Source organism: Nycticebus coucang, chromosome 18 (genome assembly GCF_027406575.1).
Source record: "Nycticebus coucang isolate mNycCou1 chromosome 18, mNycCou1.pri, whole genome shotgun sequence".
In the NCBI taxonomy this organism is placed as follows: Eukaryota; Metazoa; Chordata; class Mammalia; order Primates; family Lorisidae; genus Nycticebus; species Nycticebus coucang.
Genome location: NC_069797.1, coordinates 12,857,603 through 12,925,644, shown reverse-complemented (window position 1 = coordinate 12,925,644; position 68,042 = coordinate 12,857,603). Strand labels below are relative to the sequence as shown.

Here is a 68,042-nt window from a genome sequence, read left to right as displayed (position 1 = left end):
ACCATCACATTGAGGGTAGGAGACAAGATGGCTGACTGAAGCCAGCTTTCCACAGAGGCTTCCATCCAGTAGGAGAGTTAAATGACAAAAATTCAGCAAGTAACCTGGTGGATTTGAGCTGCACTAAGAGAGAAGGTTTAAGAAAGCATGTCAACCCTGCTGAGGCGAGCTGCGACCACAAGGATACAAACAAAAGGTACAAAATCCATCACCAAGCAGACTAGAGTCCCCTCCCCCATGAGAACAGCTCAGAGTGCCCTACAAACAACTGGGCAGAGTTCAAAGGTCTTCCCACTACACTCCATGGGAGAGACCCTAAAAAACTGGACCTACCTCCCCTACTAGGGTGCCACGGCATCCTCCTGCCAGGCATAAAACTGTATAAATTGTATATAGTCTCTACCTGGAATTCTGAGCTCTCAGTGCTCCCCTTCACTCACACTGAGGTCTGCGGGCCAGTCCTAGTCGGCGGAGAGGGGATTGCACCGGAGTGGCAGTTCCCTGAGGCACAGTGCGACAGCCGTCTTTTGGTGACAATATGGCCAGGCATAAAACTGTGTAAAGCTGTGTGTGTTCTCTACCCACAACCCCAGGCTCCCAGTGCTCCCCATGCTCCCCTCTGCTCTCGCTCCAAGGTCTGGAGGCCTGTCCCCCAGGGGTCCAGACTCTTGCGCGATTGCTCGAGGGGTGTAGACAATGCTGGGCTGCAGCCAGTCAGTGCAGACTCTGGGGTATGGGAGCGGGGAGAGGACGATTGGCCGGAAGGGAGCTACACCGGAGCAGCGGTTGCCTGAGCCATAAAACAGCAGCCCTCTTTTGCTAGCAATACGGTTCACTACCAAATATTCTGAAGCCACACCCCTTGCCTCCCTGGGCAACCAGAGACTCTGAGTATAGGATTTGCCTGAGGCAACTCCAACTTGCAAACTGGGGGAAACTCCCAGGGCGGGGCTGACCCAGAGGTCTGCTTTAATAAACCTAAGATGCACCTGGCCCTCAGGGGATCGTTAGCCTATAGACAATACAAGAGCAAAGACAAGCTGATTTGGAACTCAATTCACCTTCTCTTCTGCAGGGGAACCGCAGAGTTGTTCTGTTCTGTTCTGTCAGTAACATTAATGAGGAGTGAGACTGGACTTGAGTGAAAACCCCCCAACCTTCATCAAGCGCCCCTGGACCCTTAGGGGACAGGCCTCACCTCCTCCTGTAGAGAGAGGCAGAGCGCAGCGGCCTGGCAGACTTCCTTGTGATTCAGGCAGGTGCAAACTCCTGGAGTACCGATTCACTACAGGCAACTGGGTCAGCCAACTGCAGGGCTATCAGTGACTGGGTGTGACAGTGGTGCAAGGTGGGGAAGGAGGCAGCAACCTTCCCAGACTGGTATATTGGCTGGGTGGCTCCTCCTGACTCCACGCAGCACTGGAGCAAGCCACACCAGAGTAGTCACCAGACCCCTGTGATCCAGTTCCCAGAGACCTCTTAAACTCTCTCACCCGAGACAGGTGCAGACTGAGACAATTGATTTGGACTTTTTGAACTGAACCAATTGCCTAAGGACAAATCAGGTGGTGCCCTGGGTGCACAGTGGTAGGAAGGTTTGATTTTTCTTTTCCAATTGTTTGCCAGTGGGGGGTGGGGTGACTTAATTGCTGATATTTCTCCACAGCTAAGACTTCCATCCAGAGTATCTGTTTCATTAGGGTGGAACAGAAACCAGCTGAAAACAAGACAGAACCACTTAGCCCCACCACAGCACACAGGGCCCCAGTTTCTCAGGCCACAACACTGTACAGGCCCTTGACAAAGCCCCAGGGGAAAAAATCGAAGAGAGTAAAACAACCATGGGGCAGAATCAGCGGAAAAACTCTGGTAACATGAATAACCAGAATATATCACCACCACCCCCAAGGAAAGATATGGCAGATGTAATTAAAGATCCTATTCATAAACAACTGGCTGAGATGTCAGAAATCAAATTCAGAATTTGGACTGCAGACAAGACTAACGAAGTGGAATTAGGAATTCGAGGAGAAATTCAAAAGTTGTCTCAAGAATTTAACGAATTTAAAGACAAAACCACCAAAGACTTAGACACACTCAAGCAAGAATTTGCAGCCCTCAAAGATATGAAAAATACAGTAAATCCCTCAGCAACAGAATGGAGCAAGCAGAAGAAGGGATTTCTGACATTGAAGATAAAGGCTTTGAACGCTCGCAAACTCTTAAAGAGGAAGAGAAACGGAGAGCAAAAACGGATCATTCTCTCTGAGAACTCTGGGATAGTTCTAATAAGGCAAATATCCGAATCATTGGAGTTCCAGAAACAGATGAAGTGGCCTTGCTGGGCACAGAGGCCCTTCTGCATGAAATTATGAAAGAGAATTTTCCAGACATGCCTAGAGATTCTGAAATTTAGATAGTGGACAGCTTCAGAACCCCAGCATGACTCAACCCCAATAAGACATCCCCCAGGCATATCATAATTAACTTCACTAAAGTTAATATGAAGGAGAAAATCCTCAAAGCTTCCAGGAGAAAGAAAACCATTACCTTCAAAGGGAAGAATATTAGAATGACTGCAGATCTCTCTACTGAAACTTTTCAAGCCACAAGAGGGTAGTCACCAACTTTTAATCTCCTAAAGCAAAATAACTTTCAACCCCAGATCTCATATCCAGCTAAACTGAGTTTCATTTATGATGGAGAAATTAAATACTTTAATGACATTCATATGTTGAAGAAATTTGCCATAACCAAACCAGCTTCTTCAGGATACTCTCAGACCTATCCTCCATAATGACCAACCCAATCCTATACCACAAAAGTAAACTCACTCAGAAACTTCGGATCAAACTCCAATTTCCACAGTGGCAAAAGGATGAAAAATGCCCACTGGACTTTTGAAAAACTTGATACCCAAAACTTCACGATATGTATCAATATTCTCCATTGATGTGAACAGCTTAAACTGTCCTCTAAAGAAGCATAGGTTAGATGACTGGATACAAAAACTCAGGCCAGATATTTGTTGCATACAAGAGGCACATCTTAACTTAAAAGACAAATACAGACTCAGGGTGAAAGAATGGTCGTCCATATTTCAGGCAAATGGTAATCAGAAAAAAGCAGGTGTTGCAATTTTAGTTGCAGATACAATGGGCTTTAAACCAACAAAAGTAAGGAAGGACAAGAATGGTCACTTCATATTTGTTAAGGGTAATACTCACTATGATGAGATCTCAACTATTAATATCTATGCACCCAACCAGAATGCACCTCAATTTATAAGAGAAACTCTAACAGACATGAGCAACTTGATTTCCTCCACCTCCATAATAGTCGGAGATTTCAACACTCCTTTGGCAGTGTTGGATCGATCCTCCAAAAAGAAGCTGAGCAAAGAATTCTTAGATTTAAACCTAACCATCCAACATTTGGATTTAGCAGACATCTACAGAACATTTCATCCCAACAAAACTGAATACACATACTTCTCATCAGCCCATGGAACTTACTCTAAAATTGATCACATCTTAGGTCACAAGTCTAACCTCAGTAAATTTAAAGGAATAGAAATTATTCCATGCATCTTCTCGGACCACCATGGAACAAAACTTGAGCTGAGTAACAACAGGAATCTGCATACTCATACAAAAACATGGAAGTTAAATAACTTTATGCTGAATGATAGCTGGGTCAGAGATGAGATTAAGAAAGAAATCGGTTTTGCCTATTATTAAGATGGTGGCCTAGTAACAGCTTCCCTGCAACTGGGAACAGCGAATCTGGGGAGACAAGAATCCAGGAATCTCTGGCCGGTGGGATCTGCCTATAATCATCCCTTTGAGGATACAGGGAGCCAGCAAGGGACTTCTGGACCCCAAGAGGAGGACAAAAACAGTGGAAAACTGGCAAGTGGTTGCATGTGTTCGATCAACCTAATCACGCCAGCAAACGTAAGTACAAGTAGCAGTGAAACTGCAAACCTGAAAGGCCTTACCTGTGAACTGTTTCGGTGTTTTTGGACTTGGCATTCAGATGAACTGCCTTGGGGAGAGCTTGAGCAAGAGTGTGGAGAACTTTGGGCATTATCTGGGGCCCCAGACTGAGCCAGTGAGCTGGCCACAGGAAGCCATTGTGAACCGGCAAGCTCCGCCCTCAGGGTCTCCGAGCAAGGATTGGGCAGGTCAAAGTAACCTACTGACTGAGCAGCCTAAAGGCAGGGGCTGCGCTGCCTTACAGCCTTAATCCTTAGGGGCAGAGTGAGATGGTTTTGGCACACTGGAGCCTTGGGCTGTTGCCCTGGGTAGAGTGCCATGACATCACAGCTCATAGCAACCTCAAGCTCCTGAGCTTGGCGCCGCCCAGACCTCCATAAGAGCTGTGCAGCGACCCCCGACAGGTGACCCACACCCACCGGGCCTCCACATTCCCTGACCAGGAACTGTGGGAGCCACACAACCCTGCATCCTCCCTGCTGTGTCCTCCCAGCTTCCACACTAGCCCATTCATCTGGACAGGGACTCTGGTTGCTGCATGACCTTTGGAGCCCTCCCTACCTCTGCACAGAGCTCTTCTCCTCGCCAGAGACTGCTGAAGCCTTGGGCTCTCTGTGCCAAAGTCACTGGGCGCCTGGCACTCCCAGAACCGTGTGCACCACCCCCAGCCCTGTTGCTGGATCCGGGTGTGTAACAAACCGGAGCTGCTTCCACAACCAGAACTCCCTAGCTAGAGCAGCCCCAGAGGAACTACACAGGGTCACTCCCTACAATGATCTAGCAACAATAGAGTGATCCTGCTGGGGTCTAATCTTGAAGAGACACCTCCCCAACTCTGAGGACAGCCAGAGGCAATGGTAAAAAACAATCATGAGGTGAAATCAACAGAAAAACTCTGGCAATATGAATAATCAGAGTAGATCAACTCCCCCAAGGATCAATGGGGCAGAAACAGCACAAGACCCCATGCACAAACAAATAGCTGAGATGTCAGAAATTGAATTCAGGATCTGGATAGCAAATAAGATTGAATTAGAATTCCAAAATTATCTCAAGAATTCAATGGATTCAAAGACCAAATGACCAAAGAATTCGACACATTGAGAAGAAGTTGCATCCCTCAAAGATCTGAGAAAAACAGTAGAATCCCTCAGTAACAGAATGGAGCAAGCAGAAGAAAGGATTTCTGACATTCAAAACACAGCTTTCAAACGCTCCCAAACCCTCAAAGTAGAAGAGAAATGGAGAGCAAAAACAGATCTCAGAGAGCTCTTGGATAATTTGAATAAAAACAATATTCGTCTTATAGGGATCCCCAAAAGTGATGAAGTGGCTTCACAAGGCACAGAGTCTCTTCTCCATGAGATTATGAAGGAGAACATTCCAGACATGCCAAGAGATTCTGAAATTCCGATAGCAGACAGTTTCAGAACTCCAGCATGACTCAACCCAACTAAGACATCCCCCAGACACATCATAATCAATTTCACTAAAGTTAATATGAAGGAGAAAATTCTGAAACCTGCCAGATGAAAGAAAACCATTACCTACAAGGGGAAGAATATCAGAATAACTGCAGATGTCTCTGCTGAAACCTTTCAAGCTAGAAGAGGATGGTCATCGACTTTTAATCTCCTAAAACAAAATAACTTTCAACCCAGGATCCTGTACCCAGCTAAACTGAGCTTCATTTATGACAGAGAAATTAAATACTTCGATGACATTCACATGTTAAAGAAATTTGCCACAACTAAACCAGCTCTCCAGGACATTCTTAGACCTATCCTCCATAAAGACCAGCATAATTCTCCACCACAAAAGTAAACCCACCCAAAAAACTTTTGATCAAATTCCAACTTCCACAGTCGCAAAAGGATTAAAAATGTCCACCAGTCTCTCGAAAGGCTTATCAATACTCTCAATTAATGTGAATGGTTTAAATTGTCCTCTAAAGAGGCATTGGTTGGTGGACTGGATGCAAAAACTCAAGCCACATATCTGCTGCATACAAGAATCGCATCTTACATTAAAAGACAGATATAGACTCAAGGTAAAGGGATGGTCATCTATATTCTAGGCAAATGGAAAGCGGAAAAAAGCAGGCGTTACAATCCTGTTCGCAGATGCAATAGGCTTTAAACCAACCAAAATAATTAAGGATAAGGATGGACACTTCATATTTGTTAAAGGTAATACTCAATATGATGAGATCTCAATTATTAATATTTATGCACCCAACCACAACACACCTCAATTTATAAGAGAAACTCTAACAGACATGAGCAACTCGATTTCCTCCACTTCCATAGTAGTTGGAGATTTTAACACCCCTTTAGCAGTCCTGGATAGATCCTCTAAAAAGAAGCTAAGCAAAGAAATTTTAGATTTAAACTCAACCATTCAACATCTGGACTTAACAGACATCTACAGAACATTTCATCCCAACAAAACTGAATACATATTCTTCTCATCAGCCCATGGAACATACTCCAAAATCGACCACATACTAGGCCACAAATCTATCAGAAAATTTTAAAAAATAAAAATTATTCCTTGCATCTTCTCAGACCATCATGGAATAAAAGTTGAACTCAATAACAACAGGAAGCTGCATACCCATACAAAAACATGGAAGCTAAACAACCTTATTCTGAAGGATACATGGGTTATAGAAGAGATTAAGAAGGAAATCACCATATTTTTGGAACAAAACAACAATCAAGACATGAATTACCAGAACCTCTGGGATACTGCAAAGGCAGTCCAAAGAGGGAAATTTATAGCATTGCAAGCCTTCCTCAAAAAAACGGAAAGAGAGGAAGTCAATAACTTAATGGAACATCTCAAGCAACTGGAGAAAGAAGAACACCTCAACCCCAAACCCAGCAGAAGAAAAGAAATAACCAAAATCAGAGCAGAATTAAATGAAATTGAAAACAAAGAATTATACAACAGATCAATAAATCCAAAAGTTGGTTTTTTGAAAAGATCAATAAAATAGATAAACCTTTGGCCAACCTAACCAGGAAAAAAAGAGTAAAATCTCTAATTTCATCAATCAGAAATGGTAAGGATGAAATAACAACAGACCCCTCAGAAATTCAAAAAATCCTTAACGAATACTGCAAGAAACTCTACTCTCACAAATATGAAAATCTGAAAGAAATCAACCAATATCTGGAAGCACGCCACCTACCAAGACTTAGCCAGAACTAAGTGAAAATGTTGAACAGGCCTATATCAAGTTCAGAAATAGCATCAACTATACAAAATCTCCCTAAAAGGAAAAGCCCAGGACCAGATGGCTTTACGTCAGAATTCTACCAAACATTTAAAGAAGAACTAATACCTATACTACTAAACCTCTTCCAAAATACAGAAAAAGAAGGAATATTGCCCAGCACATTCTATGAAGCAAACATCACCTTGATCCCCAAACCAGGGAAAGACCCAACGAGAAAAGAAAATTATAGATCAATATCACTAATGAATATTGATGCTAAAATACTCAATAAGATCCTAACAAACAGAATCCAACAACACATCAAACAAATTATACACCATGACCAAGTGGGATTTATCCCAGTGTTTTAAGGCTGGTTCAATATATGTAAATCTATAAATGTAATTCAGCACATAAACAAACTCAAAAATAAAGACCACATGATTCTTTCAATTGATGCAGAAAAAGCTTTTGATAATATCCAGGATCCCTTCTGATCAGAACACTTAAGAAAATTGGTATAGAAGGGACATTTCTTAAACTGATAGAGGCCATCTATAGCAACCGCACAGCCAATATCGTATTGAATGGAGTTAAATTGAAATCATTTCCACTTAGATCAGGAACCAGGCAAGGTTGCCCATTGTCTCCATTGCTCTTTAACATTGTAAAACAAAGTAAAAACAGAAAGTTATTTAACTGCTTCCAAATGCTAGCCAGAAATCTTACTGCAGCAAAGTACCCATGCAAATGTTGGGCTGCACCCCCCTCCCACCTCCCAGCACTTTGAGGCATTTCTCCTACTTCAGACAAGACTAGCTTCAAACCTTGACTCTGGTACTTAGGAACTGTGTGACATTGAGCAAGACACCTGGCCTCTCTGAGCCTCAATGTCTTCACCATACTTCTGAGACTAGAACAGAAGAAGATAGATAATAAAAATTATAACTACTTTCTAGGATTAGATAAAATGTAGGTGATCTGTTTGCTGCTACTGTTATTATTACCTTAGATAAAACCAAAAAGGTTTCTAATACTATATCCTTTCTAGTGCTCATGTGTGAAGATCAGGCATAATTAGAGGAAGGTACTGGAGATCACCATGGTGGTGTTGGGGGTGGGGTTGTGATTGGCAGTGGCAGTTGTGTGGATAATTAACATATAATTCTTGAAGAAGGCCAGACAAAGGAGGGTGGCAAGGAGAAGGAATAGCCCTTTTGACATGTAAGTGGGGGCATATTACCCACAGAAGTGCTACAAGCTGAAGTAGTTTTTTAGATTTTTCTTTTATTTATCATAGACACATAATAAAAGTAGCTTGTTTTTAAAGGTTCAAATAAATTCAGATATTAATGTGATGCCGACATACATAAAGGAAACAGTTGGATGCAGCCAGCTCAGTCTTTATTCCATGCGTGAGGGTGGACTGTGGTCCAGTTGAGGGGCACAAATGTGGGGGTCTGAGAGATACACTAGCTCAAATGTCATCACCACTTCTCAGTAGCTGTGTGGCCTTGGACAAGCAATTCAATCCTCTCTGACCCCCCATTTCCTGACCTGTAGAAGACACAGGATAGTTCCTACCTGCAGGGTGTGGTGGTGTGAGGATTACCTTCGTTAATACGGGTGAGCGTGGCAGTTTCTTCTGCTCTGTTTCCATCTCACTCACCATTCTTGCGTACATGTGTGCACAAAAGCATGCATGCACACGTGCACACACACACACAGCATTTCCTCAGCACCCAATAGACTGGTTTCCAGACATCAGTCACAGTTCATTTCCCATCACCTCCACTTCAACACATGGACCTGCACACAGTTCTCCTCAAACACCAGGGGACCATAGTACTTGCCGCATAGTTATTGCCGCACTAGGCACCTCCTTTTAGAAACAGCTTTCTGGAGATTATAAGGGGCAGCCTCCTGAGACAGAGGGACAAGGGGTGCTCCAGACCAAGTGATCCTGAGAGGGTGGCTCCCTGCTGCTCCTCCTGCCTCCTGCTCACCACACCTTGTGAAGGGTGGCCATGCATCTGGCTCAGGTGGGAAGTTGTAGCTGAGAACATGGCCTGGGTGGAGGTCAGGACAAGATGGCCAGATAGAGTAGGCCTAGACTGGGGAAGTGGCGCCAGTGACACCCCAGAGGCAGGAGGCACATAGATCTCAACAGAGTGAGGCCTGAGGGCCCAGCAAAGGAAAACTCTTGGAGTGAGAGGCCCACCTGGAGACTTCTCACATGTTGGGGATACCAGCAGCCTACAGGCTCCATGCCAGCCCTCCACCTTCCCTTTCTGCCTTGCTTTATTCTCTGTTATTCACAATCCTAGTTAAACCCCCTCACAGCACCACCCAAAATCTTCACTTGCATTTTCTACCCTCCCTGTGGCAAGAATAAACCAGAAGGTGTGGCCCCTGCTGGGCCAGTCCACTCCCTCTGCCCATCCCACAGTCACCTGCCTTGCTCAGTCAGCAGGGACTCAGGAAAGAGTATAGGTTTCAGGGGAGGACGGAGGAGAAAGCCGGGCCCTGCAAGGAGTTTTATATCCCTGGGTAGTTTGAAAGCTGCTCTCAACCTCCAGAGAACAGAGAGGACTGTCCCACCTCGTTCATGGGTGGCTGCCAGCATCAAATGAACTGATTTTTTTATACCCTGTGAAGAGTTATGTGAGTATTGTTATTATCATTAGGGAGCGTGAAGAAACTGTGATATTGTCCATCACCTTCCCCTCCTGTGGCATTAAATGTGTTGGCAAAGTTAAATTCAAAAAATAAAAGCTTTTGTTCATGAGAAATCAATGTTTCCAACTCCACAATTTACCCTTTGGCTTGAGAAGGAGCAGGTGGGGAAACAAGGGCATTGGCTAGAAATGTTTTGTTATCCAGAAGGGGGAGCACTAGCACAAAAAAGTTCTCAGCTGAGCTGAATCCCCAAGGAGGTAGGGAACACTGGAGTGGCCAAAAACATCTCTCTGTTGTACTGAAACATACAGGCACTTGCTTACAGACTGTTGAAGCGCAGAGCAGACTAAGGAGAACAGACAGCTGTACACCAGGGCTTTCAGAGCTTCTCAGAGGCCGTGTTCAAACAGAATGCTGAGCTGCAACCCCAGAGTTCCTGATTCAGTAATTCTGGATTGGGACCCCAAAAATGTGCATTTCTGACAAGTTCCCAGGTGACAATGATGCTGGGAATGGTTGGGAAATGGTTGGGAAACCATTTTTGAGAACCACAGAAGTAAGCTATGCTCATGTCTCAAAATCTGTGAAAGTAGCTTTATTTTTTTTTATTATTATTATTTTTTTTTTTTTTGCAGTTGTTTTTTTTGGCTGGGGCTGGGTTTGAACCCACCACCTCCGGCATATGGGGCCGGCGCCCTACTCCTTTGAGCCACAGGCACTGCTTTATTAAAGAAATAAGCACAAATTACTTAATTCTTTCACAATTTACTATGAAGTGACCTTGAGCAAGTTATGTAACCGCTTGAGTGGCTACTTTTGTCATCTTCATTCCATAAGATAGGGAAATAGTATCTACCTCTTGGGGCTGCAAAGATTAAATTAAAAAACGAGAAATGAAGCACTCTGGGAGGCAGCAGCAGGTGGATTGCTGGAGTTCAGGAGTTGAAGGATTGATGAGAACAATGAAATAAACAGTTGCCAAATGCCAACAATGGTCCTTCAGGAGGATGCAAAATTTCAAATGAGCAGACCACATGCATTTGGGGGTGACTGTCCAGCTCCGTATTTATTTAAGCAACTAATAAGACAAATAAGCCCACTGCATGGAACCAGGCATCCCAGTCTTCCTCCAAAGAAAGCTGGACACAGAAGACCAGGAGCCTGCCTCTGAGCAGATATCCTCACCCAGGACCCCTGTGCCCATCTCCCACCACCCCTGCTGCCCCTAAGTCCCCAGGGCCCTGGCTGCACTTCCCGCACGCAGTGAAGGCTGGAGTGTCAGGGCAGAGACCATCAGTCTGATACACAAAGCAAATCAGATCACCTTAACATCACACCATAAAGCCTGGAGTGCTGTGTAGGAAAATACAAGTTTCACTTCAAAACTGATCTTTTGACCAGCTGAAGGGAAGATGGAAGAGGAGAGCAGGAAGAAAGGAGAAGCAGTCTGAAGAAAGGATAAAAGGTTTACACGTGAACTTCTGGAGCAACATTGCAATGTGAACCAGATGCAAATGTGGAGCTCCTATAGCTCACCTCCCCGAGATGCCTAAGGCAGTAGCTGCAGTTTGGCTGTGACAGCTCAGTAAGATTTCTGAAAATTATCTTTATATGAGACATAGAATCATGGGTGGGCGCAGGCACACACACATTTTTTCAGGTAACCATTAGGGTCACTCCTTAAGCTAATAATTTAGAGGAAAGGATTCTTACCTGGAATGAACAACCACTACTATATTGACCCTCAGTCCTTGTGAAATGACTTGTTCTCCCTCTTTCCCTCTTCTTTTCCAGTACCTAGCCTCCCTTTTTCTGGGAGATGGTAGGGTTTTCTCAACAAAATTACAGAGCAAGCCAGAAAAAGAGATAAAAGCTGGGAATGGCCCGGCCAAGCCTCACACAGTCAGTGTCCCTAATTGGATGCTAGGGGCATGTGGCACAGTGGACCTCTCTGCAGTCCTCCTACCCAGCCACTGAGCTGTCTAATCACAGGAGCAGAGGGAGGGGAGCTGGGGGAGCCCGGAAAAAAGAGAAATGCTCACATTGCCTTTCCTTCCATCTTCCTCCTAAGGCTAAAGGGGCCGGACTGGTGGCACTTGGAATGGGGGCAGCTTGTCAGTAATGACACAATACAGAGCTCAGCCACTGAAGACGGCCTGAGGAAGTGAAGCAGCACACAGGACATGGAAAGGAGGAATCTGTTTCATATGTTCCTGGGTCTGCTCCTGTCTCCAACAATAGATTCTTATTTAGCTCTTCATATGGGAACACTTTTTACTTCAATTTAAATCTTCTTGTGATCAAAAGACACAGCTATTTATCTTTTGGGTTACTCTGAGTACCCAGCACCACAGCCTTCATGTTATAAATGTCGTCCTATGCTGAATTGACTTGATTTGAGACAGTCATTCCAAAAACAGACTGAGCTGTGTCAACAAGATAAGTGCTCTAAGATCAGACCAATATTGCTATCTCATCATTTCATCCTGAATCTTGGGAGAATGTGGGAATTTACTCAGAATCATTAAGATTCCTGGAAGAAAATACCTTATGTGATTAGATTTCAAAAAGTTGAAACAAGAATAAATTACGAAGTTGTTAAAATCACATTGTGACTCTTCAAGGACAAAGAGTCTAGGAATGACACAAAGCTATCTAGCAAAGTGAAGGTTGGATTTAGTTTTATTTTGTTTATTTAATAAGTCCGCTTAATGGAAGAAAAGATAAGGGTATGTAAATACAAAAGAGTGGCCCATACTTACACAGCTAGGGAAAATGCCAGAGAAAATGAAATAGGCCTTATTTCTCTCTTTTTTTTTCCTTAGTTTTTTATTTGTTTTAGAAAATTTTGGGTTTTCAGACCAGGGAAGAAAATAAAAAATATGCCCATTGCTTGAAGAAATGACAGAAGGAAGCAATTATGCCCAACTCTTACTTTTGTTTTGACTTTTTGTATCAAGAAGAAAGGTCTTGAACTTGAAAAATAATAGACAAAACAAAATAAAACAAAAAAAAAACAAAAAACAGAAAAATAAAGATTGAGACAGGTAAGGAGACACCTAAATTGTTTCTTTTATATGAGATCCAGTATTCTGGCCTAAACAAATTCCATCTCGGGACACTGATACAATTTACAGACATGACTGTAAACCAGGTGGGAATCTTTGGGAAACCAGGGAGAACAGTAGAGGATGGGAACAGGCAAAATCATCTAGAGTTTTTTTTTTTGTTTTTTTTTTTCCTCTTTTTTTTTTTTATTGTTGGGGATTCATTGCATCTAGAGTTTTTTAAATGAAAAACAAGTCAGGTTCTGGAAACAAAGAACTGCAAATTTGACATTAGCCCACAGCAGAATTCTAAAATAGCTTCTCAAATACTTTGTGAGCACTTAGAAAAGAAGCCACAAGCACAAACAACCCACAGGAGTTCTACAAAAACAAGGGTGGCCTTCCAGGCACAGTGGCACACACCTGAAATCCCAACACTCTGGGAGGCTGAGTTAGGAGGATCACTTGAGGCCAGTTCAATACCAGCCTGGGCAGCATAGCAAGACCCCATTGAGCATGCGGGCACTTGCCCATAGTCCTAGCTGCTCAAGAGGATCGCTTGAGGATACGCGCACAAGGCTGCAGCGAGCTGTGATCAGGCCACTACTCTCTAGCCTGGATGACAAAGTCAGACTCTATCTCTAAAAAATTAAAAATTGGGAAAAAAACAGGCAGGCCAAGCTGATGTGATTTTCTCTTTTGAGAGCATTATTAGATAGGTAAGATCAAGGAAACTCAGATATAGTGTACCTTGATTTCTGCCATTGAAAAGTCTTCCATCATGGCTAGGCACCCATAGCACAGAGGTTACGGCGCTGGCCACATACACCAAGGGTGGCAGGTTAGAACCCAGCCCAGGCCACCTAAACAACAATGACAACTGCAACAAAAATAGCCAGATGTTGTGGCCGGTGCCTGTAGTCCCAGCTACTTGGGAGACTGAGGCAAGAGAATTGCTCAAGCCCAAGACTTTGAGGTTGCTGTGAGCTGTGACGCCATGACACTCTACTGAGGGCAACAAAGTGAGACTCTGTCTCAAAAAAAAAAAGAAAGAACAAGTCTTTTATCATGTCCAGCACATAAAAGCAAAAAGTGAGGGCTACATTATGATAGCGTTCTGCCCAGGAATAGTATGTGTACAGCTAAACCCGGAAGCTATCAACTGAGTGCAGCAAAGTCCTGGATCTGTCTGGCCCTACCTTCTTGAATATATTCATCAACAACATTAAGACTTAGAAAAAAGAGTCACTGAATCTGCAGGTGGAGCTAAGATTGGAAAGAGTCCTAACACACTGGATACAGAATTATGAACTACCTCAGCACACAGCCATGATATGATGAAAATAAAGTAAAAAACTTTTTAAATCTCACACTGTCCACATCTTTAGATACAAACATTGGACAGAGTTTCTGCGAACAAGTCAAACAATCCTAAAGTCACATACTCTTGAGATGAGCCCATCAGGCTACTAAAAAAGGAAGAGATTTGCCTTAACACAGGTCGTAGGAGATTCAGAAGTCATATTTCTGGTAAATTCCCCGAGGCCTTGAGTTTATGTCCTCAGGGCCCATTTAAAGACAGTTTGTCTTTTGCCTAAAGGCTTTATGAACGTTCACATAATCTTAGTTTTATTTGTGGAAAAGAGAATGAAGTAACCAGTGGAGGAAAAGACTGGGAACCAGAAAGTAGGAAATTGAGCATGAAAATAGGAATAGGACAGACAATCCAAGATGGCAGCTGAGTAACAGCCTCCCCGCAACAGGGCATGGTGAGTCTGGGGAGATAAGACTCCAGGCATCTCTGGCTGGTGGTATCTGCCTATAATCATCCCTTTGAGGATACAGGGAGTCAGCAAGGGACTTCTGGACCCCAAGAGGAGGACAAAAACAGTGGAAAAATGGCAAGTGGTTACATGTGTCCAATTGACCTAATCCCGCTGGCAGCCATAAGTACAAGCAGCAGTGAGACTGCAAACCAGAAAGGCCTTACCTGTGAATTGTTTTGGTGCTTTTGGACTTGGAACTCAGTTGAACTGCCTTTGGGGAGCACTTAAGCAGGAGTGCGGAGAACTTTGGGCATTGTCTAGGGCCCCAGACTGAGCCACTGAGTGAACGGAGCTAATAGTGTTTGGCTGCGGGCCGCAGGGAGCCATTGTGAGAGAACTGCCCTGGCAAGCTCTGTCCTCAGGGTGGCAGAGCAAGTATCAGACAGGAGCTAGTAACCTAGTGACTGAGCTGCCTAAAGGCAGGTAATGAGCTGCCTTACAGCCTTAAACCTCAGGGGCAGAGTGAGACCGGTTTTGGCACACTGGAGCCTCGGGCTGTTGCCCTGGGAGAGTGCCGTGGTGTCACAGCTCATAGCAACCTCAAACTCCTGGGCTTGGCACCACCTGGACCTCAATAAGAGCTGCGCCGCGACCTCTGACTCGCCACCTGCACCCACCAGGGCTCGGCATGCTGTGATCAGGAACTGCAGGAGCCACACAGCCCTGCGTCATCCCTCCTGTACCCTCCCTGCCTCCACACCAGCCCACTTATCTGGCCAGGGACTCTGGTAGCCGCAATCCCTCAGGAGACCTCCCTGCCTCTGCACAGAGCCCTTCTCCTGGCCAGAGACTGCTGGAGCCCTGGGCTCTCTGTGCCAAAGTCACAGGATGCCAGACACTCCCAGAAATGTGCTCACCACCTCCTCCCCTGTTGCTGGATCCAGGTGTGTCACACTCCGGAGCTGCTTCCACAACCAGAATTCCCTGGCTGGGGCAGCCCTGGAGAAACTACACAGTGCCACTCCCTACAAAGATCCAGCAACCATAGAGTGATCCCACTGGGGTCTAATCTTGGAGACACACCTCCCCAACTCTGAGGATGGCCAGAGGCAATGGTGAAAAACAATCATGAGGTGAAATCTACAGAAAAACTCTGGCAATATGAATAGTCATGGTAGATCAACTCCCCCAAGGATCAATGGGACAGACACAGCACAAGATCCCATGCACAAACAAATAGCTGAGATGTCAGAAATCGAATTCAGAATCTGGATAGCAAATAAGATTGAATTAGAATTCCAAGCAGTAACCCAAAAGGTATCTCAAGAATTCAAAGAACTCAAAGACCAAATGTCCAAATATTTTCACACATTGAGACAAGAAGTTGCAGCCCTCAAAGATCTGAGAAACACAGTAGAATCCCTCAGTAACAGAATGGAGCAAGCAGAAGAAAGGATTTCTGACATTGAAGACAAAGCTTTTGAATGCTCCCAAACTCTCAAAGAGGAAGAGAAATGGAGGGCAAAAACAGATCACTCTCTCAGAGAAATCTGAAATAATTCTAAGAAAAGCAATATTCGTCTTATAGGGATCCCCGAAAGTGATGAAGGGGCTTCACAAGGCACAGTCTCTTCTCCATGAGATTATTAAGGAGAACTTTCCAGATATGCCAAGAGATTCTGAAATTCAGATCGCAGACAGTTTCAGAACTCCAGCACAACTCAACCCAAATAAGACATCCCCCAGACACATCATAATCAACTTCACTAAAGTTAATATGAAGGAGAAAATTCTGAAAGCACCCAGACAAAAGAAAACCATCACCTACAAGGGCAAAAATATTAGAATAACTGCAGATCTCTCAGCTGAAACCTTTCAAGCTAGAAGAAGATGGTCATCGACTTTTAATCTCCTAAAACAAAATAACTTTCAACCCATGATCCTCTACCCAGCTAAACTGAGTTTCATTTATGACAAAGAAATTAAATACTTCAATGACATTCACATGTTGAAGAAATTTGCCATACTAAACCAGCTCTCCAGGATATTCTCAGACCTGTCCTCCATAAAGACCAGTGTAATCCTCCACCACAAAAGTAAACCCACCCAGAAACTTTTGATCAAATTCCAACTTCCACAGTCACAAAAGGATTAAAAATGTCCACCAGACTCTCAAAAGCTTATTGGTATTCTCAATTAATGTGAATGGTTTAAATTGTCCTCTAAAGAGGCACAGGTTGGCTGACTAGATACAAAAACTCAAGCCAGATATCTGCTGCATACAAGAATCGCATCTTACATTAAAAGACAAATTAAACTCAAGGTGAAGGGATGGTCATCTATACTCCAGGCAAACGGAAAGCAGAAAAGAGCAGGCGTTGCAATCCTATTCGCAGACGCAATAGGCTTTAAAGCAACCGAAATAAGGAAGGATAACGATGGACACTTCATATTTGTTAAAGGTACTACTCAATATAAGGAGATTTCAATTATTAATATCTATGGATCCAACCACAACGCACCTCAATTTATAAGAGAAACTCTAACAGACATGAGCAACTTGATTTCCTCCAGCTCCACAGCAGTTGGAGATTTTAACACCCCTTTAGCTGTGCTGGATAGATCCTCCAAAAAGAAGCTAAGCAAAGAAATCTTAGATTTAAACTTAACCATTCAACATCTGGACTTAACAGACATCTACAGAACATTTCATCCCAACAAAACTGAATACACATTCTTCTCATCAGCCCACGGAACATACTCCAAAGTCGACCACATCCTAGGCCACAAATCTAACCTCAGAAAATTTAAAAAAAATAGAAACTATTCCTTACACCTTCTCAGACCATCATGGAATAAAAGTTGAACTCAATAACAACAGGAACTTGCATACCCATACAAAAACATGGAAGCTAAACAACCTTATGCTGAAGGATACATGGGTTATAGACGAGATTAAGAAGGAAATCACCGAATTTTTGGAACAAAACAACAACCAAGACATCAATTACCAGAACCTCTGGGATACTGCAAAGGCAGTCCTAAGAGGGAAATTTATACCACTGCAAGCCTTCCTCAAAAAAATGGAAAGAGAGGAAGTTAATAAGTTAATGGGACATCTCAAGCAACTGGAGAAGGAAGAACACTCCAACCCCAAACCCAGCAGAAGAAAAGAAATAACCAAAATCAGAGCAGAATTAAATGAAATTGAAAACAAAAGAATTATACAACAGATCAATAAATCCAAAAGTTAGTTTTTTGAAAAGATCAATAAAATAGATAAACCTTTGGCCAACCTAACCAGGAACAAAAGAGTAAAATCTGTAATTTCATCAATCATAAATGGTAACGATGAAATAACAGCAGACCCCTCAGAAATTCAAAAAATCCTTAATGAATACAAGAAACTCTACTCTCAGAAATATGAAAATCTGAAAGAAATCGACCAATACCTGGAAGTATGCCACCTACAAAGACTTAGCCAGAATGAAGTGGAAATGTTGAACAGGCCTATATCAAGTTCTGAAATAGCATCAACTATATAAAATTTCCCTAAAATAAAAGCCCAGGACCAGATGGCTTTACATCAGAATTCTACCAAATTTTTAAAGAAGAACTGGTACCTATATTACTAAACCTCTTCCAAAATATAGAAAAAGAAGAAATATTACCCAAAACATTCTACGAAGCAAACATCACCTTTATCCCCAAACCAGGGAAAGACCCAACAAGAAAAGAAAACTAGACCAATATCACTAATGAATATTGATGCAAAAATACTCAATAAGATCCTAACAAACAGAATCCAACAACACATCAAAAAAATGATACACCACGACCAAGTGGGATTTATCCCACGGTCTCAAAGCTGGTTCAATATATATAAATCTATAAATGTAATTCAGCACATAAACAATCTAAAAAATAAGGACCATATGATTCTTTCAATTGATACAGAAAAAGCTTTTGATAATATCCAGCATCCCTTCATGATCAGAACAATTAAGAAAATTTGGTATAGAAGGGACATTTCTTAAACTAATAGAGGCCATCTACAACAAACCCACAGCCAATATCATATTGAATGGATATAAATTGAAATCATTTCCACTTAGATCAGGAATCAGACAAGGTTGCCCATTGTCTCCATTGCTCTTTAACATTGTAATGGAAGTTTTAGCCATTGCAATTGGGGAAGAAAAGGTGATCAAGGGTATCCACATAGGGTCAGAAGAGATCAAACTTTCACTCTTTGCAGATGATATGATCACATATCTGGAAAACACTAGGGATTCTACTACAAAACTTTTAGAAGTGATCAAGGAATACAGCAATGACTCAGGCTACAAAATCAACACCCATAAATCTGTAGCCTTTATGTATACCAACAATAATCAAGTTGAACAAACAGTCAAGGACTCTATTCCTTTCACAGTCATGCCAAAGAAGATGAAATATTTGGGAGTATACCTAACAAAGGACGTGAAAGATCTCTATGAAACTTTAAGAAAAGAAATAGCTGAAGATGTTAACAGATGGAAAAACATACCATGCTCATGGCTGGGATGAATCAACATTGTTAAAATGTCTATACTACCCAAAGCAATATATAATTTTAATGCAATTCCTATTAAAGCTCCATTGTCATATTTTAAAGATCTTGAAAAAATACTTCGTTTATATCGAATCAGAAAAAAACCTCGAATAGCCAAAACATTACTCAGAAATGAAAACACAGCAGGAGGAATCACACTACCAGACCTGAGACTGTACTATAAATCAATAGTGATCAAAACAGCATGGTATTGGCACAAAAACAGAGAAGTAGATGTCTGGAACAGAATTGAGAACCAAGAGATGAATCCAGCTACTTACCATTATTTGATCTTTGACAAGCCAATTAAAAACATTCAGTGGGGAAAAAGATTCCCTATTTAACAAATGGTGCTGGGTGAACTGGCTGGCAACCTGTAGAAGATTGAAACTGGACCCACACCTTTCACCATTAACTAAGATAGACTCTCACTGGATAAAAGATTTAAACTTAAGTCATGAAACTATAAAAATACTTGAAGAAAGTACAGGGAAAACTCTTGAAGGAATTGGCCTGGGTGAATATTTTATAAGAAGGATTCCCCAGGCAATTGAAGCAGTATCAAAAATACACTACTGGGACCTGATCAAACAAAAAAGCTTCTGCACAGCCAAGAACATAGTAAGTAAAGCAAGCAGACAGCCCTCAGAATGGGAGAAAATATTTGCAGGTTATACCTCCAATAAAGGTCTAATAACCAGAATCCACAGAGAACTCAAACTCAAAGAAAAGAACAGGGTGGGCAAGGGACTTGAAGAGAAACTTCTCTAAAGAAGACCGATGCACAATCTACAAACACATGAAAAAAAGCTCATCATCCTTAATCATCAGAAAAATGCAAATCAAAACTACTTTGAGATATCACCTAACCCTAGTAAGAAAACCCTACATAACAATATCCCAAAACCAGAGATGTTGGCATGGATGTGGAGAAAAGGGCACAGTTCTACACTGCTGGTGGGCATGCACACTAATACGTTCCTTCTGGAAGAATGTTTGGAGAATACTTAGAGACTTAAAAATAGACCTGCCATTTGATCCTATAATTCCTTTACTAGGTTTATACCCAGAAGACCAAAAATCACAATATAACAGACATCTGTACCAGAATGTTTATTGCTGCCCAATTCATAATCGCTAAGTCATGGAAGAAGCCCAAGTGCTCATCGACCCACGAATGGACTAGCAAATTGTGGTACATGTATACCATGGAATATTATGCAGCCTTAAAGAAAGATGGAGACTTTATCTCTTTCATGTTTACATGGATGGAGCTGGAACATATTCTTCTTAGCAAAGTATCTCAGGAATGGAAGAAAAAGTATCCAATTTACTCAGCCCTACCATGAAGCTAAATTATAGCTTTCACATGAAGGCTATAACCCAACTATAACACAAGACTATGGGGAAAGGGCCAAGTAAGGGGAAGGGAGGTCGGAGGTTAGGGTGGAGGGAGGGTAATGGGTAGGGCCACACCTACAGTGCATCTTAGAATGGGTAGAGGTGAAACTTACTAAATGCAGAATACAAATGCCTACATACAGTAACTAAGAAAATGCCATGAAGGCTACATTGAACAGTTTGATGAGAATATTTCAGATTGTATATGAAATCAGCACATTGTACCCCTTGATTGCACTAATGAACACAGCTATGATTTAACAATAAAAAAATTATTTCAAGAAAAATAAATTAAAATAAAAATAAAAAAAAGAAAACAGGAATAGCTCCCTGCGGCTATGTGCGAGCCGTCCTGAGACACTCGAAGAACTGTTCTTTGAATGAGAAATCAGACAAGTCCACACAATCCAGGTGACTTCAGAGAGACCCTTCTCCAGAGATCACAGGAACTAAGTTTCAAATTGTGTTGACATTTCTAATCCTCGCTGTCCCAAACAGAATGAATAGCCACATGAGGCAGTGAGCTCTCAGCCAGCACTGAGCCAGACACAGTGCGTGCAGAGATTTGCAAACTCTAAGAGGTGGATTAACATGTTCTTTCTCCACTGCCTAGTTCATCTTGTAGTTTATTCCCTAATGCAAAAAGTTCATCACCTCCTGAGAAAGGCAAGATGGCACTAAACGTAAAAGTTTAGTGTACTAGTTTAAAAGTTTACTAGTCTGCCCTAATTTGAATCCCAGCTCTGTTGCTCCCTCACCATGTGACAGAAGTGACCTTGAGTAAGTTTGCTAACAACCCTGGATTGCCCTGAACCACCCTGCACCACGGTTTCTCCATCTGCAAAGGGGGGGATGATGGAAACATCTATTCTGGGGGTCTGTTGTGTGGACCGAGTGAGTTAGAGCAGGAGAAGCTCTCAGCACAGCATCTGGCACATGGGTGACACACAATTAGCGATTTGTTGTGATGACTCTGTAATCTTTTTATTATTTCTGGGCACAGTGTGATGTTCACCTGAGCAGACAGGAGAATATCACTAAGATTTAGTACAAACATGTAGAGAACAGCGCTGCATGAAGCAAAAAAAGAAAAGAAGAAAGAGCAGCCAGAAAACCTTCTCTTCACAGATCCAATGTGATTTCTAAAGCCATCTACCGCTGGCAGATGTTTCTGCCTGCAAGTCACCTTTAAAATGCAAGCTTTTCCCCATCGTTGTGGCTAGCAAGGGTCTGGGACACGGACCCTGGAGTCTAGGCGGCTGCCTCTACTGAGGACAGTGCTGGCTGCTCGAGCTCCTCTCCTAGATCCATAATCCGGATGGTGTTTTCCTTCTTGGAAAGCCAGAAGGCCACATAGACTGGCTCTGAAAACTTGCAGTCAAACCTGTGAACCAGAGTCATAGCATCGTACTCTACACCATAGAAGGAAAGGGTCCCTCCGGGGAAGTCCACGTACATGCCGAGCCTGCGGAAGGGGCTGGCTTTAAGCGGGGTCTCTGTGTCACTGTGCCAGGCCGTGAACTCCTTCCCGTTCCACTGGAGGCTCCAGGAGAAGTTGTTTCCAGAAATGCAGCTGTTACGCTCCTCCCCTTTCCTGTCGATGCCTTTGCAGGTCAGGCCCACGTAGGTGCCAGCCCCCGAGATCTCCACTTCAAAATAGTACCTGTGCAGGAACAGACTCTGCTGGGACAGCACCTGCCTCCAGTGCACGAACCTACTAGGGAGGTCCTGGTAGGGATGCTCCCAGGGTGTGGTGTTGGTGACCTTGCGGTTGTCCTCCTGCAGCCGGAGATACCTGTGCGCCGTGTCAGGGTCAAACGTGATGTCATGCGCATCTGAGGAGACACAGAAGGCAGGGAGGTATTTCAGGGGCTGACAGCTGACTCAGACAGATGCTTTTATACCCAGCTGCCCTCCAAGGCATGTATGAGGAAGCCTCTGTCTATTTACTGGCCCCCCCCACCTCCTGCAAGGAGGTGAGTGAAGCCAAGGAAGATAAAACACAAGTCACTCTACTGCCTTCCTTTATGTAGCCCTAATTGCTTGGTGTTGGCTGTATTATTTGGTGCACTGAAGCAAGAAATAAGTTATTTACTCAGTTATTCATTCAACAGAGATGTGTTGGAAGCCTGGTACCATTCTACCTTGTATTGGCAAGCGTTTGGGAAGTAGGTTACTCAAATACCCAAGTTTGATTCATTCATCCAGTTTTTGAAATATTTGACCAATACGGAGTATGTCGAGCTCTTGAACATGCCCTCATATCCTGACCCCAGAGAATAACAGCATCTCCATGCTCCCAGATGCTCAGGTGACAATCATGTTGCTTTAGAGATTTCTTCTGCCCCCTCCACAGCCCTCACCCTCCCTACACATAGCAGCAGCAAGTCCCACAGACAGTGATTTTCAACTGGTGTGCCGTGAGAGGGTCTTAGGTGTGCCCTGAAAATTCATAAGATCATTAACCAAATTATTTTCAAAAGAAGTTCAAGGCACAGTGAGTATATTCTTTTTCTTACTCTTTTCTTTTGATCAACATAATTTAAGAGTGCCATGGAAGTTTAGCTATAGGTTCAAGTATGCCATGACATTAAAAAGGCTGAAAAATGCTGGCATAAATGCCACCACTCTTCTCCAGCCTGTGGCTTCAAACTCTTAGATAAGGCACCATCAGTCTTGCCTGAACTAGTGGAACAGGCGCCTCTTTCCATGACAAAGATTCAGTGCTTATTTCAAGGAATAAGGGAAGGTGAATCATACTGCCTCTTGCTCTTAGAATAAGGCACTGACCCTTTGCCCTGGCCTGCATGTCTGCCTGGCCTGTGTCTCCCACTCTCCCCCTGGATCACCATGTCCCAGCTTCCCAGACCTCAGACCTACTCAGTGTTCAACACACTTCAGCACAGCCTGTTCCTCTACAACCCAGTATGGCCTCCTCTGGGTCTGAGTAATTCCTACTGATCTTTTCAAGTTGCAGCTGAGCATTCATTCTGTGACTTCTAACTCGCTTTCTCTCAGAGCACTCTGGCTTTTTAAACTTCATGGAACTCATGACCATTTGGAATAACACGTATATATATTCATGAGTGTGTTGGCTCCGTGCTCATCCTCCTTCTAACCTGGAAGCTCCACACTTTGCATGGGGCTCCTCTGAGGCTCCAGCTCAGAGAGACGCTCTGTGTATACTTGCTAAATGAAGTAGCATATCAAAGATTATTTTTAAAATCTTATAACTTAAAAAGTTCTCTTGGTTTAAGCCAGAGTTTTCCAAACTACTTTATGTCCTGATAAGAGAAAGTCTTAGTGGCCAATAAGAACACATCCTGGAGGAAAAGAAGAAGAAACACAACCTAATGAGTTCTAAGGAAAAATAAGGCAGGTAGACAGGTTGACAGGTTGACTTCTCAGCGGGAGCCCCGCCTCAATCCTGGGGCATCCAGGAGAAAGCACAAGCAGACACGTGACCCCTGGGGATTCATTGATACTACAAAGATGGAAAGAGCTCTGCACCCTGATAGGCCAGGCTGGGCCCACAGGGGGAGTCAACAGATAGGAAGGGTTAAGCTCCAAACCTGGCTTACTTTCCCTGTAGGAACAGAACTAGTTTCTCCTTCCCTTTCTAAATACTCATGTGCAGTCTGTGAGCAACCCCTTGCAATTTACCCAGCCTCTCTCTCTATCCAGTCTTTCTGGGGACTTGGGATTCTTTCAACCCTATCTTTTGGCATTTTTACATTTTGCTTATGCATCTATGTTAGAAATCATTAAAAGCCTCTAAAGAGGCCAGAGAGACTGGACCTCCCCAGCAGGTTCCTGCACCAGGGGCCGGTGCATTTTCCCAGATTACTCTGGGAAATGCAGAGTCTGCATTTTCCCAGATTACTCAGCCTGAGATAATGTAAGCCTTCTCCAGGCAGTTTCGGACTTTATGTTTCAAACTAGCATAAGTTCTTTTTCTTTAGTTGTTTTCCCAGTCGGCTTTCAAAGCAGGTTGGAGTTCACACACCACAACCCCCAACAGTCTGTAGCTTTGTTTTACTAAAGGTAGCCCAACAGCAGAGTGGTGGCACTTTTGCTCACGACCAACTCTTGGATTCTTAGCACCCAGCTTTGGAACAACAACACTCTTCTCATGCAAGGGGATCCAGTACTCCTTGGAGTACTAGTGACTCTGTGTCTTGGGACAAGGAAATGAGCATGGGTCTGGAACATTATATTAGTGCCAGAAAGCAATGATACTTTTAAGAATGTCAAGGGACAGAATGTCAACATTTCCAGGAAAAACAGGCCAGCTTGAAAGCAGCTCCCACTGGTCAAGTTGGCAGTTTGAGCCACAGAAATTTGACAGTTGTAACCATCTGAGGGAAAAAAGGTTAAGAGTTCATAACAATATTAACAAGAGAAGTGTTAATATCCTGTGTGAAAAAAGATACTTGTAATGCAAAAGAAGATGAATTATAAAAATCTACGTTTAATTTTTATTTTAAGAATAAAGAGTATTTCCGTTCTTGTATTAATTATGGCTCTCTGTTAAATGGTGATGTGTTTCTGTCAGGAAAAAGGAAGGATGATAGGAAACCGGAAGCCACGAGGGCCTGGGGAAAAGTAGGGGCTGTGGCAAGAAGAGCAGGAGATAATCATTGGAACCTGAAGCCCAACATAATAAGCAAAGAAAAAGGCAGTCTCAGAGTTAGTTAGCTGGTGGTCATCCCCAGAAAACAAGCAGAAGTGAAGTTCAATGGCACATTCCAAAAAGATGTTATAAAAATGAGGATGAACTACACAGATGCAGTCTTTCCTCTACTAAGAGAGGAAATCACATGGGCATGTTGACTGTAATGAAGTATGTCTTCAGTGTTTTTATTGGTGACATAAAAATTGTAGATATTTATGGTATACAACATGATGTTTTGAAATATGGATGCATTGTGAAATGGCTAAGTCTAATTAACACATGCGTTATCTCACATACTTATTTTGTGTGTGTAGTAAGAATGCTTAAAATTGACTATAAGCACTTTCCAAGTACACAACATGTTGTTATTAACTATAGTTATACAATAGATCTCTTGTGCTTATTCTATAATGATGCATTGATTAGGATTACAGTTGACCCTTGAACAACATAAGTTTGAATTGTGCAAGTCCACTTACATAAGAAATTTTTTCTGCCTCTTCTGCCCCTGACACAGCAAGACCAGCCCCTTCCTCAGCCTTTTCAACATGAAGACAATGAGTGATGATCCACTTTCATTTAATAAATAGTATATATGCTTTCTCTTAGGATTTTCCTAACACTTTCTTTTCTTTAGTTTACTTTATTGTAAGAATAAAGTCTATAATACACATGACATAGAAAGTATATGTCGACTATTTCTGTTATTGATAAGGCTTCCAGTCAGCAGTAGGCTATGAGTATCAAGTTTAGGGGAGTCAGAAGTTGTCTATGGATTCTGGAATTCACAGGGAATGTGTGCCTCAACCCCCACATTGTTCAAGGGCCAGCTGTACAGTGTTTTTTTAAAAAATGCAAATAGATCAGGCCAATACCACATAATGACAAGATAATGGGTTATGAAATCCTGGCCAAGCCAGATTTAACAATGAACCATCTGGTAACTGGCCAGAACTCTTCAAAGAACCAAGGTCGTAACAGACAAAGACCAAGGGACTGACCTGAGAATGGAGGGGCTAAAGGAGACACGGAAACACCTGTGATCCTAAAACCATCTATATTAAAATGTAGAGCTATAAGGTATAAACAATAATCAAAGTCTGATTTTTATAAAAGTATAGATAGAGCCAGAAGTTTAACCAACTATTATTCCCTAACTTCTGTATTACTGTAAATGGCTACTGTTTAATGACATTATCCTCCCTGAAAGTTGCAAGATTTGTGACTCCCCCATTGTTAAGCCTACACTAGCTTCTCTAGATAACATTATTATTACAAAGCCTAAGACTGGCCTTTGAAGTATTTTTCAGACTTTGCACTGGGTGGGGACCCACTGATGCCAGACCTGTGGATAAGCATGAAAATGGATATGCCTTGAGGCCTCGCACCCAGGAAATCTTCCCATTGAGAAAATAATCTCTGCTTCCAAACCCTCTGAGTTCATTTCGTACCAATCAGCAGACTCAATTCCCTAGCCCTTTGCCTGCTAAACTATCTTTAAAAACCCTTTCTCCCAAATCCTCAAGGAAATACATATGAGAAATTCTTCCTATCTCCTTGTGACACCTGCGATATTTATTATATTAAACTCTTTCTCTGCTGTGACCCCATCTATCTCAGTGTCCTGGCTTCCTCTTGAGCAGGGGGCAGTGAACCTAGTTGGGCTGCAACAATCCTAGACTGAATTTTAGGCCAGAAATAGGAACATTGGTGGAACTATTGGTGAAACCTGAATAAATTCTATAGATTAGTTAATAGCATAGTAGCAATGTTAATTCCCTGGTTTTGGTCAAGGTACTGTAGTTATAGAAAGTACTGGCATTTGGAGAAGCTGAGTGAAAGGTACATGGGACTTGTCTCTGCAATGTTTTTGTCAAGTTATTTTTTTAAATATAAAAATATAAGTTTATTTTATATTAGAAGAAGGGAAGAGAGTGGGGAGGAAGAGATGAGACAGAGAAGAGAGCAGAGAGTGAGAGAAAGGAAGATGGGAGAGAGAGAGAAAAGGGGCAAGAGAATGGCATGGCATCCCAAAGAAAGAAAGGAAGAATGCCAGCTTTAAGTTTCAAATTACTTCAAAATGAGAAGCTAAAAAAAATTTTAAATTACATTTTTAGAAGTCTATTATTTAGGGATAGACACAAGGTAGCAAAGACCTGAAACCTACATGACAGTGGTCCTTGCCTCAGCAAAGCATTACACTGATGCCAACTGGGGGAAAGGAAAAACTAGTCCCAACTTACACTGGAGGAACTGTTCCCTGGTTCTGGGTTCAGGTTTTGAAGTCCAATACTTGCGTTGAACAGCAGATACTTGAGTTCTGATGTCATACTCCTCTAGAAAATCAGAGAGTTGTGAATGCACACCTGTCCAGGTAGTCAGGAGAATCAGAGAAGCAGGACTTCCCAGTCCAGCCTCCCCTGGGCTTCCTGGGGCCAGAAGAGGCTGCAGTCCATAATGTCTCAGTGAAGCATGCTCAGTGGACCACGTCTCTTTAAAGCAGTGTTTCTCAACCTTTCTGATGCTGCGGCCCTTTAATACAGTTCCTGTGGGTCGCAACCCACAGGTTGAGTACTGCTGCTCTAAAGAGAAAGCCAAATTCTGCTGAAAAAGATCCCAGACTGGCTTGGATTTCACTTAAAAGTATAGGCATTGGCTGGGTGCAGTGGCTCACGCCTATAATCCTAGCACTCTGGGAGGCTGACAGGAGTGGATTGCTTGAGCTCAGGAGTTCAAGACCAGCCTGAGCAAAAACAAGACCCCATCTCTACTAAAATTAGAAAGACTAGCCAGGCACTGTGACAGGTGCCTGCAGTCCCAGCTCCTCAGAAAGTTGAGGCAAGAGGATCTCTCTTTTTTTTTTTTTTGTAGTTTTTGGCTGGGACTGGGTTTGAACCTGCCACCTTCAGCATATGGGGCTGGTGCCTTACTCTGTTGAGCCACAGGCACCACCCCAAGAGGATCTCTTGAGCCCAAGAGTTAGAGGTTGCTGCAAGCTATCACACCACAACATTCTACTCAGGGTAACAGAGTGAGACTCTATCTTGGAAAAAAAAAAAATTAAGGTATAGGCCCTAATCCTGAGGAGCCAGTCACAGAAACACCAGCCAGCTGCATGATACAACTAATTTACCTTCTCTTGGTCTTAATTGCAAAATAAAAGCACCATGATGAGGGTCTATCTGAAGGATAGCTTTGAAAATGACCCCCTGATTTCACCTTCCCTTCCCCGGCCCACTCTCACCTTCCCATCAATCACAGCTAGCGGCACACCTACCACAGCACAGGGCCTAGGAGCCTCTCACCTTCCTCAGCGAATTCCTGGAGCCTTCCCTTGTAGTTCTCCAGCAGCTGGATTAAGTGTACAGTGGAGTCCATGATGACCTTGCGAATGCCAGAGAGTTTATCCTTCAGGCCTATGTAAACACTAGGGAAGGCATTGCTGTCTTCAGTGCTCTTAAACTTGCAGTACTCCTGCAGAAAAGAAAATAGCAGAGCTTGCTTTGTTTCTGTAATTCTTAAATTAGACTCTTCTCATTAGGTCACTTTCTACATCTGTGAAGTGGGCTGTCCTTCACAAAGAAAGTGTATGTAAAGTGTCCAGCTCAGGCTCTAATAAGACGGAAAGCACTTTCCTATGCTATTGGACACTAAGTGGATCTTTTAAAATCAAGTGGGAAAGTGGACTTTTAAAAATTGAAAGATAGGCTCAGCACCTATGGCTCAATAGGCTAAGGCACCAGCCACAACATACACCTGAGCTGGCGGGTTCAAATCCAGCCTGGGCCTGCCAAACAACAATGATGGCTGCAACCAAAAAAATAGCCAGGCATTGTGGCAGGGGCCTGTAGTCCCAGCTACTTGGGAGGCGAAGGCAGGAGAATCGCTTGAGCCCAGGGGCTAGAGATTGCTGTGAGCTGTGATGTCATAGCACTCTACCCAGGGTGACAGCTTGAGGCTCTGTCTCAAAAAAATAAAATAAATAAAATAAAAATAATAAAAATCGAAAGATACTGGACAGCCGTGAACAGCTCCAATATGCAGCCCAGACTGGGGACCAAAGAATAAGAATGTTCTTATTCATTCCCTTAGTCTTTCTCTAAATTAAAAAAAAAAAACAAAAAAAAGGTGGATCATTCAAACCCAGGCCATGGTATGATGGGAATGGAGGAGCTAATTGCAGTATCTGTAGATCCACAGATACTGGGCAGGAATGCTGCCTTTTTCTTGTTAAGTCAATTAGATGCATAATTTTTTGTGACTCTTACTTGTGCTTGAGAGTTTGGAGAGTGTTTTCACACAGATAATCACATTAGCCGCTTAAATCTCAACACAATGTGGTGATCAGGAAAGATTGCTTTCAGATATAATATGAACACTCAGATGTAACTGAGGCACTGAAGAGCAGACTGGGTGTAGCAGAAATCCTAGTGATGCACATGGTTAGATAGAGCCATGGAGTCCAAACCAGACAGCAGATGAGAGAGAAGGAGGAATCAAATAAAATTTTAATGTCCTGGGCGGCGCCTGTGGCTCAGTCGGTAAGGCGCCGGCCCCATATACGGAGGGTGGCGGGTTCAAACCCGGCCCCGGCCAAACTGCAACCAAAAAATAGCTGGGCGTTGTGGCGGGCGCCTGTAGTCCCAGCTACTCAGGAGGCTGAGGCAGGAGAATCGCTTAAGCCCAGGAGTTGGAGGTTGCTGTGAGCTGTGTGGGGCCATGGCACTCTACCGAGGGCCATAAAGTGAGACTCTGTCTCTACAAAAAAAAAGAAAAAATAAAAAAAAAAAAAATTTTTAATGTCCTATATACATTTGGTACTATACATGAAAACTAGCTTTTTAAAAAAAAAAAATTTTTTTTTGGACAGTCTCACTCTTTCCCCCTGGGTAGAGTGCCATGGCATCATAGCTCATAGCAACCTCAAGCTCTTAGAATTGAATAATCCTTTTGCCTCAGTCTCCCAAATTGCTGGGACTACAGACGCCCACCACAATGCATGGCTAGTTGTTTTTTTGGTTTGTTTGTTTGTTTTCCTATTTTTTAGTAGAGAGGAGTCTTGCTCTTGTTCAGGGTGGTGGAACTCCTGAGCTCTAGGGACCTCCTACCTCAGCCTCTCCAAGTGCTGGGATTATAGGCATGAGCCACTGTGCCTGAACAAAAGTAGCATTTTTATTTTATTTTTTTTAGTCTTAATTCAATAGTTGATTTAATAATATCCTAATATTAACAACAGAAACAATCCATAGACAAATTTTTTTTGGGGGGGGGAAGTAGCATTTTAAATCAGTGGGGGAAATGGATAAATAAGTGTTACTGTTTTGATTGGCTAACAATTTGGGAGGAAATTAAGTTATTTTTCACCAAAATAAATAAATACAATTTATGTTATACACTTTAAAGTCTTTATGTTAAAGAAAACTATGAAACTCTAAGAAAAGAAATAGCTGAAAATATTAACAAATGGAAAAACATACCATGCTCAAGGCTGGGAAGAATCAACATTGTTAAAATGTCCATACTACCCAAAGCAATATATAATTTCAATGCAATCTCTATTAAAGCTCCACTGTCATATTTTAAACATCTTGAAAAAATAATACTTCGTTTTATATCGAATCAGAAAAAACCTCGAATAGCCAAAACATTACTCAGAAATGAAAACACAGCAGGAGAAATCACACTACCAGAACTGAGACTGTACTATAAATCAATAGTGATCAAAACAGCATGGAATTGGCACAAAAACAGAGAAGTAGATGTCTGGAACAGAATAGAGAACCAAGAGATGAATCCAGCTACTTACCGTTATTTGATCTTCGACAAGCCAATTAAAAACATTCAGTGGGGAAAAGATTCCCTATTTAACAAATGGTGCTGGGTGAACTGGCTGGCAACCTGTAGAAGACTGAAACTGGACCCACACCTTTCACCATTAACTAAGATAGACTCTCACTGGATAAAAGATTTAAACTTAAGACATGAAACTATAAAAATACTAGAGGAGAGTGTAGGGAAAACCCTTGAAGAAATCGGTCTGGGTGAGTATTTTATGAGGAGGACCCCCCGGGCAATTGAAGCAGCTTCAAAAATACACTACTGGGACCTGATCAAACTAAAAAGCTTCTGCACAGCCAAGAACACAGTAAGTAAAGCAAGCAAACAGCTCTCAGAATGGGTCGAAGATATCTGCAGGTTATGTCTCTGACAAAGGTTTAATAACCAGAATCCACAGAGAACTCAAACACATTAGCAAGAAAAGAACAAGGGATCCCATCGCAGGCTGGGCAAGGGATTTGAAGAGAAACTTCTCTGAAGAAGACAGGCGCGCGGCCTTCAGACATATGAAAAAATGCTCATCATCTTTAATCATCAGAGAAATCAAATCAAAACTACTTTGAGATATCATCTAACTTCAGCGAGACTAGCCTATATCACAAAATCCCAAGACCAGAGATGTTGGCGCGGATGTGGAGAAAAGGGAACACTTTTGCACTGCTGGTGGGAATGCAAATTAATACATTCCTTTTGGAAAGAGATATGGAGAACACTTAGAGATCTAAAAATAGATCTGCCATTCAATCCTGTAATCCCTCTACTGGGCATATACCCAGAAGACCAAAAATCACATCATAACAAAGATATTTGTACCAGAATGTTTATTGCAGCCCAATTCATAATTGCTAAGTCACGGAAGAAGCCCAAGTGCCCATTGATCCACGAATGGATTAATAAATTGTTGTATATGTACACCATGGAATATTATGCAGCCTTAAAGAAAGATGGAGACTTTACCTCTTTCATGTTTACATGGATGGAGCTGGAACATATTCTTCTTAGTAAAGTATCTCAAGAATGGAAGAAAAAGTACCCAATGTACTCACCCTTATTATGAAACTAATGTAGGACCTTCACATGAAAGCTATAACCCAGTTACAACCTAAGAATAGGGGGAAGGGGGAAAGGGAGGGGAGAGAAGGGGAGGTGGATAGAGGGAGGGCGATTGGTGGGATTACACCAGCGGTGCATCTTACAAGGGTATATGTGAAACTTGATAAACGGTCTGTGAAGCTACTGAATGATGCCCCATGATCATATCAATGTACACAGCTATGATTTAATAAAAAAAAAAGCAATAAAGTCTTTATGTTAAAAATAAAGTTATAAAAGGAAAAAAGAAAACAAAGAGAAATTATTTGTATACTCTTTAGGCAGAAGATCTTGGGAGAAACTTGATACCAGAAGCCAAATATTTTACTCCTACTTTGTGTGTGTGTTCTGATACTGAAAAGCAAAGAAAGTGACAGAAAAAGAGATCATGTCAGTGTTTTTGTCTGTCTTCCTCTGCTTCTCATACTCTGACTCAGTAAAATCCTGACTGTCTTAGAGAGCTGGGATGATAGGCAATTTTTTTCCCTTTCATTCTATATTTTTCAAATTTTTCCATAATTAACATTTACATCTATTATAAATAGAAGGAAATTTTTTCAAAAATGGGAGCAAGAAAAAGTATTTGTATTTTGAAATGTTAAAGCTTAGAAGGAAACTTGTAAATTATTTATACCAACCTTCTTATTGATAATGAAAAATTTGAGAGGTCAAGTGACTTCCTAAAACCTACACAGCTGTTGAGTGACAGGTTCAGGATAACAGTATTTACTCCCAAGTTAGTTCCTTTCCTGCAAGAGTACATGTCCTTCATATGTGGCTCTGGTGGCCTGTGGCTTAATACATAATGATACATTGTAATGAAAAGTTCCACCTCCTCTGCTGACACTTCCCCAACTGCAGCCTTCTCTGAAAAGCAGCAGGGCTCCAGTCTTGTTGCTGTAATGCAAGCCTCCACACCCAAGCAGTTTACAGAACAACCTCATCTGCTCTCACAACTCCCACACCTCCAGTCCCTCACAGCTGATGCTGGCCTGGTCTCTCACTTCACCATTGTGAAAGTGCCTTGACTCTCCAAATCATCTGTGCATTTTCAAACTTCTCCACCTTTGCACACGCTGTTTTCTCTACCTGTAACATACTGCACCTTGAACCTGACTCATCTCCCAGGACCTCCTTCAGTCTTCCCTACCTGAGCAGCCCTCTCTCCCACTGCTGAATTCAGATCTGCTCCTCTGCGCCCTCACAGTTCCCTGTGTACCCCCTTTATCAACAGCCAGTTCCATTACCAGAGCAAGCATCCACCTCCCCTTCGCCCACCCCATACCTTCAGGAACAGGACGGTGTTGCCAATGGCGGCCACCCTCTCCAGCTCCTGCCTGCTCTTCTGCATCTCTGCACTCCTGTACTCCAGGTGGGTCTTGATGCCGTTGGCCTGGCTCAGGGCCGCCTGTTCCTTCTCCTCCAAAAAGAGCATCACGTCAGCCTGGGCCTTCCTCACAGCCGCAAGGAGTTCCCCAAACTGCTCTTCAGCCACCACTTTTACCTCTGACACCGACACCTGGCAGGAATGAGGTGGGAGGTTAGCCAAGCACCTGCTAGTGAGGCATCCAACCTTACTGATCCTCAGCATACAAAAACATAAATTTGAGGAACCCCTAAATCAGGGAGCATGTGAATTCTGGGTTCCTGTTAACTTAGTCTCCTCATCTAATTGGTGAGGGTCTGAATTACTACATGACCTCTGAGACCTCTTCCAGCTCTGACCATCTGGGGTTGTTCATCAAGTTTCTGAAACTAATTTTCCTACCAGGGAAATACGTGAATTCAGTATACCTGATACTTATATTTCAAAAAGTTAATTACTTATTTGGCTTTTTGGTGCAAACCAGTAGCATGAATTAGTTTTCTTAGCATTTCATTATGCCTGATGAAACTGACGGCTGAGTCTGTCGGAACTGAGAGCACATCTAAGATTGTAGTGTCTCTATCAGGTAGAGTCCCCACAAAATGTTTAGTAGGGTGTGTGTAGGCAAGCATGGTACCCAAGCAACTGCAGGGTGAGCGTGTGTGTGTGCAGAATGGAATGCTGCATTCAGATAAAATATAAAACCGAATCAGTGTAAGATATCAAGGACTTGCTAGTGATGCTGTGTATATAGAACTCCTTGACATGGCAGACACCCTTCATGAGTGCCTTCAGTCAATATCATAATCACAAAATCAAGGCAAGTTTAAATGTTTTCCTCACTCTTTGGTAGTTTTTTTCTTTTCTTTTTTTTTTTTTTTGAGACTGAGTCTCACTATGTCACCCTCGGTAGAGTGCTGTGGTGTCACAGCTCACAGCAACCTCAAACTCTTGGGCTCAAGCAATTCTCCTGCCTGAGCTTCCCCAGTCACTGGGACTACAGGTGCCTGCCACAATGTTCGGCTAGTTTTTAATTTTTTTAATTAATTATTATTATTATTATTTTTTGAGCCAGAGTCTCACTGTGTCGCCTTAGGTAGAGTGCTGTGATGTCACAGCTCACAGCAACCTCAAACTCTTGGGCTTAAGTGATTCTCTTGCCTCAGCCTCCCAAGTAGCTGGGACTACAGGCGCCTGCCACAAGGTCTGGCTATAGGTGTATGTGGCCAGCACTCTAACCACTGTGTACGGTCGCTGAGCCTGCTGATAGCATCCAGTTGCAACTCACTGCACAGATATTAATTACCTTGTCAGATTGCACATAAAAGTCTTAGACTCAATTTCCTTTGCTCAGCCTCCCTTCACTCCCCCACAGCACACAAACCTAATTATCTTGCTAGTCTCACATAAAGCTCTTAAATACTATTTTCTTTGCTTTGCCCCCTTTTCCCCCAGGTATGCTGCTGGCAGGGCAGGAGGTGAGGGGGAGGGGTGGGAGGGAGCCCCGAGGGAGCCCGGGTGGAACCCAGGTAGCTTCTCTAGTTCTCAATTTTCAGACAGTGCTCCGAACCCTGCTCATTCTCTGCCCACCTCAGTCTCCCCATTGTCACACCCACCCTATCCCACTGAGTCAGCCTTCTGAGCACCCCCCCCCCCCATGGGCACTCTTTTCTCTTCCTCTTCCCTAGGTTAAAGGCCAGCCCTTAACATCATGGCTCCAAAGGCAGCTGCAACAATAAGAATCCTCAGAGAGGGGCCGCCAGGGAACCCCGACCCACCTCATTTCTGAGGGAGGGAGACCTAGACAGAAAAGGGAAGCCAGTAAGGAGCAGGCTTAGAAAGGATAGGACTCTGAGCCCAGCACATATGGCAGTCTTGAGATTCAGAGGGAGATGGGGAAAAAAAAAGATGCCACCAGAAAGGAGTTCCTCCACCTGGCTGGGGGCCTGGGTCAGGCCAGGGCCCAGGAATGCAATCCCACTAGAATGACCAGTCTCTGATCAGCCTTTGATATGGTGGTAGAGGGAGGAAATGAGCTGAGAAAGAAAGCAAGAGGTGCCTTTTCTGGAGGGGGTGGAGGGAAGATGTGTAGACTCTCCTACATTCTCATTTTTATGCCAATTTTCCCATCACCTGTTGGCTTCCTTGGGGTGGAGGGCAGCCGGACTGAGTTGAAACAAATCAATTGTAGTAACAGGATTGAGGAGCCTGTGGATGGTAGATTTTCTCCAGATTCCTCAAGCCCACACTGAGAAATCTGTGTGGACACATGACAGTGTTGAGAAGCAAGGGCAGCCCGGGCGGTGGTTTGGGAAACTCATGAGAAAATACTGTTGTGACTCCCTCGGAGCCCTGGACACTCAGGGGTGGCTCTGGCCCTGGGGAGGAGGGGCAGCCACACCTCAAGGTGCTGCTCAGGGTCTCTCAGATGGGATGGAGGCAGGTGGGGACTACAGGGAAACTGAGGCAGGCTGAGAATGGGCTCTGGGCTGTGGGGGTTGGAGAGCCCATTCTGAGCTGTGGGGGTTGGAGGCTCTACTGCCTGTAGAGCACTGTGAGAAGAGTGAACCAGCGAAGCCACACCTGCTGCCAGGGTCAGGCGCTGTGGTCCTCTGACCTTCACTTCACCTCTCTCCCTCCTCCTGCTCACCTGGGAATAAGGACCCTCTACTGACCATCTGCTCACCCTTTTAATTTCATAAAGTAGTAACCACAGTAACACCCAACATGCAGTAAGGTCTCAGTGTGTGCTGGGCGCAGCTCTGAACACCTAACTCATTATCTTTTAGCGACTCTGAAAGGCAAGTGCTATTATGGTCTCCATTTATTAGACAAGGAAACTGAGGTCCCAGTAACTGCTGTGATTTGTCTGAGATCACATAGCTGAGGGTAACCTCAGGCAGCCTGCCTGCAGAGACTTCTCCACACTGCCATGAGAAGGGCCCATGGGGGGATTGCAGGCTGCAACCTGGCACTTTCCTATGGACACCGGACACTCAGCAGGACGAGCAGAATGACAGTGGGGAGGTCAGCTGGGCTTCCTGCCCATGGGATGTAGCCCAGTGGGGTTGCAGGGAAAGACTTTTGAGCCTCAGCCCATGAAACTGAAGCCCTGTCAGCACCTGACAAGGGACAGGACTTAACTCCTTGGTCACTAAATACACAGGCTGCTGCTGGGCAGGTGAACAAAAGGAAACAATGCCAGGACTGCCCAGTAATTCCTGGGCCAACTTTTACAGGCGTTGCCTCCTTGTCATTGTAAATACTGTGAGCTAAGACAATCATCACTGGATTTAAACCTAAATGTCAAGTTGTATTTCCATATTGCAAAGAAGTTCAGCTGGAGAAAACCACCTCAGAAAACAACTGGGGTTCGGTTATTACCCTTTGGGAGTGGGAGGGAGTATTGCTGGTGTGTTATCCAGGCTCTAGGTACCTGCTTACTCACTCGATGCCACCCACGCTGGTGCCAAGTGCCCCAGGTCTGTTGAGTCCAGGAAGCAGGAGCAGGACAAGGCATGAGAACCAATATGAGGGTGTTGTGGGAAGGGGAAGAATCCATTTACTCTCTTTCATAATGACATGTGGGTTCCCCATGGGAGCACGACACCACAAGGCTAAGAGGCATGAGTCTAAACACAGATTTCAAGATCCAAGTCCCCCCTAACCCCACCTCTACTGAGGCCACCCCAAAGACAGATGGTGGAAGTGCTATCTCAGATGCTACTGGTGGACCGTCTCCTGCTCCAGCCTCTCATTCCTCAACCTTCCCATTGGGAAATACTTCTTTCTTGTGTGTAATGGAATGTGTGAAAGGATATTACTGCCCAAATAATGACAAGTAAATAGAACAGGCAGGAGGCCAACAGTTAATGGTTTAAAGATCTGAGGGTGATGTGCGTGCCAGTCAGTAGACTGAGTCATGCTCAGGTGGAGGGAACAACAATCCCAGGTTCTCCCATTCCACCAATCTGAGGGCCCTGGACAAGTCTTCTCATCTCTCGTGTCTTCATGGCCCTGAGCATAGTGGCCATTGTAATAATAATTTCCGCCCAGATTATAAGGAGAACTGAGTAGTAAGGATCAAAGTGTCTGAAAATTTAAAAGCTCCCTATGGTTCTCTGGGTTATATTAAGCCTGGAAATCAACTATCTCTAAAGATTTACAAGGCTTTAAAGGGACAACTATTTCTCATCTTTTAATAAAATATAATGGTTAAGAAATGTTTCTGGCAGGTGCAGTGGCTCATGCCAATAGTCCCTACTACTAGGAGGCAGACTTGGGAGGATTATTTGAGCTCAAGAACTCATCTCTGAAAAAAAATTTTTTTTCTAATAATAAAGAAAAAACAGGTTTCATCTTTTAGCAGTTAGTTAGTTACAAACACCCAGGAGGTGTAAATTAAGTTGAAAGGGATACATGCATTAGAGGTGGATGGATGGATGAATGGGTGGATGAGAGGATGGATGGATGAGTGGATGGATGGATGAGTGGATGGATGAGTGCATGGATGAGAGGATGAATGGATGAGTGGATGGATGAGAGGATGGATGGATGAGTGGATGAGTGGATGGATAAGTGGATGATGAGTGGATGAGTGGATGGATAAGTGGATGGATGAGTGAGTGGATGAGTGGATGGATGAGTGGACGGATGGATAACCGGATGAGTGGATGATAATAAGTGGATGATGAATGGATGGATGAGTGGATGGATGGATGATGTGCAGACAGATGATGGATGGAGTCGTTTACTCTCTGTATACAAAGATGATACCCTGGCTCCCTGCCATGGGGGAGGTGTTTTGCATTCTTTTCTGAGTAGTGCTGTTAGCTTGCCACTAATGAGAGGCATTTTTAGAACATCTTAGAGCAGGGGTCCTCAAACTGTGACCCGCAGACCACATGAGGCCGTGTGATTGTATTTGTTCCCGTTTTGTTTTTTTACTTCAAAATAAGATATGTGCAGTGTGCACAGGAATTTGTTCATAGTTTTTTTTTAAACTATCGTCCAGCCCTACAACAGTCTGAGGGACAATAAATTGGCCCCCTGTTTAAAAAGTTTGAGAACCCCTGGCTTAGAGTCTACTTGGAGATGGCTTACTGTCTAGTTGGAGTCTATTTGGAAAATGGCCATAAATCAGAGAGGCTAACAGTAGGCAGCCTGGCTCCCCATTGGCCTTTTCCAGCTGTTCTCTCTCTTTTTATAATTTCATGTTAAAATGAAAGTACAAACAACCAGGTCACAATATTTGAGTTTGTTATGTAGAGTCCCTCTTCTAGTTGTGTCCTGCACCCAAAAGGTGCGCCATACACCCCTACACTGTGCCCATTAAGTGGGAGAATCCTCCGTCCCTTATCCCCCCTCCCCCCAACTTGAACTGAAATGAGTTTTCCTTCCATGTAGGTGTGAATTAGATCTACTAGCTTCATATTAGTAAAGACCACATTGAATATTTGCTTTTCCATTCTAGTGATACTTCACTGAGAAGAATGTATTTCCATTCTATCCAGGTTACTACCAGGATATAAGACCAGGAGACTTACACACAGAGCACACCGTCATGATGGAAAAAACCAAGATTATATATAATTCCCCAAGCTCTGACTGAACACCCACCCCTATGTGTGCGTGAGCACACACAAGCACACACCTTTTTCTCCTGGTCAAGAAACCAGGGCCAAATGTAAAAATAAGAATGCTGTTATTAGAGGATTAGTCTAGGTTCTGCTGCATATTATTAAAAAGCAAATCACTTGACAGTTTTGAAATTTAAACTAATTTCTTAACAAATCCCAATATCAAGGAACTGTCCTACCATTCTCACTTGCTGAGAACCCCAGGAAGCCGTAGACACACAGGCTGAGTCAGGAGCCCCAGATCCCACAACCCCAGACGGCAGCCACGTGTGCTGAGGCTCAACAGGTGACACAGACCAGCCTTACCAGGACGGATTTATGGTTAGCTTGAAGCCTGGCAATGGCATTTTCATTCAGCTTGAGTTTCCGCTCTAGGTCTAACTGGGTGCACCGAAGTTCAACCTAAGAAGAAGGAAGGAGAGAGTTAATAAGGAAGGAGCCCAGTGTACACAGAAGGTCCCATGGAAAGGGCACTTTCCACCCTGAGGTCTCTGCCCTTCTTCTCTGAGTAGGACTTTGAACTATGAAGCTGATCTCAGAAGCCAGTCTGTAGGCACAAAGTGTTGGCCCTGTGCCAGTGCCCTCTTAGGCTAAACTCAGCATGAATCAGCTAAACCGTACTGAGCACACAACGCTGTTCTGGCCATTGTTGTTAAGCCTTTACCTGGATTATCTCATGTTATCCTTACCACAACCATATTAAGTAAAAATTATTATTTCAATTCTATAGATGATAAAGTTAAGCTACTTATCCAAGTTCCTCAGAGAGGTTGAGCCCAGGCCCCAGAACAGCCTCACTGTGAGTACAGGCTTGGAGCCCAATGGCCAAGTGGGGAATGCAGTTTTTTGCCCACCAGCTGAGACTTCAGATAAATTTACTTATGTATGGGAAAAACAAACCTTGTCTCTCTTATACTCAACATTCAACACTTTTGAGATCAAAACATGTGGGTTTTGGGCCAGGTGCTGTGGCTCACGTCTATAATCCTAGCACTCTAGGAGGCAGAGGCAGGTGTATTGCTTGAGCTCAGGAATTTGAGACCAGTCTGAGCAAGAGTGAGACTCCATCTCTACTAAAAATAGAAAAACTAGCCAGGCATTGTGGTGGACACCTGTAGTCCCAGCTACTCAGGAGGCCAAGGCAGGAAGATCTCTCAGACCCAGGAGTTTGAGGTTGCTGTGAGCTATGATGCCATACCACTCTACCCAGGGCAACAGAGTGAGACTCTGTCTCAAAAAAAAAAAAAAAAGCTGGATGTCCTAAAATTCAACTCCATCTGACATTCTACCTGGAGACAGTGCCAGACGCACAGGTTAAAGGATAAGTCCCATAAGACTGTCTGCCTTTCAAATGCCAATTGAAAGTCCAGGTGCTGGGGGGCGCCTGTGGCTCAGTCGGGAAGGCACCGGCCCCATATACCGAGGGTGACGGGTTCAAACCCGGCCCCGGCCAAACTGCAACCAAAAAATAGCCGGGTGTTGTGGCGGGTGCCTGTAGTCCCAGCTACTCGGGAGGCTGAGGCAAGAGAATCGCTTAAGCCCAGGAGTTGGAGGTTGCTGTGAGCTGTGTGAGGCCATGGCACTCTACCGAGGGCCATAAAGTGAGACTCTGTCTCTACAAAAAAAAAAAAAAAAGAAAGTCCAGGTGCTTCTGTGCTTCTGACCAAGAAGCTATAATCAGAGGTTCCTGCAATCCCTTCCTCACGTTTATTTCTTAGAACAGCTCACTGAATTCAGCAGAAATACTTTACTTACATTTACCTGTTGATTAAACAAGGATACAACTCAGGAAGAGCCAGATGGGAGAGATGCCCAGGGCAGGTACAGAGAAAGGGTGTTGAGAGCCCTCTCCAGGAGCCCCACCCTCCAGGCATCTCTATGAGTTCAGCAATCCCGGAGCTCCTGGAAACCCAGCCTTTTGTGAAACCCTCAGCCCCACTTCTCTGCCATGGATCAGAGGATAGGGCTGAAAGTTCCAACCCTCTGACAATGAGTCCCCATCCTGAGGGGATCCAGGAGTCCCCGGCTACCAGCTATCTCATTCACAGACCGTAAAAAAAGACCCACTTATTACATCAGATGTTTGAAGAGTTTTATGATCTGGGAGTCAGGAAATGAGCAGAGACCAAACATATATTTCTTATTATTTCACAAATTAATGTTTCCAAGCTCATTTTTTCACCTGTGAGATAGGAATACATAAAGGTCCATTTTAAAGGATTATAAGTGAACATACTGAGGAAGATAATGTACATTAATGAGATTTTTTGTATAGTACCAGGACCATTGTAAGCACTCCCAGCCAAGGCAAGTGCTTGCCCAAAAACCTCGGGTTTGCCCACTTGGACCCTGGGACTCGCCTCCTGGGCAGTCTCGCCTCCTGGACCCTGGGAGTCTCACCTCCTGGGACTCAGTAAGCACCTTCTGCCAAGGAGTGTGGAGTATGCCAAGGCACAAAACTAAGCCTTTGCAGACTTCAAAGTTCCCATCACCTTCCTACTTCCATAAAGTCAAGATAGAAGAAAAAAAAAGAGTAAATAGCTTTCACTGCTTTTAATAGCCTCTGTCTGCATTTAAAGCTGTGAGTCATTATGCCCTAATGAAACTCAGAGAGCATAAGTGAAGTATCTCTTCATTCTCTCACAGAAGCCAGGGGAATGCCAACCACAGGGAGGGAGCAGGGCAGGCAGGGGCTGCCTCTCAAGGATGCTCCACAATGGGGGCCCAGTAACCTCTCACACCTGATGCCTCAGACCTAATGCCTGGGAATGGGGCAGGGGATGGTTCTGGCCAATTTGGGGGCAATTCTGAAATCTTGATCTAATGAAAAGGTTGCCCAGTTACCCATTCTGGGGGAGGGGGAACACTCTTGTGAAGACACAAGAGAACACACCCTAGCAACAAGCTAATGCAATGTGGCACCAGAACAGCATGGGTTTAAAAATAATGGCAAAGCCAGAGAGCAGGGATTGTCAGCTGGTATGCGATGGCACCCTGGTGTGCCATGAGAGCCACGAAAATTTTTAAAGATCATTAACTAAATTATTTTTGAAAGAAGTTCAAAGCACAGTAAGCATATTATTTTTTTTAATCTTTTCTTTATCAACATAATTTAAGTGAGCCATTGTAGCTTAACTATAGGTTCATGTGTGCTGTGAGATAAAGAAGGTTGAGAAACACTGCCATAGAGCGACACCCAGAGAGAATCCAGGGAGTGAGTGGGCTTCCCTCCAATGCCTGCAGACTGCCATAAGAGAAAAGGACTCCCATGTACCTAATGGGGCCCCTATGAGTCACCCCAAGGGAAGGCACTCCCAATTACCACAAAAGGTGGAACCACTTTGAGAGACTGGTATCTCCAGTTACTCCTGTTCTAGAAAATGTTGAGGGTGCCTCAAACTCTGGCTTCTGGCTTTCCCAAGATGTCAGCCATGCACACAGATCAGGGTGGGCCCTGCACAAAAGCAGGACAGAGGCGCTTGTGAGAAGGAGAGCCCCGCATTGAGAGGCACAGACAAGCCTGCCTCCTTCACCAGGGCCATCACTGTGATCTGAGAAACCAAAATAGACGCCCCATTATCAACTAAGATGGACCCTAAGGGTAAGGAAACACAAGTTACAATAACTCTTGGTCAAGGATTCAGGGTCTAGCTGGCAGGGCAAGTGTCCAGATTCCTATACTCTTGATGAATTTCCCAGCAGTAGGAGCTATCAAGCCAATTATCAGACCCTGCCTAACTCCGATTTATAACCCAAACCACTACAAGCCTGATTAGATGGAGAACGGGGCTTCTAAACATTTGTTTCTGATAAACAACTGTGGACTTTAAGCCAGCTTCAGCCAGCTTATAGAGTCTGTGTATAAACTGTGTTTGTGTCCTTTTGACATACAAAGCCAAATTCCACCTCATTTTAATACTAAAACACTGCTTCAAAGTGAACATGGGATGCATATTTTATATAGATTTACCCATTGTGCCTGGGCTAGGCTCACTTCATAAATATGTATAGCTTTTCCCCCAACCTGCTGAATATGCATTGCTATATTGTATAATATAGATGCTGTGAGGCATAAAATCCTAACTGCCCCTTCCCTCTTCTAGGACAGAAACCTTCAGTTCACACTGGAGACCATCTCTTCTTATGGATATCATGAATAAAGCTCTCCTTTCTATTTAGCTATCCTGACGGTCCTTTGGATAGCATCTCAAATGTGCCAAGGGCATAATACTTGGGGTCCAAAGACATGCCACCTGCAGGCTATTTGATCTTTGTCAAATCAGTTAGCTCCTTCTCCACTGCAAAACCACATAAATATATTAATAGAATTGTCCCTTCTGTCTACAGAGCAAAGGTAGCATCCAGAGCTTGGTGGCCCAGGGTTGGATTAGAGGTTCAAACAAGAACAGCAGAAACAGTGAGAAGAGAGATCCCAGATGGCATCAATTCCATATGAGGTCAGCCTTTCTGGAGTCTGCACTGGAGTCCACATGGACACTGACCATCCTCACCCAGAGGAGCCCCCACTGGGTACATGGGAGTCCTTTTCTCCTTTTATGGCAGTATGCAGGGAGCAAAGAGAAGCCCACTCACGCCCTGCATGCTCCATGGGTGTCTCTCTCTGGCTTTGCTACTGCCAACTACTTTCCCATATTCTTAAGTCCATGCTGTTTGGGTGCCACACTGCATCAGCCTTTTGCTAGGGCGTGTTCTGTTGTGTCTTCACCATCTTCAAAGGAGTGGTTCATACCCCCCACCCCGAATGTGTTACTGTGTAACCTTTTCAGTGGATTGGTCCGAACCTACCACAGTGCATGCCAGTCCAGTCAAAAGGGACACACCTGCACCTGCTCTTGAAATATTTACAACCTAGACGAAAATTATCTTAGAAAAAACAAGTTGCACCTTACTGAGTCCAAAGCACTCCTCAAAATTTCGGGAAGAAATTATTTTCCTGAGTGGCCACATGTCCTCTACCTCTTGGCTGCAGCCAACAGACCATGAGTGATGGTGGCTAACTGCTCCCCAGACAAGCAGGAACACTTCTGGCTCTCAGATCCCTGACATGGAAACTGTGTGTGCAGCCAGTATCCAGTGCTGAACATTCCGGGACCAATGCTGAGGTTGCATGTCAAAGCCTTGCACTAGTGGTCTTCTAAGATCTAAGACAGTGGTTCTCAACCTTTCTAATGCCGTGACCCTTTAATACAGCTCCTGTGGGTCACAACCCACAGGTTTAGAACTGCTTATCTAAGACAAGGCTCAGCTCAGATCATCCCTCCTCTAGGAAGCCTGCGCTGGGTGGCTTCCCCCTTTGAACATGTGGCAGTTGCACTGTGCTAGCCCTCAGGTGCTCCATGGAGCTTGGGCATGCAGCTTGGCTTCCTGATCAGTGCAGCCCAGCAAGTAGCCCACAGAAGAAGTGCTCAGTGATGTCTGATGAGCTTGAAGAGACCCACATGCACATCATGAGTTAGAACAAATAGGAAAGGTGGTCATAGAAGGAGTCCAGATTTTACAACACACACACACGGTCTCCCTTCCATGGCAGTAAGCCTGAGATTCAGAGACTGTGAAAGTAATTAGCAGCCAGCAGACAAGCCCAGTTTCCCTTAAGATCAGAGGGTCCTGGAGATGCTGGGCTAGGTCAAAGGGAAGTACCTGTCAGTAAGAGAGGGGCTCTAGGAGCTCAGCAGGATAGAACAAATAATCAAAGAACACCCTCATCTCAAAGCCCATTGCTTCTGCCCACTGGCATAACTAAATCCATGGAATCTTCAGAAAGGGCTCACTTGGTTACCTGAGAAATGAGTCACTCTGTGGATCCTAAGCCGTGTTTCAGCAGCTTGGTCTCATGGCTGACCCAGCCATTTCTTGTTTCCTACATGCAGCACAGCTGCCTGAGTAATTAGCCCTCAACATGCTCCAAAGTGACCTTCAGCGAGTAACTCCACCGGGCTTGGGATAGCTGAAGGGACTCTTAAGCTTCTGGAGTCTTAGTTATGTCTGTTAATACTTTTAAAATTATCCTGGTAGGAACTACAGCTTCATCAAGGTACTGTGTCTTCTGGTCTGTTGTCTTGGGCTCCTTGCAAGAAATCTTCCAACTCCCTAATATTTAGGGGAGCCATCTAACGTGTGATTTCACTGACAGTGAACTTGTTATCCGAGCTGAAAACAAGGGCACAGTATGGAAAAGCTCTTTCCCCAGAGTTGTCTAGGCTATGGGACCACGCCTACTGTCATGTTGCTTTTTAGCCCTAAACTGCCCTCATCCATTTTACATTATACAATTCACTCCTAGGACATCTGAATTTAGAGTTCTTCACGTGCTCTACACAATTCCTCCTACTGGAAATTATGATTACCTGGAGTCTCTGTAATTCACTAGGCACCCTACTTAAAGTTTATATTGTATTATTTCTAAAAAGATACAGATTGTAGACTGTAGATATTATTAGCCTCTGAGGGAAGAAGAAAGGCGTCAGAATCCAGGAAGAGCTTGAGACCCTCCTAAATCTATTGCATTGTTTAGTGGAGATTGTTTTTTAGCATCTCCATGCATCATTTTTCTGGTTAAAATAATAAAATTCAGGCATCACCCCCAAAGGGAAAAGCAGCACATTTTTGTCTATGTGTGGCAAGGTTTTTGTGTATGTGTGGCAAGGTTTTTAGTACAATTAACAAAACAGTAAAGCTATAATATTGTGATTTTAGAGTCCTTCCTGCATATCCCTCCAGTAGGATGGCTTTCCAGAAGCTTCCATCCCTCACTCTGGACATAGCTGACTATCACAAGTCAGTGTGGACAGCTGAGCGCAATGGTTCACACCTGTAACCCCAGCACTCTGGGAGGCCGAGGCAGGTGGATTGCTTGAGCTCATGAGTTCGAGACCAGCCTGAGCAAGAGTGAAACCCTGTCTCTACAAAAAATAGAAAAACTAGCTGGGTGTCATGGTGTGTGCCTGTAGTCCCAGCTACTCAGGAGGCTGAGGCAAGAGAACCATTTGAGCCAAAGAGACTAAGGTTGCTGTGAGCTATGACACCACAGTACTCTGCTCAGGGTGACAGAGTGAGACTCTGCCTCAAAAAAAAAAAAAAAGAAAGAAAGAAAAAGTATGATGTATATAATGAGTCCCTGGTTCACACAGTTACTTGAGGATAGGGTGGAAAATCCACAAAAAACATTTAGCAGTGGTGATACTCAGTGAAGGCTGCTTTCCTCAATTATGTGGAGCATTCTCCTTTGATAAACTATCTGTTGAGCTACATGCTCTCCTGAAGGCATATTCCCTGACACTAGAACTCCTGGAAACAGTTGGCAACTGGCAGAAATGGTGACTCATCAGCATCTGAAATACAGAGGTTTTCAGAACAATTCCTACTAGCACTGGATAAATCTAAGTCTAGGGATGAATATAGAGGAGATGCCCTGGCTAGTAAACCCCCTTTCCCAGAAGCCTCTTTCCTTGGATGCCTGGGAACATTTGCCAAGAAATTGCTGTATGCCTGCCTTCTCGGGCAGAGCAGATGGGGAGCAGCCATGCATGCAAATACGAGGAAAGTGGGACAAAAATCAACTGCACTTCCCTACTGAAAAAAAGTTCTCCTGGAAAGTCAAAATGAGAGAACAAAGCATGCAAAGTTACTAAATCAATTACCAAGAAGATACTCTGGGCTCTCAGCTTTAGGGCAAAGAAAAGCTAGTTATTCTAGAAACAGTTTTCTTATCTAATGGAAATAAAATTCCAGGCTGTGAGCCTAGTGTTTCTTGGTCTATCCTGATATCTCTATCTGGTGAGAACTTTTATTTGCCCTAAATTAAGTCTTCCTTGACAATAGACCTGGATGTAAGTTTCAAATTTCATGTTATTTTAGTGCTTTACAAGCTCCTGAATTTCACACCAGTTATCTCCAAAGGGGCTTGTTTGTTTTACTGGCCTCTTGTTTGAGGTAAAGATAAAAAGAGAAATTAGAGGAAAGATTTATTCTTTTTCTCTTGAATTCCTGCCAAGGTTTGCATTTCATTAACTGACAGTGGACATGCCTTGGGCAGATCAGCCACCAGGAAACATCCCTGCCCTAAGCCCCACAAATTCTGCAGACCACATCCAACACTCACCACTAAACACTGCCTGAAAAATAGCAGGAAACAAGCAACCCCGAGAGAAAAACCCAGACAGAGCTAGCCCAGAGACGGGGGCAGAACGACCTATTCAAACCGTTTCCAGAGCCAAGTGCAGTTCGCCACTGGCGCAGCCAGGTAGCGAGGCAGAAGCCCTTCACTGCCGGTAGTCAGAGCCCAGAATGAAATGTGCAGTGACTGGCCTCTCCCTGAGCACATCCCCCATCCCCCTCTCTTAGATGGATGGCCCCAAGCACTCGCCTCTTTGTCCCTGCGTGCTGCCTCTAGGGAGACCATGGCGTGGCCCCTGTGCTCCTTCTGGCCACACTGCTGGCAGATGCTCTGCTGATCCTGGCAGCAGAAGGTGGCTAGCGGTCTCCGGTGGGTGGGGCAGGCACGCAGGTCGTGGTCCCGCGCTGGCTCAGTCAGCTGGTGGCTGTGCAGTTTGCTGTACTCCTGGTGTGGCCGCAAGTGCTCCTCACAGTAATTCACCAGGCAGGTCAGACAGGACTTCACCGCCCTCACCCTGCTGGTTCCGAGACAGAAATCACACAGGATGTCCTCCTCATCCTGGCCTCCAGGAGCCCCCTGCTCCACAGAGCCACTGTCCTGTCTCTCAGCCTCTCTGCCAGGCCTCTCCGGGGAGCCCACGTCCTCCTCTTCTGCTGGGCTGACTGGCCCAGAGTCTGGGCTGAGAGAGGCCAGCGGGTGAGCAGTGGCCCCGAGTAGTGGCCCTGGAGCCATCAGATCCGTCTCAGCCATCTGGGAGGCTCTGCCACCTAAGCTGTCCTTCCTCTGCCTTTTGGCCCAGGATCTGTGGAGCCTGAGTCAGACAAGAGAACCACGCCCACATGATTACAGCTACTCCAAGATCTTAACTGTTTCCTCCCTCTCAGAGGAAGCTCAGTTACTGCTGACTGCATCCTGAGCTTGGATGGCAGCCAGCTGTGGTGACTGGGCGGCAGATTACACAAGCACAGGACAGCTCAGGATGTCTCCTCACTGGCTTGGGACTTTCCTGGGGTCCACCCCTGAAACTTTATTCTTAACGTGAATCAGCTGTGCCCCAACGGCTCTGCGGAAGGTAACGTGCGACTGGCTGCTCCGGAAAGATTTGTAGGCTATGTTGGAAACCTGTGTGGCTTTGTGTGGTCTGACAAGCTAGTATTTTTGTTTTCTTTTTTAGAAAGGATCTATGTCAGAAATTCAGTGACAGGGCAGCCATTCATCCCTTCCCATCCCATAGAAATAGACTCAAAACAGGTAGGAACAGGATGCACAGTTGACCCTGACCTTTCCAAGGCACTGTCTTAGGAGGTCACATGGGCATTCAGCAGGAGTCAGAAAGGTGAGAGAGACCATGTCCACTTCCAAGAAAGTTCCACTCAGACGGCCCCTCCAGACCACACATCCTGCCCTGCTGTTCCCTAAGAGGGATGTGTGCCAAGAAATAACCCTCTGCCCACTTTACAGAATGTTCCCAGACATGGAGTATTAGTTTTCTAGGTTGCCATAACCAAGTGCCACAGACTGATTAGTTTCAACATCAAATATGTATTTCGTTGCTGATCTGGCAGCTGGAAGTCTGAGGTCAAGGTGTCCACAGGGTTGGTTTCATCTGAGGCCTCTTTCCTTGGTCTTCAGGTGACTTGGACTTCCATTTTCACTCAGTCTTCCCTCTGTCTGCATCCTAAAATCCTCCATGCCAATATTGAACTAGGGCCTACCCTAATAACCCCATTTTACCTTAATTATCTGTTTAAAGGCATTACCTCCAAATACAGTCCCATTCTGATGTACTGGGGGCTAGGACTTCAACATACAAATTTGTGGGGAAGACACAATTCAGCCTATGATGTACGGCTGAGGGGATGAGACAGGACATTTCTAACTCCTTAGAAAAAAGGAGCTCTCAGGGCATGACCACTATATGGGGACGCAAAGTGTACTCAGTAGTTGCCAGATGGACACTAAGGAATTCAAGATTGTTCTGGGATAGCTGGACTCCAAATTCTGTAGTGTAGAGAGGCTCTGAGGCTTTCCCCCAGGGTAGTTCAGATACACATTTAGATTCAGGTGGATTTGAAAAACAAATGGAAAAGAGAGATGGGGTGGGGGAATCTAGCTAGCCTCAGATACCAGGGGTTAGGATGGTTCCCAAGACACCGTTCCCTTATGGGTATGCACCCCTGGAGTGAATTCTTTAGGATTTAGATTAAAACTGGATAAACCCAGGGGCATTTCAGAAATCAAAGAAATCCAGGCCTACTCAGAGTTGGAGGGCACAGAAGACTTTAGCATTCATCCGAGATGAAGTCCTGTTTTTTGTCAACTATCCATGTAATACAGCAGCCCTTTTGAGCAAGAAAAGTTTCCTAAATGTTCATGTTATGACTATCCTGTTCTACTACCAAAGACTCTCTAAAAGAGGTTTTCTTCTTTCTGACTCTGGTTAGGGTCTTTAAACAGATTCAGTAAGGTAAAATGAGGTCATTATGGTGTATCCTAACCAAGTCTTGCTGGCGTCCTTCTAAGAGACGAGATAAGGACACGAGTATCAGAGACCATGTGAAGCCACGGAGGAGCCACCCACACCGGGTTAGGATCTCAAGATCAGAAACATACACCCTATTCCTAGCATCCTCAGGCCCTGCTCTGTGAGATGGGAAGGAATGAGTGACAGAATCCAAGTCCTAATATTTTGGATCTGTTTTAAAAATGAAAACAAAAAACTTAGCTTGTCAGACGACACAAAGCCACAGGCTTCCAACAGAGTCTATTTTTATATGTCTAGCTAGGAGGGAAAAGAGCTGATTTCTCCCAGTCCAGACAGCTCTCAGAGCTTTCTCCAACATTGACAGACAGGTTTGTCTTCCTTTTAATTCCTTTTTCAGAATGACCAACAACTGGAAGCTGAATTGGTCCACCCACATGCTACAGAGCCTCTGATCTCACTGGAACAATCCGGAATTCTTCTGTGTCTATCTGGCAAACAGCCTTGCATCGCTGGGATGAAACCTACTTGATCATGATGTATGGCTTTTTTGATGATAAGCTGTAATCTATTGGCTAGGATTTTGTTGAGAATTTTTGCATCTATATTCATGAGTGAGATTGGCCTGAAATTCTCCTTTTTGGTTGGGTCTTTTCCTGGTTTTGGTATCAGGGTGATGTTTGCTTCATAGAATGTTTTGGGGGAGATTCCTTCTTCCTCCATTTTTTGGAATAATTTCTGCAGTACAGGAATAAGCTCTTCCTTGAAGGTTTGATAGAATTCTGGTATGAAGCCATCTGGACCAGGGCATTTTTTGGTTGGAAGATTTTTTATTGTTTCTTTAATCTCAGTGCTTGAAATTGGTCTGTTCAGGAGCTCTATTTCTTCCTGGCTAAGTCTAGGGAGAGAGTGTGATTCCAAATATTGATCCATTTCCTTCACATTGTCAAATTCCTGGGCATAGAGTTTCTGGTAGTATTCAGAGATGATCTCTTGTATCTCTGTGTGATCCGTTATTTCCCCTTTACCATTTCTGATTGAGGTTACTAGAGATTTTACTTTTCTATTTCTCATTAGTCTGGCCAATAGTTTATCTATTTTATTAATTTTTTCAAAAAACCAACTCCTTGTTTCATTAATTTTCTGAATGATTCTTTTGTTTTCAATTTCATTGATCTCTGATTTGATTTTGGAGATTTCTTTTCTTCTATTGAGTTTAGGCTTAGATTGTTCTTCTTTTTTCCAATTCCATAAGATGGCTTGTAAGTTTGTTGATGCTCTCTCTTTCTGTTTTTCAAATGTAGGCATCTAAAGCGATAAATTTTCCTCTCAAAACTGCTTTTGCAGTATCCCACAGGTTTTGGTAGCTTGTCTTGTCTTCATTGTTGTTATGCTCAAGGAAGTTAATAATTTCCTGTCTTATTTCTTCCTGCACCCATCTGTTATTCAATGGAAGATTGTTTAGTTTCAATGTCTTTGTGTGGGGTTGAACATTTTTGTTAGAGTTGAGTTCCACTCTTAGTGCCTTATGGTCTGAGAAGATACAAGGTAAGATTTCAATTCTTTTGATTCTGTTGATAATTGTTTTGTGTCCCAGGATATGATCAATTTTGGAGAATGTTCCATGGGGTGATGAGAAGAATGTATATTCTTTATCTTTGGGATGGAGTGTTCTATATGCGTCTATCAAGCACAGTTGTTCTAGGGTCTCATTTAAATCTCTTATATCTTTGTTTAATTTCTGTTTAGAGGATCTGTCCAGCTCTGTAAGAGGAATGTTAAAGTCCTCTGTTATTGTGGTATTATCGGATATCATATTGCTCAGACTGAATAAGGTCTGTTTCAAGAATCTGGGAGCATTTAAATTGGGTGCATAAATATTTAGAATTGAAACATCTTCTTGTTCTATTTTTCCCTTGACCAAAGTGACCATCTTTGTCTTTTTTGACTTTAGTTGCTTTAAATCCACATGTATCTGAAAATAAGATCGCAACTCCTCTTTTCTTCTGAATTCCATTTACCTGAAAAAATTGTCTTCCAACCCTTGACTCAGAGCTTTAATTTGTCTTTTGAAGCCAGGTGTGTTTCTTGCAGACAGCAAATGGATGGCTTGTGTTTTTTAATCCAGTCAGCCAATCTATGTCTCTTCAGTGGGGAATTCAAGCCATTAACATTTATTGAGATAATTGATAAGCATGGTAGTGTTCTATTCATCTTATTTTGTGAGAGTCCATTGCTTTGTTTTATCTTTTGCATCATTGTGGAGGTTAGATTCTGTCCTTTAATTTCTGAGTTTTTACTTTGCTGCTGATCCATTGTGATGGTCACTGTGTAGAACAGGTTGAAGTATTTCCTGTAGAGCTGGTCTTCTTGTGGCGAATTTCCTCAATGTTTGTATATCCATAAATAATTTGATTTCTCCATCAATTTTAAAGTTTAGCTTAGCAGGGTACAAAATTCTGGGCTGTAAATTGTTCTGTTTAAGTAGATTAAAGGTAGATGACCATTGTCTTCTTGCTTGGAAAGTTTCATTAGAGAAGTCTGCGGTCACTCTGATGGATTTGCCCCTGTAGGTCAACTGGTGCTTACTTCTGGTAGCTTGCAGAATCTTTTCTTTTGTCTTGACTTTGGACAGGTTCATCACAATGTGTCTTGGACAAGCTCGGTTAGAGTTGAGGCGACCTGGGGTCCGATAGCCCTCTGAAAGCAGTGTGTCAGAATCTTTGGTGATATTTGGGAAATTTTCTTTTATAATGTTCTCTAATATGGCTTCCATTCCTCTGGGGCATTCTTCTTCCCCTTCTGGGATTCCTGTAACTCGTATGTTGGAACGCTTCATAACGTCCCATTATTCTGACAGTGAACGTTCTGCTTTCTCTCTCTTCTTTTCTGCCTCTTTTACTATCTGAGTTATCTCAAGAACTTTGCCTTCTACCTCTGAAATTCTTTCTTCTGCATGGTCATGTTGCTGATACTTTCCATTGCATCTTTAAGTTCCCTAATTGACTGCTTCAGTTCCTTCAGCTCTGCTATATCCTTTCTATATTCTTCATATCATTCATCTCTTATTTGATTCTGTTTTTGGATTTCCTTTTGGTTATTTTCCACTTTATTAGCAGTTTCCTTCCTTGTTTCCATCATTTCCTTCATTGTTTTCATCATGTATATTCTAAATTCCCTTTCTATCATTCCTAACATTTCTTTATTGGTGGAATCCTCTGTAGTAGTTACCTCATGGTCCCTTGGAGGGGTAGTTCTGGACTGGTTCTTCATGTTGCCTGGAGTTTTCTGCTGATTCTTCCTCATGAGTGATTTCTTTTATCTGTTTCCTTGCCCTAATTTTCCTTTCACTTCCTCTTGCTCTTTAAGCTCCCGTGCCTGTGGACTAAGGTTTTGATGAGTCCTTTTGGTACAGGACCAGAAGGATGAGAAGGTTGAAAAGCAAGAAGGGATGAAAGAAAGAAGGAAAGAACGAAAAGAAAGTAGAGAAAGGAGAGGGGGTGGGTAAAAGGAATATTGACAAAAAGAAGAGAGGCACAGAAAGAGGTAGACAGAGCAATATAGGTGTACAGTAGGGTACTTTAACACAACCTTAAAAAACCCCAACCTCTGGGGGTGCCCGGTTGGGTGGTCCCCTTGAGGTCAGCAACTCTTTGCTAACCTGATCAGACACAGTACCCCACCTCCACCAAGTAAAGAGGAAAGACAAACATGCTATAAATCAAACCAAAACAAGCAAACAGAAAACTTTACAGGATAAAATTGGGTAAAAAAACCAAATAATAGGGGTAGAAATACTAGTAAAAATGAAGTTCTAGTTATTGGAAAAGGCAGCAATGGGAAATTGTATTTATACTAGAAAACTGGAGAAAGAAAAGAAAAAATTTGTACGGAAAAGGTGGAAATTAAAAAACAAAACAACAACAACATCAAAATAAACAAAAAACAAACAAACAAAACAAAACAACAACAAAAAAAAACAACCAAAAACAAAGCAGTATATATATCTTGTTGAATATTGTCTGGGCAACAGGTGGTCTTCTGGGGTATGAGATGTTAATTACAATGCTGATACAACTGGAGGCCTCCACTGATTTCTCAAACCCCACAGGGTAGACACCCTAAGTCTCTCTTCAGCCCTCTTAAAAGGCACTTTGAGCTTCTAAACTTGCTAAGCAGAAGCTGTCCCAGGAAAGTGCTTGTCACTGGAATCACTGGTGAAGTGGATATCCACTTACCCAGTGTGCCAAAACTGGTCTCACTCTGCCCCTGAGGGTTAGGGCTGCAAGGCGGCTCAAACCCTGCCTTTACGCTGCTCAGTCACTAGGTTACTAGGTCTCCCCCCAATCCTTGCTCCGCAACCCCTAGGGCAGACCTTGTTGGGGCAGTTCTCTCACAATGGCTCCCTGCGGCCCACAGCCAAACACTATTAGCTCCATCCATCCGGCTCAGCGGCTCAGTCTGGGGTCCCAGACAAGGCCCAAAGTTCTCCACACTCCCGCTCAAGCTCTCCCCAAGGCAGTTCAACTGAGTGCCAAGTCAAAAAATGCCAAAACAATTCACAGATAAGGCCTTTCTGGTTTGCGGTCTTGCTGCTACTGCACTTATAGCTGTCGGCAGGATTAGACCGATCGAACACATGCAATTACTTACCAGTTTTCCACTGTTTTTGTCCTCCTCTTGGGATCCAGAAGTCTCTCACTGACTCCCTGTATCCTAAAAGGGATGATTATAGGCAGCTCCCATCATCCAGAGATGCCTGGAGTCTTATCTCCCCAGACTCACGGTGCCCAGATGCAAGGAAGCTGTTACTGGGCCGCCATCTTGCTCTCCTCTTTGTCTATCTGGCAAACATTGAGTGCACTGTGCGTCCCTATCCAGCGGTCATGCCCTGAGAGCTCTTTTCTTCTATGGAGCTAGAACCATCCTGTCTCATCTCCTGGCCATATGTTAGGGGCTGAATTGTGTCTCCCCCACTAATTTGTGTGTTGAAGTCCTAATCCCCAGCAAGATCACAGGTAATTGCTCTGTTTGGCCTCTTCTATGGCCTCAAGTAAGACTCAGAAGGTGTTGGGCCTGCCCTGCCCTCTCACTTCTCTCTCTGTCTCGCTATCTCATTCCCACCCTTTCTTCTTTTGTGAACTGTTTCCACGCCTGTCACTTCTCTATGACTGTTTAGAGCAGCTCATGGACAATGCTCAGCTCTCCATCTATATATTCTATTGAATCCCTGAGCTAGCAGATATCCCACGTGATATGGAGAACAGGAAATCTGAATTTTGGTCCCATCTTGGCCTAGGCCAATCACTGTCCTTTCTTAACCTGTTTCTTTGACCACAAAATGAGTATGTTTGTCTAAGTCAAGGTTGGTAAATTGACATCTAGTTTGGCTTTCTGAGGAATAATATGGAGGAGTCTAAGTTCATGTCCAAACTTATCAGGAAAGGGTGTCACACTCAGGTTGTGATATCTGATGTGGGCATGGGATGGAGAGTAAGGGGCTCTTAGGAAGCCAGTGTCTAACCCTGTGGGACCACAGAATGCACCACAACTTTGAAGTCTCCTCCAATTCCAACCCTTAAAGCAGAGTCTTCAGAAGAGCACAGCTAGGAACACACTCTGCTCCTACTCCCAGGGACAGTGACAAATCTCATCAAACCTCAATACCCTTGCTCAATACCTTAGCATCAGCAGATTGAGCCTTATAAGGTCACATGACCCTCCTGAACTCAAACACACTATTTACCACTATTGAACCCAGCACTCCACAACCACCACCACCCTGTGCTCCCACTGGGTCTGGAGTGTCCTGATATTGTCAGTCTCTCCTTGGACTCTTTGCTCTGCCTCCTTGCCTGAACTGAAACTTGAATGTCCCATGAAGACACTGTTTCTCCTGTTACCTGTGAACTGGTGCTGTTCCTTCTTGCACCACCTATGTATCTCAGAGCCAAGGTGGGATGGGAGTCCTCCTCATGCCCTCTTTATGACATCCAGAACACCACTCCCCAGCCCCCAGCAAAGCCTGCTCCCCTGATGCACATGCTGCCCTGCGGTACCACCCCCCACTCCTCCTGGCTGTCTTCTACCCACCTGTCCCCCACCCCAACTCTGTTATCATTATCAGAATTTCTACCTCTGAATGCTTCTGCCACCCATCCTATGGGCACTCTTGGATTTCTTTTTATTTTTAATTATGGTGAAATAAACATAGCATAAAACACCAATAACATTTAGCATCTTAGCCATTTTTAAGTGTGATATTCAGTGGCATTAAGAACATTCACATTGGTTGTTGGACAACCATCATCTCTGTTGATTTCCATCTCTTTCCTCCAGCAAAACTGAAACTCTGTACCCATTAACCGATAACTCCTCACTACCCCCCTTTCTCAGCCTCTGGAAACTGCCATTCTACTTCCTATCCCTATAAATTTGACTATTCTAGGTACATCACATAAGTAGAATCATACAGTGGTTGTCCTTTTGTGACCGAATTATTTCACTTAGTATAGTGCCCTCAAAGTTCATTCATGTCACAGCATACATCTGAATTTCCTTCCTCACACCTAGATTTTGCATTCAGCAGGAATCTCAAGCTTCAGAATTATGAATTGACAACTGAAAAACTGAAAAATGCATTGACACTATCAACAGAAGAATTGATCAAGCAGAAGAAATATTTAGTGAGCTTGAAGAAAACCTATTTAAAAATACACAGTCAGAAGAGGAAAAAAGAAAAAAGAATAAAAAGGCTCAGTGCCTGTGGCTCAAGTGGCTAAGGCGCCAGCCACATACACCTGAGCTGGCAGGTTCGAATCCAGCCCAGGCCCACCAAACAACAATAACGGCTAGAACCAAAAAATAGCCGGGCATTGTGGCAGGTGCCTTTAGTCCCAGCTACTTGGGAGGCAGAGGCATGAGAATTGCTTGAGCCCAGGAGTTGGAGGTTGCTGTGAGCTGTGACACCACAGCACTCTAGCCAGGGTGAAAGCTTGAGGGAAAGAAAGAAAGAAAGAAAGACAAAGAGAGAGAGAGAGAGAGAGAAAGAAAGAAGAAAAAAATAAAAAAAGAAAGAAAGAAGAAAAAAAATAAAAAAAGAATGAAGCACATCTACAAGATTGAGAAAATAGCCCCAAAAAGACAAATCTAAGAGTTATTGGCCTTAAAGAGGAGGGAGAGAGAGAGTGTGTGTGATTGGGATAAAAAGTTTATTCAAAGAAATAATAACTGAGAACTTTCTGAACCTAAAGAAAGGTATCAATATTTAGGATAAGAAGGTCATAAAATACCAAGCATATTTAATCTAAAGGAAACTACCTCAAGGCATTTAATAGTCAATCTCCCAAATGTTATAAAGAAAAGGTCCTAAGGAAAGCCAAAAAAAGAAAAAGAAAACATATAAAAGAGCTCCAATACATCTGGCAGCAGACTTCTCAGTGGAAACCTTACAGGCCAGAAGGCTGTGGCATGACATATTCAAATACTAAAGAAGAAAAACTTCAGTAACTAGATATTATATCCTGCAAAAATATCCTTCAAACATGAAGGAAAAATAAAGATTGTTCCAGGCAAACAAAATCCAATCCCAGAAATGTCTACAAGAAATGCTAAAAGGAATTCTTCAATATGAAAGAAAAGAACATTAATGAACAATAAGAAATCATCTGAAGGTATAAAACTCACTGGTAACAATAAGTACACAAATACAGAATACTCCATTGGAGTAACTTCAGTATATAGACCATTTATATCTTGAGTAGGAAGACTAAAAGATAAATCTACCAAAAATAATAACTACAACAACTTTTTAAGAGACAGAAATAGATAGTATAAAAAGATATGAATGGAAACAACAAAACATTAAAAAGCAGAGAGGGTAGAGTTAGTACAGAATTTGTTAGATTTCTCTTTGCTTATTTGTAATCAAAAGTTAAATTGTCATATGTTTAAAGCAGATGGTTTTAAAATATTTTTTCAGGCCTTAGGGTAATCTCAGAACAAAAAACCTTACAACAGATACACACACAGAGAGAAAGAAAGAAATTAAAATGCACTATCAGTGGTGGCACCCGTTGCTCAGTGGGTAGGACACCGGCCACATACACTGAGGTTGGCGGGTTTGAACCCAGCCTGAGCCAGCTAAAACGACAATGACAACTGCAACAAAAAATTAATAGCTGTGCATTGTGGTGAGGCACCTGTAGTCCCAACTACTTGGGAGGCTGAGGCAAAAGAATCACTTAAGCCTAAGAGTTTGAGGTTGCTGTGAGCTGTGACATCATGACACTCTATTCAGGGTGACAGCTTGAGACTCTGTCTCAAAAAAAAAAAATGGGTATAGAAGGACCTTTATATAATTAAAGCTATATGTGACATAATAAAAGCCTAATGGAACAGAATAGAGAACACAGAAAAAAAAATCCATACATCTATAGTTAACTTATCTTTGACAAAGCTGCCAGGAACATACAGTGGGGAAAGGACCGTCTCTTCAATAAGGAGTGCTGAGAAAAATGGATACCCAGACCCACAGCTAGTATCATTCTGAATGGGGAAATACTGAAAGCCTTTCCTTTGAAGTCTGAAACAAGACAAGGATGTCCACTTTCACTACTGTTATTCAACAGAATACTGAAGATCTAGCTAGAGCAATCAGCCAGGAAAAATAAATAAAGGGCATCTAAATCACAAAGAAAGGAGTCAAATTATCCTTGTTTATAGATGATATGATCTTATATCTAGAGAAAACTAAAGGCTCCCCCCTAATCTATTAGAACTGATAAACAAATTCAGTAAAGTTGCAGGATACAAAAAATCAGTAGCATTTCTATATGACAACAGTAAGCAATCTAAAAAAGAAACAAAATAATCCCATTTACAATAGCTACAAATACAATAAAAATGCCTAGGAACAAACTTAATCAAAGAAGTGAAAGATCTCTAGCAGTGATGAAATAAATTAAAGAGGACATAAAACAATGGAAAGATATCCCATGCTTAGGGATTGGAAGAATAAATATTCTTAAAATATTCATACTGCTCAAATCAACCTACAAATTCAATGCAATCTCCATCAAACACCAATGACATGCTTCACAGAAATAGAAAAGATAACCCTAAAATTCATATGGAACCACAAAAGATCCATAATAGCCAAAGCCATTCTGAGCAAAAAAGAGCAAAATTGGAGGAATCACATTACCTGACTTCAAATTATACTACAGAACTGTAGTAACCAAAACAGCATGCAGACACGCAGACTAATGGAACAGAATAGAGAACCCAGAATAAAAATCCACACATTTATAGTTAACTTATCTTTGACAAAGCTGCCAGGAACATACAGTGGGGAATGGACCATCTCTTCAATAAATAGTGCTGGGAAAAATGTATACCCCTGTCAGAAGAATGAAACTAGATCCTTATCTTTCACCATATATAAAAATCAAATCAAAATGGATTAAAGACTTAAATCTAAGACCTGAAACTATGAAACTACTAAAATAAAAATAGGGAAAATTCTATGATATATTGGTCTGGACAAAGATTTATTGAGTAATACCCCAAAAGCATTGGCAACCAAAGCAAAGTTGGATAGAGGGGATACATAAAGGTAAAAAGCTTCTGTACAGCAAAGTAAACAATCAACAAAATGAAGGACAACTCACAGAACAGGGGAGTGAGTGTTTGCAAACTACTCATCTGACAAGGGATTCATAACTAGAGTATATAAGGAGCTCCACTACTCAACAGGAAAAAATTAAATTAAAAAATGGGCAAAAGATCTGAATAGATATTTCTCAAACAAAAACATATAAATGGCCACCAGGTCGATGAAAAAAAATGCTCAACATCATTAGTCATCAGAGAAATGCAAATAAAAACTGCAATGAGATATCACCTCACCCCAATTAAAATGGCTTTTATAAAAAAGCCAATAACAAGTGCTGGTGAGGATTTGGAGAAAAGGGAACCTTTTCAAATCTCCGTATGGTGTTGGTGGGAATGTAAATTAGTGCTACCACTATGGAGAACAGTATAGAGGCTCCTCAAAAACTGCAAATAGAATTACTATATGACCCTGCAATCCCACTGCTATATACATATCCAAAAGAAACGAAATCAGTACAGTAAAAGATATCTACACTCCCATGTTTATTGCAGCACTATTCACAATAGCCAAGATATGGAATCAACCTCAGTTTCCATCAGTGGATGAATGGATAAAGACATTGAGGTACATGTACACAATGGAATACTATTTGCTGGTTTATTTATTTTTTTTATATTTTTGAGACAGAGTCTCACTATGTCACCCTCAGTAGAGTGCTATGGCATCACAGCTCACAGCAACCTCAAACTTTGGGGTTTGAGCAATCCTCCTGCCTCAGCCTCCCAAGTAGCTGGGGCTAACAGGTGCCTGCCATGATGCCCAACTAGTTTTTTCTATTTTTAGTAGAGACAGGGTCTCGCTTTTGCTCAGGCTGGTCTCAAACTCCTGAGCTCAAGGGATCTACCAGCTTTGCGCTCCCAAAAGCCTGGGATTGCAGGCATGAGCCACCTTGCCTGGCTTCCACAGGTCCTTTTGTTTCCCAGTGAGGTGTGGTCATGATGCATAGGCATAGCCTTGGCCACTGCTCCTCAGACCACCCAAGCTTCCGGCCCAGAATTAGCAGCTGGACCACCAAGAAACCTACTGGGGGGGTGGGGGGGATGAAGCTTAGAAACAGAAAGCTAAAGAAGTTGACCACATCTCTAATTACAAAAATTTCCAGACACAAAGCCATGACATTTTATGTGGTACCAAGTTAGCACTTTTGAACTGTGCTTTGTTATGTCGCCATAGCAACCTCTGTAACAACTCTGAGAACATGGGTATCCTGAAATCCAAATTATCACACAAGTCAAACTCCAAGTATTTTATGGGGTTTTTTGCCTAAAATGGCGAAACAACCTACACATAACAAACCAAATAAATACTTTAACATATATAACAAATGTTCTCTCTTGCCCTGGGACAGAAGATGGTTTACAAGGCTGGCTCCCTGCTAAGAATGCCTAAGCCAATTGTTTTGGTACTGCTGGTTTTCTGGAACTTGGACAGCTACTCAGCACCTAGTCAATATAGGCACCTCCCACTCTTGTTATTTGGCCACACATTCCAGGGAGCCATACTCACCTTCAAAGAGGGCAGCATGATCTCAGGCCAGTCTAGGCCAGCCAGGGAGTGACCTGTCACCTGCATGCTAAGAAAGCAGCTTAGCACTGGGCAAGGCATATGGCCAAGACAGGCCAGGCCTCCTGGGCAGTGCACGGAGGTGGGCGTGCAGGCAGATGCCCTTCATGAAGCAGAGGTTAAAAGTCAGGGTAAGGGCGCTTTTGTTCTTACTAGTGAGGTATGGACCTTCAGAGTTAGAAGGAACCTCAGAAAACCATTCCCTCCACTCTTGTTTTCCCAATATTTAAAAATAAGGAAACTCAAAGTTTGCCTTTTTATTTTTAAAAACAATAAGTAAGGATGACTGACCCAGATCCCTGAACAAAAGAAGGAAAAAACATTGTTCATGCAAGGGGCAAAACTACGCACCTCTCCTCCAAGTAGTAGCAAGGGTCAGAAGACAATGGGTCATTTATTCTGTAAATAACATGTTCTGCCTCAGCTCAAACCTTCCAGGAAAGGCTTACTTCTCCAAGGCCCCAAACCTCACTTCTTAATTCCACTTTCCCATGATATCTATGCCCTCAAATAGTTTCAGTTTTCACCTCATTGTTGAAAACCATGTGGATAAAGAACACTCAGTGTTTGTGTACCCCTGTTTGTCTGGCCGTGGGAAGGCTGATGTCCCCACATGGGTTTCCTGAGATGACGGAACCCTTCCTCCAATGCATGGTGCATGGACTCAAGAAGCAACTAAAACACCAGGAATGTTCAGAAGAAGCTATTGCCTCTGGATATAAAGTATGTTGTGGGGGGGCGAAGACAAGATGGCTGACTGAAGCCAGCTTTCCACAGAGGCTCCCATCCAGAAGGAGAGTTAAAGGACAGAAATTTAGCAAGTAACCTGGTAGATTAGAGCTGTGCCAAGAGAGAAGGTTGAAGAACGCACATCAACCCTGCTGAGGTGAGCTGCGACTCCAAGGATACAAACAAAAGGTACAAAATCCATCACCAAGCAGATGTGAGTCCCTTCCCCCAAGAGAATGGCTCCGAGTACCCCATAAACAAACGAGCAGAGTTCAAAAGTCCTCCCATTATACTCCATGGGAGAGACACTCTAAAAACTGGACCTACCTCCCCTACTAGGGTGCCATGGTGCTCTTCTGCCAGACACAAAACTGTGTAAAACTGTATATATTCTCTACCTACAGTTCTGAGCTCCCTGCACTCCCCTCCACTCTCATTCTGAGATCTGAAAGCCTGTCCCTCAGGAGTCCAGATTCTTGGGTGTTTTCTCGAGAGGTGTGGACAGGGCCTGAACTGCTGCTGGCCAGTGCTGATTCTACAGCATGTGAGTGAGGAGAGGATAGTCAGCTGAGGGGGAACCACGCCAGAGTGGCGGTGCCCCGAGGCACAGAACAGCAGCCGTTTTGGCAACAATAGGGCTCACCCCTGGATATTCTGGAGTCACACCCCTTGTCTCTCTGGGCAACCAGAGCAGACTGGGTATCTTCTCAGGTGGCAATGACCAGTGGAACAGATCTTGGATGGAAACACAGGGCCTGTGAGTAAAGGGTTTGCCTGAGGTGGTACCAGCCTGGGTCGAGTGCTGGGACTAGAAAATGCACACGCAGTGCCAGTAGACTCCCAGGGTGGGACTGACCCCGAGGACCGTTTTACTGAGCCTAAGACGCACCCAGCTCTCAGGGGATCATCAGCCTAGACAAAGGAGGCCACGAGACTAGAACTGACAGCTAACCATGCTGCGAATACAAACTTGCAGCAGCAAAGACAGGGCCTGAGTCGCAGGTTCTGCGAACTCAAAACAGCTTCTCTTCTGCAGGGGAACTTAGCAGGGACAGAAACAAATTCTGCAAAGTTGTTCTGTTCTGTCAGTAACATCAATCAGGAGGTGGGCCTGGAACTGAGTGAACAGACCAGCCTCCATCAAGCGCTAAGGTTGTCAGGCCTCACCTCCCCCTGCCAGATAGTAGCAGAGAGCAGCAGCCTGGCAGAGGAGACATACTCTGTTTCCCCGAAAATAAGACATCCTCCAAAAATAAGACCTACTTACAGGAAAGATAAGATGTTCCCTGAAAATAAGACCTAGCACATCCTTGGGAGCACACCTTAAAATAAGACACTGTCTTATTTTTGGGGAAATGGGGTAGATTTCCTTATGATTCAGGCAGGTGCAAACCCCTGGAGTATCTGCTCATTGGAGGCAACTGGGTCACAGATCTGTGGGGTTATCAGTGACTGGGTGTGACAGAGGTGCAAGGTGGGGAAGGAGGCATCAACCTTCCAAGACTAATTTATTTGCTGGGTGGGTCCTCCTGACCTCATGGAGCACTGGAGCAAGTCATATTTGAGTTGTCAGCAGACCCCTGCAATCTAGTTGCCAGAGACCTTTTCAACTCTCCAACCTGAGACAGATGCTGACTGAGACAATTGATTTGGATCATTTAAAATGAGCCAATCACCCAAGGACTATCCAAGTGGTGCCCTGGGTGTGTGGTTGTAGGAAGGTTTCATTTTCCTTTTCCAATTGTTGCCTGTGGGGGGGCATGGTGACTTAATTGCTAGTATTTCTCCACAGCTAAGACTTCAACCCAGGGTAACTGTTTCACTAGGGTAGGACAGAGACCAGCTGAAAACAAGACAGAGCCACTTAGCACCACCACACCAAGCAGTCCCCAGTTTCTCAGGAGGTAGCACTGTACAGGTCCTCGGCAAAGCTCTAGGGGAAAAGGTACAGCCACCAGTCCCAGCTTTTGGGCAAAGGGCTGGTTAACCACTACTCCTGGTGCCCTGAACCCAACTTTTCTTTATCCACTCATTTAGTCAAATGGTGTAAAATAACCATGGGGCAGAATCAGTGGAAAAACTCTGGTAACATGAATAACCAGAGTAGATCAACCCCCCCAATGAAAGATAGGCCAGATGTAACTGAAGATCCCATTCATAAACAGAATGCTGAGATGTCAGAAATCGACTTCAGAATTTGGATTGCAAACAAGATTAATAGAATGGAGGAAAAGTTGGAATTAGAAATTCAAGGAGCAATTCAAAAGTTTTCTCAAGAATTCAACGAATTTAAAGACAAAACCACCAAAGATTTTGACACATTGAAGCAAGAATTTGCAGCCCTCAAAGATCTGAAAAAATACAGTAGAATCCCTCAGTAACAGAGTAGAACAAGCAGAAGAAAGGATTTCTGACATTGAAGACAAAGCTTTTGTACGTTCCCAAACTCTCAAAGAGGAAGAGAAATGGAGAGCAAAAACAGATCATTGTCTCAGAGAGCTCTGGGATAATTCGAAGAAGGCTAATATCTACCTCATTGGAATCCCTGAAAGTGATGAAGTGGCTTCGCAAGGCACAGAGGCACTTCTCCATGAAATTATGAAAGAGAATTTTCAAGACATGCTAAGAGATTCTGAAATTCAGATAGCAGACAGTTTCAGAACCCCAGCATGACTCTACCAGAATAAGACATCTTCCAGGCACGTCATAATTAACTTCACTAAAGGTAATATGAAGGAGAAAATTCTGAAAGCAGCCAGACGTAAGAAGTCCACTACCTACAAAGGGAAGAATATTAGAATGATGGCAGATCAATCTGCTGAAACCTTTCAAGCCAGAAGAGGGTGGTCATCAACATTTAAACTCCTAAAACAAAATAACTTTCAACCCAGGACCCTGTATCCAGCTAAACTGAGTTTCATTTATGATGGAGAAATTAAATACTTTAATGACATTCACATGTTGACAAAATTTGCCATAACCAAACTAGCTCTTCAGGATATTCTCAGACCTATCCTCCATAATGACCAGCCCAATCATCTACCACAAAAGTAAAATCTCTCAGAAACTTTTGATCAAACTCCAACTTCCACAGTCGCAAAATGATTAAAAATGTCCACTGGACTTTCAAAAAACTCGATACCCAAAATTTTACCAGACTTATCAATATTCTCCATTAATGTGAATGGCTTAAACTGTCCTCTAAAGAGGCACAGGTTGGCTGACTGGATATAAAAATTCGGGCCAGATATTTGCTACATACAAGAATCTCATCTTACCTTAAAAGATAAATATAGACTCAGGGTGAAAGGATGGTCGTGCATATTTCAGGCACATGGAAATCAGAAAAAAACAGGTGTTGCAATTCTATTTGCAGATACAATAGGCTTTAAACCAACAAAACTAGGAAAGATAAGAATGGTCACTTCATATTTGTTAAGGGTAATACTCAATATGATGAGATTTCAATTATGAATATTTATTCACCCAACCAGAATGTGCCTCATTTATAACAGAAACTCTAACAGACATGAGCAACTTGGTTTCCTTCATCTCCATAATAGTCAGAAATTTTAACACTCCTTTGGCAGTGTTGGATAGATCCTCTAAGAAGAAGCTGAGCAAAGAAATTTTAGATTTAAACCTAACCATCCAACATTCGGATTTAACAGACATCTACAGAACATTTCACCCAACAAATTGAATACACATACTTTTCATCAGCCCTTGGAACATACTCCAAAATCGATCCCATCTTAGGTCACACGTCTAACCTCCGTAAATTTAAAGGAATAGAAATTATTCCTTTCATCTTCTTGGACCACCATGGAATAAAAGTCGAACTCAGTAACAACAGGAATCTGCATACTCATACAAAAACATGAATGTTAAATAATCTTATGCCGAATGATAGCTGGGTCACAGACAAGATTAAGAAGGAAATTGCCAAATTGTTGCAACAAAACGACAATGAAGACACAAATTATCAGAACCTCTGGGATACCACAAAGGCAGTCCTAAGAGAGAAATTTATAGCACTGCAAGCCTTCCTCGAGAGAATGAAAAGAGAGGAATTTAACAACTTAATGGGACATCTCCAGCAACTGCAAAAGGAAGAACGTTCCAACCCCAAACCCAGTAGAAGATGAGAAATAACCAAAATTAGAGCAGAATTAAATGAAATTGAAAACAAAAGAATTATGCAACAGATCAATAAATCAAAAAGTTGGGTTTTTCTAAAGGTCAATAAAATAGATAAACCTTTGGCTAAACTAACCAGGAAAAAAAGAGTAAAATCGCTAATCTCATCAATCAGAAATGACAAAGACAAAATAACAACAGACTCCTCAGAAATTCAAAAAATCCTTAATGAATATTACAAAAAACTTTATTCTCAGAAATATGAAAATCTGAAGAAAATTGACCAATACTTGGAAGCACATCACCTTCCAAGACTTAGCCAGAATCAAGTGGAAATGTTGAACAAGACCATATCAAGTTCTGAAATAGCATCTACCATACAACATCTCCCTAGAAAGAAAAGTCCGTGACCAGATGGCTTCACGTCAGAATTCTACCAAACCTTTAAAGAGGAGCTAGTACCTATATTACTCAACCTGTTTCAAAGTATAGAAAAAGAAGGAAGACTACCCAACACATTCTGTGAAGCAAACATCACTCTGATCCCCAAATCAGGAAAAGCCCAACAAGAAAAGAAAATTATAGACCAATATCACTAATGAATATAGATGCAAAAATATTCAACAAGATCCTAATAAACAGAATCCAGCAACACATCAAACAAATTATACATTATGACCAAGTCGGTTTTATCCCAGGGTCTTAAGGCTGGTTCCATATACGAAAATCTATAAATATAATTCAGTACATAAATAAATTCAAATACAAAGACCATATGATTCTCTCAATTGATGTAGAACAAGCTTTTGATAATATCCAGCATCCCTTCATGATCACAACACTTAAGAAAATTGGTATAGAAGGGACATTTCCTAAACTGCTAGAGGCCATATTATATTGAATGGAGTTAAATTGAAATAATTTCCACTCATATCAGGAACAAGACAAGGTTGCCCATTGTCTCCACTGCTCTTTAACATTGTAATGGAAGTTCTAGCTGTCTCAATTAGGGAAGAATAGGAGATCAAGCGTATCCATTTAGAGTCAGAAAAGATCAAACTTTCACTGTTCGCAGATGATATGATTGTATATCTGGAAAACATCAGGGATTCTACCACAAAACTCTTAGAAGTGATCAAGGAACACAGCAGCGCTCAGGTTACAAAATCAACTTTCATAAATTGGTAGCCTTTATATATACCAACAATAGTCAAGCTGAAAAAACAGTTAAGGACTCTATTCCATTCATAGTAGTGCCAAAGAAGATGAAATATTTGGGAGTTTATCTAACAAAGGACGTGAAAGATCTCTATAAAGAGAACTATGAAACTCTAAGAAAAGAAATAGCTGAAAATGTTAACAAATGGAAAAACATACCATGCTCATGGCTGGGAAAAATCAACATTGTTAAAATGTCCGTACTACCCAAAGCAATATACAATTTTAATGCAATCCCTATTAAAGCTCCACTGTCATACTTTAAAGATCTTCAAAAAATAATACTTCATTTTATATGGAATCAGAAAAAACCTCGAATAGCCAAGACATTACTCAGAAATAAAAACAAAGCAGGAGGAATCACGCTACCAGACCTCAGACTATACTATAAATCGATAGTGTTCAAAACAGCATGGTACTGGCACAAAAACAGAGAGGTAGATGTATGGAATAGACTAGAGAACCAAGAGATGAACCTAGCTACTTACCGTTATTTGATCTTTAACAAGCCAATTAAAAACATTCAGTGTGGAAAAGATTCCCTGTTTAACAAATGGTGCTGGGTAAACTGGCTGGCAACCTGTAGAAGACTGAAACTGGACCTTTCACCATTAACTAAGAAACTGGACCTTTTACCATTAACTAAGATAGACTCTTACTGGATTAAAGATTTAAACTTAAGACATGAAACTATAAAAATACTAGAAGAAAATTCATGGAAAACTCTTGAAGAAATCGGTCTGGGTGAATATTTTATGAGGAGGACCCCCTGGGCAATT

General features: G+C 43.0%; 1 protein-coding gene across 2 annotated transcripts; it reads right to left on the bottom strand.

Annotated features, from left to right (window-relative positions):
- Nucleotides 1–20,405: 20,405 nt before the first annotated feature.
- On the bottom strand, nt 20,406–48,230 carry TRIM16 (tripartite motif containing 16). 2 transcript variants are annotated; one of them, XM_053567966.1, is made up of 7 exons: nt 47,705–48,230; nt 39,625–39,720; nt 33,599–33,832; nt 28,689–28,857; nt 27,627–27,719; nt 22,165–22,543; nt 20,406–22,092 (listed from the first exon to the last, which is right to left on the bottom strand). In XM_053567966.1, exons 1-7 carry the CDS (start codon nt 48,203–48,205, stop codon nt 21,960–21,962), a joined length of 1,605 nt encoding a protein of 534 aa, XP_053423941.1. In that variant the 5' UTR covers nt 48,206–48,230; the 3' UTR covers nt 20,406–21,959. The 2 variants fall into 2 exon arrangements, with proteins under 2 accessions (XP_053423941.1, XP_053423940.1); XM_053567965.1 differs by having other exon boundaries at nt 20,406–22,543.
- Between the last annotated feature and the right edge of the window lie 19,812 nt (nt 48,231–68,042).

Bases quoted from the DNA above. Each gene is read 5' to 3' on its own strand.
- TRIM16 (XM_053567965.1), bottom strand. From the start codon at position 48,205: ATGGCTGAGACGGATCTGATGGCTCCAGGGCCACTACTCGGGGCCACT. The intron at 27,720-28,688 runs GTGAGAGGCTCC...CTGATTTTCTAG, and splicing joins CCAGGAATTCGCTGAGGAAG to AGGAGTATGACATCAGAACT. The intron at 22,544-27,626 runs GTAAGTTGGGAC...GTGTCTCCTCAG, and splicing joins CAGGGAACAGTTCCTCCAGT to ATGCGCATGACATCACGTTT.